This window comes from Diadema setosum, chromosome 10 (assembly GCF_964275005.1).
Source record: "Diadema setosum chromosome 10, eeDiaSeto1, whole genome shotgun sequence".
NCBI lineage: Eukaryota > Metazoa > Echinodermata > Echinoidea > Diadematoida > Diadematidae > Diadema > Diadema setosum.
The window spans coordinates 38,709,851-38,781,939 of NC_092694.1; the positions used below are offsets into that span (position 1 = coordinate 38,709,851).

At 37.5% G+C, this 72,089-nt stretch overlaps 2 protein-coding genes across 2 annotated transcripts in view; both read left to right on the forward strand.

Annotated features, from left to right (window-relative positions):
- Positions 1-19,098: 19,098 nt before the first annotated feature.
- LOC140234001 (uncharacterized) lies at positions 19,099-19,812 on the forward strand. Its single transcript, XM_072314087.1, has one exon. It carries the CDS (start codon positions 19,099-19,101, stop codon positions 19,810-19,812), a length of 714 nt encoding a protein of 237 aa, XP_072170188.1.
- Positions 19,813-52,734: 32,922 nt separating this feature from the next.
- The window catches only part of LOC140234170 (scavenger receptor class B member 1-like), a 21,338-nt gene continuing 1,983 nt past the window's right edge, over positions 52,735-72,089 (forward strand). Inside the window, exons 1-12 of the mRNA XM_072314242.1 lie at positions 52,735-52,872; positions 53,533-53,753; positions 54,109-54,266; positions 57,802-57,943; positions 58,579-58,785; positions 59,266-59,410; positions 60,969-61,038; positions 61,904-62,088; positions 63,895-64,013; positions 64,692-64,765; positions 65,483-65,534; positions 66,269-66,439. Of these exons, the coding sequence (XP_072170343.1) occupies positions 53,538-53,753; positions 54,109-54,266; positions 57,802-57,943; positions 58,579-58,785; positions 59,266-59,410; positions 60,969-61,038; positions 61,904-62,088; positions 63,895-64,013; positions 64,692-64,765; positions 65,483-65,534; positions 66,269-66,439 (1,539 nt within the window). The 5' untranslated portion in view covers positions 52,735-52,872; positions 53,533-53,537. The remainder of the gene's footprint in view (positions 52,873-53,532; positions 53,754-54,108; positions 54,267-57,801; positions 57,944-58,578; positions 58,786-59,265; positions 59,411-60,968; positions 61,039-61,903; positions 62,089-63,894; positions 64,014-64,691; positions 64,766-65,482; positions 65,535-66,268; positions 66,440-72,089) is intronic.

Genomic DNA, 72,089 nt, shown 5'->3' on the forward strand with positions numbered 1-72,089 from the left:
TCATAAGTAAGAAGTATTTGATAAAATGGAAAATGGTGTGCACATTAAAAGCTATTACGGCTCGTTAGCGATTGTACACCGTTGTCAAATTATCTGCAAGTGGAAAAAATTACTTTAGAGATTAACTGTAGATCGAGGAAATTTTCTCGAGAAAATACACACTGCGACCAAAAAAAAATCATAGAGATAGATATATACAATTGAAGACAATTAATTAACTACATGAAGTTTTAAGTAAAGAGACAAAAGTTGTTTTTATACTGCTTCTTGAATAAACTATTATTTTGCCTATATAATGGGTTTATTGCATTCCATAGAGGGCTGGACCTGTATGACGAAGGGTTTGCTGTAATTTCGTACTATAAAATATGCATTGATGAATTTTATTACAGCTCCGTGTATTATAGGTATCTATGTCTAAGTTAAATGTGAACATATTCATGAAGTAAGGTGAAAGTGCATTGGTGTAAAAAATGTGGCATTAAAGAAGTTTTTTAATATTATTTCTCATATCGCGCAATTTCAGCGTTTCCAATGGTTTGAATAATTGAGAGTTTTGAGCTAAATATGGGGATTTAGTGACATTACGATTTGTTGTTTTTTTTTGTAATTTGAATAATCTATCAAGTTTGGAATTAAAAGTGTTTCCTCATTATATCATTGCAATGCAGCCAACGAGGTAAAATAAAAACATTGTAAAGAGAAAGTAAGACAAAATGTGGTAATTCAAACTTCAAACGATTTAAAACAGCAACAAACTGCGGAACTTTTCTTCATAAATTTTCTATATGTTAACGGCAATCAATATTGTCATCTAAAATGATACCTAAAAACTGAACTGATTTACACTAAGTTATGAGCATTCCATATATTTTTATGTCATTTGTTAGTGGCACATTTCTCTTTTCTTTTAAAGTAACATAAAATTAGTTTTATCTGCATTTAGTGACACATCATTGCATTCAAACTAGCTCACAATGTTACCAGGAGAACACATTGCAATAATGGTTTGGATGGCATGGTGCGCCATGACAATAGAGGTGCGATAGATATAGGTAAATATGATATATTAGCTGAAATATTGGCTTTCTACACATCTTTTACCATGGAAACACAATGTCATGTTATCTCGTCAACCGAAATGTGCAGTGTCATACAAAAATACATTCAAATTCTGTATCATGATTCCGCAGTATACAGTGAACATTACTTTGCCATGATTTTAAACCTAAAAAGTAATATGATTACAAATGTTAACGATGTAATGGGTCGGCATGTAGCATGATAACAATAATAATAATAATAATAATAATAATAATAATAATAATAATAATAATGATGATAATTGACATTGCTTATATAGCGCATAACACAAAGTGAAAATGTCCCTCTTCTTAATAAAACATAGTGTTAGAATATATACAGTAAACAGTATACAGTGAACTTCTGAAACGTGTCTAGGTTCGAATCAGGTATTACTACAGGAAAGCACTTAGTGTCCAAAAACGTAAACACTTTGTGAACACAGTGTGAAATCTCTTCACACTGTTCAATTCGAGCGCCTTAACATTGTGAACACATGCATTGCGAATCATAAATTCACAGTGTAAAACAGAACATCGCTATGCGTCATGTGTCATTTACAGTGTACTGCCGTTATAAGGAACACGGTTATAACGAAATTCCGGGTACAGAGAAGTAAAAATTCAGGACGCAATATTATCCACGCTATGTATCTTTATTGTTCATTTCTTTGGTTTTAACGAGATTTTGATATACCGCTAGAAAACTGCCGGTCCCGAGGACTTCGTTATAACGGAGTCCACTAGCTGTATACCCTAGTCGTCTCACTTGAAACATTTATCGAGGTATAATGTATATTCTTGTCATTTCTAATTAACCTGAGATAGTAATTGAAATACAGTCTACTTCACTGTGTCGCAATTAGAACAATTATTTGAATAAAGTGTGGTTTCTTTGCTCTGTTAGGGTGGCCCAAAGTTCAAATCGTAATTCTATTTGCGATCAATGCTTCGTCTAGTTAACATGTCACAGTAGGAAAAGTTATTCTTTGTTTTCTCAGTTTGTGTTTGTATTCTTTCTTTCTCATGCTGCTACCTATCGGTCATGCCGGTATGCCAACCATATGCCAACAGTGGTGTCATTTGAATTTAAAAAAAAAAAAGTATATTACTGACTTTATTTGACAAACTATTTTAACCAACATCCTCACAAAAACAACAGCATAGTAACGTAGCAAATGAAAAAAAACAACGTGATATTTTGGCACTGTCACCTAATCTAGACTACGCAAGGAATGTTTAGTTTTGGAATTATGAGAGATCCAGAAGTGAAACACATATTATGCAGTCTTTTGCACGTAAATCGAGTCCACTGTTTAAAAGAATATTTATGTCATGAATTCCCACAGAATAAATAAACCTTCTCGGTGACTGTCACGTGATATATCTATGAAAATATGAACAGTTTGTCACTGGTACAGAGAGCTATCTCTCCACTTTGGAACTCCTGCAGATAGCACCAGTAAATAGACGTTTGTCTACCTACATCAAAATCAGTAATGAGATTCTCAATGTACTCCAGCTCCATCGTATATCGATCGATACTGACGAGACCCTCCTTGTCCTTCACCCAGGCTACGATGACCGACTCATCTCGACAAACAGCTGGGAAGGCATACATCCCGTCTTTTATCAAGACATCCTTCTTCCCCCTACTATCAAGGCGCACGACATTTCTTGTATCTGTCAATATCAGGTGTTCCATGGTTTGAAAGGATAATAATTGAGAAGGTAAATATTCATCACATATTATTTCCCTAACTGCCTCACCACCTTGTGGAGTAAAAACCTGGATCTTTTTGGAATCCAAATAACCCACGTAGATATTATCACATCCATCAACAGTAAGACCACCAATCCAACCATCCAATTCCATCTGGAACTTGACATCGAGCTTCTCCCACTGTGGAGTGTACAATGACATCTTGTCTTCTCCATCAAGTACGATACCTCTACCATCAGACAGGAATCTGATTTCACTAATTTCGACGCAATTCAGTACTGTCTCCTGTAACTCGTTACTAGGGGAGTAGAGATGGATTCCGCCTAGTTGCAATCCCACTGCCATCCTACCATCTGGTACAGCAGTGATACAGCTCGTGCTATTTGCGGTGGGGAGTTTCACGTCTGCCTTGAGATCCCACCGACATCCTTCAAGCTTTCCAAGACAAAGTTCATTGACCTTCACGTGTTTTCTGAATGAAATCTTCCGAGCTCGTTCTGTCACATCTCTCGGTGATTGGTCGTCAGGATCATCTCGTCCCAGAATGCTTTCCAAGTTCTCGCACAGCGTGTTGTGTGCTAATATGGCGTCTTTTTCCAACGGTACTTTCATACCGTTAGCTATCAGCTCTTCCACTGTCTTTATGTGAGTAGTTGCTTGGCAACTCTTTTCCGCCATGACTTCTAAATCTTTCTCGAATTTCTCAGACCATCTTTGGACTTGACGTTTTAGTACATTTTTCCTATGTGATAATAGTTTGATACATTCATCGTACGTCTTGTCGATTTCATCGTTGAGCTTTATCATCAAATCAGTTATATTCTTACGTTGTGACTCAATGGACTCGATGTATTTTTCAGCGGTTGTTTTCTTTAATGTTGCTTTTTCCTTCAAGTCTTTGATATTTTCCATTATTTTTTTCTTAGAGATAGATGCCTTTATCATTTCATGTCCCTCATGCGATTGTTCTAACATCCCACATCGAAAGCAGACATACTCTTGACATACGGGACAGAAAAACTCTTTAATTTCGCGAGGGTGTTTCGTACAGTTTTGTAGCCTTTTCAGCTGAACTTTTCCTGACAACATCTCCTCTATTGTCACCACTGCATGGTTGGAGAACGGTGTCCAGCTCGAATGTTTAATCTCACAGGATGCACACATATTTGCTTCACAGTCCTGACAGCAGGACACAGCTGGCGGCTTTTCGTCAGTCTCACAAACTGTACAAGTTGGACCCTTTGTTTTCAATTCGTCCACGAGAGCACTCAAGGGTAAGTTAGTTTCTAAATTATCCACACCTCCTCTTGGTAAAGGCGTTTTCCTCTTGCACACAGGACATTTTATAGTTTGTTGGTTGAGCTGAGTTTGAAAGACGCATTGAAGACAGTCTTTACAGAAAGTGTGAGAACAAGTCAGTAATTTGGGCTGGTTGAAAAGTGTCAGACAGATAGGGCACTCCAAATTATGGCTGCTATTTTGATTGAATGTTGCCATGGTAGTTTGTCTGAATGCAAGAAACAGAAGCAATAATTGTTCAAGATGGTATTTTATCATGCAACCTAAGTAATAAAAAAGAAAAATAATCGTATCTCTTAATATGCTATAAATACCAGTTATATTCTGGATGAATATTGATAATTCCTTCCATTGATAGAACCTTATAGAACAGTTGTTGCTTTGTGAGTACACATTAAAAAGGAAACAGTTCGGTGATGGTTGAGTCAGTCAATAAGTTCAATTTTTTTTTTTTTTTTTTTTTTTAGTTTTAAAGTACAATCTGGGACCATGTTCAAGTTGGCTGGAATAGAGCTAAATTCAACAAAAACATTTGTAGAAATTCCATCAAAACTGGAAGTAACGTGTGACGGTTATCGAATTTTAACGTCACCTATGTTCTCACAAATCAGTGACATTAGTCGCAAACTTATAGAGCTGTATTTAAATTGGTAGAGGTGACGTCATCCCTCAAAAGTATCTATCAATATGAGCACAAATCTTCACTCAATATATATATATATGTAACCCCGGGTTACAAGGTCTGTGATGAAGACCACAGAGTTTGGAGTCTTCAACCTCAGTGTATACATACACAACCCCTTCCTCCCATATGCACATGCCCTCTCGTGCATTGTCCTCCAGTCCCTGATTCCATCCTTATCTTTCTTCTGCCCTCTCTCCTTTTACACGGGGATGCAGACCCCTAATGTACATAGGTCTCTCCTCATCTCGTATTCGTCTTTTCCCCTACCAACACCGGTACTGCCAAATTTTGGGAGATAAAGATAGAGTTCCCATAGTACCACGTCCTCTTGCCCCCTTGGACGTTGGAGAGAGTGGATGTAATAAGGCGTGGTGCTGGCTCCTTTCAAGGTGAGAGCAACATTATGCCAGTTTTACATGTCATAAACCTTTATGGCGATTACTGTAATTTCAGTTTACATGCAAAGTGAAGGTATAATAGACTGATAAACTTATTTTTGTAAAGGAAAGTTAGGATGTTCAATTTATGAAATATTTCACGAAATGAATCAGGCGAGGCTGTCAGTTCGCAACCCTTTATATGTGTGTGAGACGAAGTGTTAGGGTTATAGTGTAGTTTTGAACAATACCTGTGGTATGCACTCATGTATTTATGTTATATTTGTTGGACTTTCTACACCATATTGTATGAAAATCATGTAGATCGGAACTCTGCCATGTAAACGACTTATCATTTCAACAAGCTCAGTCATGTGCATAATATAACGACTGAAGATAATCAAAACTTTTAGGGTCTGAATAGTACAGGCTAATGTTAGGTGTACTTGCATGCTAGGGCGTGTGAGAGAGAGAGAGAGAGAGAGTGAGAGAGAGAGGGGGAGCCTGCCTCTGCGGAGAGAAAGGACTTGATTGTTTTAGTACTTTGGCTTCATCCCGATTTTAGGACAAAGCCGATAAGACCTGTGTTCGTAGTATGCATGGGTAGTGAAATACAGTGCAGGCGTGATAGGTATATAATATACTCGTATGTTATACCATCTATTTGAAATCAATCATTGTTGAGAATAACTATCCACTACCATTCTATTATGATTGTTCTGTTACATTATTTTGGTGTAGAAATGGTAAAAGGAGAACAAGTTTTGGATTCTCCCTAGTGCGTAGTTGTAAGCGTTGATGATAGTGTAGTATAGTATAGCATAGTTGTAAGTGTTTTGATAAATAGTAGGTAGGTTTTTGCAGTATATGTGATAGAATAAAATTGAGGATGAGTGACATCCAAAGTAAACATTCTGTACAGTTATAGCTAAGAACTACCCTGCATTATTAATGTTTATAAGGAGAAATGCAACTATATTTTGAGATTGACAAGGCTGACAAGTGTAGAAGTCATAATGACATGAATTAAAGTCATAATGACATATATTTCTATTTTTATTGGATAAAGTATTCATGATTGAATGGGTAATCCGATCAATGTGGTTATATAGGTGGAAAAAGAGAATATATCCAATAATACTCATAACGATAATCATTTTCGGAGTGATGATATTTGATTTAATGCATGAAAGTGTTTATGCAATTTCAATGTTATTATGTCCAGTTTGGATAATACATGTCGTTCAACCCTTATGTTTAGTACAGATGATTTTTATTTTAATATTTAATCCCTATGGTTTATTAGAATGGTTTGGCTAATAATAGAATATTGGTTGTTAGTCAGTATAAACTCACTTTGATAAGTGTACGTAATAAGAAGTCAGGCATATTGTTCATAAACACCTTGTATGTATTAGACCTTTTATTTAGTGCATTTGTATATGTTGTATATGCACCTCCTTTCAAGGTACCTCCTTTCAAGGGTTTTCTTCATGGATTCATCTCCACGATAGTCTACACGCGAGACATCAGCGACAGTAACGCGCAATTTGGATCTTCTTTGGATGTGACACCCCCCCCCCCTGATTTTGTTTAATGTTTGGTGAAGGACGCTCTGCTGTTAATCCAAAGTAGCAGTTATTTCCCCACGAAACAACGCCGTTAATAGTTCTCTGATGATAGCAGTTGGAGGATATTTATCGATGCCTTTCTTATTGAACCCCATGTGGATTATGTGTCAAAGATATTGTTGCTCCTGCCAATAGTAATCTGTGATTAAAAGGAGGAACATCCACACTTATAAACATAACCGTTGAATTGTACATTGTATTTATTTACATTGTGCCAAGAGAGCGAACCTGGTGTTACATATATATATATATATATATATATATATATATCATATATTCATTGATTTGTAAACAACGGTAATCAGCTCTACCAATCAAATCACTGCAGTATTGAAATAACGAGGCTATTATGGAATTAAGGGGAAAGAGGTTTCAGTTGCAAAATCATTGTCCACAAATATGCTATCATAGTTGTGTACACACCGGTTGGAGAGTTGCGAGTTGATGCCAACTGCGCGCCCATCAATTTAAAGGGGAAATCGATTCCAAATATAAGTTAACCTGAAAGAGTACAATACAGACAGAGTACAATATTACGAGTTCAATTGTATAATTTTGATCGAAATCGGATGAAAAATAATGAAGGTAAGACTTTTGAAATTTCCAGATTTTCATTTAAACGCAATTATGCCCGAGGCTCAAATCCTCGTATATCTAACTGATCACTATTCTGAAGTTATTCATCCAGGAATAACATCATGTTACAGACTTCAGTGACGACAATATTGAATTTTCGTATTTTTTTTTTAACGATCAATGGAAAATTGTGAGGTTATGACATAGTTAACTCGCTAATTTGCATATCTATATCCATTGTACTTTTTTGGAAAAATTTGCAAAAAATTCCAAATAACATATCATATCATATATAACAGATTTCAGTCATTTTTTTTTTCAATTTTACTCTTTTTTTCAGATTAATAAGAATAAAGATTTAACTCTTTTTCATCAGACTAATCTATATTTGGATTGGATTTCTCCTTTCAGTGTTTTTTTTTTCGCTATTCGATGAAGACTTGTGAAACCTGCCGTATTATGTTTATTCCTATATACCTTATTTGATATTTAATTTTACAAAATTTTTACCTTGATGTCGTTCTCATTCCAGACTGAAGTAGACTCGAATAATTATGGTAGGGAATGATACATGATTCCTAAAAAGGGGTCTGTGAAGGGGTGAATGTGACCCTAAAGTCATAAGCCGTTTTTGTGAGCGGTGCAGAATCTGAAATAAATTGGGCAGGCACATTGTACCTAGAGGTCACACACACATACATACATACACACACACACACACACACACACACACAAAAGTTACAATAGCTCACGTGTGGCTTAACAAACGCACTGCAAAGATACTGTAACGTTTGATTTACATGTACTGAGACAAACTGCATTCTGATTAAGCCTGAGGTTCTTATTTGCAGGGTTTCATTAATTTCAATTATACACACAAATACATTATCACGATGATAAAATCAATAAATTGAAGTATTATATATATACATGAAGTTTCAATAATGGCAACTTGACGTCCATTTGAGAATGCCGTAATTGCTATACTTACCATGTGTGCTTAACTTCCGGGTTTAGTGTTCCTGATTCATGTCTGTCAAAGGCTACAGTATAGGGGTGAAAGAAACTGCAACATGTTGTATGTTGAGCGTTCAGCATGATATTACACACATCAGATCGAATGTGGACTTGCTCTTAAGACTGGATACACTAAATGAGCGGGTTGTTGTATAGAGTTTCTCGAGGTATGTCATTTCGAACTGCCCTTTGGACGGTGATATATAATGATAGTAACGGGTTTCCAACATAGTTATCAAGATATCATCATGCATAAGTACCGCCTGCATTAAACAATACTTGTTGTTTGTGCTGTGAAATATTTTTATCTCTTGTCTCCCTCTGTACAAGATTGTACACGATTGTAAGATCGTTACTGCTGATCAATATTTTGACAAACATGTTGGAAAAAGGCCCCAAACTAACTAACTAACAAACACACACATACGTGCATGAATAGACAAATAGCTCGCTCTCGTCGAGGGAAGTGGACGACTGCAAGGGAAAAGGTACAAGGTGCATTCACACTTCTCTAATGTGCAAATACTCCAGAAGATAATCAGGCATGTACTGTTTATGTGATTGTCTGAGTTGTTTCTAGGCATGCCAACTATAGGCTTCCTTTCAGTTGATAATTATCATTGACATGCTCTATCTCTCTCTTTTCTATCTCCAATCTTGCATCCTGTCACTTTCTTTTCCTTTTCTCTATCTCTATCTCTCCCTCTTTGTTTTTCACACGAACAACGTCAACCACGGATGCAATGTTCTTAAAGGGAAATGAAACAGAAATATACTATCATAATTAAGAAAACAAACAAGATTGTTTGATATATCATGTTCCACACACACTCACACATTATATTTATATTATATACATAAGACATATGGATGAGTAAATACAGAATTGTCAGAACACATCAGAGAAATGTTAGGAAAATTAGACAATCAATTCAAAAGTGATGATTTTTTTTTATTTCGCTGCGTACTGAGATTGCATAATATCATACAACAATGGCTGCGTTTATCAACTTTCCCCTGTTTAAACGGCTTTCGATAGCCCTTTCGAAGGCCCTTTCCATAGCCCTTTCGAGAGCCATTTCCAAAGCCCTGACTGCCTGTACTATTAATGTGCCGTTTGTTTTCTAAGAAGGGACAGCGAAAAGCAATTACCATCATAAAGACATATCTTCCCTTGAGAGTGACGAGTCGTGATGCAATGCCACATGAATCAATTGCCTTCCTATCTGTGAGGCAGCTCCAGTTTAGCACTTACTTCAAATATTACTGAGTGGCGGCATGAGACTTTGGCTGCGTTTATCAACTTTCCCCTGTATAAACGGCTTTCGATAGCCCTATCCAAAGCCCTTTAGAAACGGCTTTCAAAATAGTTGCGTTTATCAAGTCTCTTCGCGAACACGATTTTATAGCTGGCCTGTCACTGCACAGCTGCATTGCGCTGTTCGACCCGAGGAGAAGTACAAGTACTGAAGTACAAGACTACAAAGCCGTTTCAAAACAGCTTTGCGTTTATCAACTTCCAAAAGGCTTTTACAAACAGGTTTCTGAAAACCCGTTTAGGAAACCTGTTTGGATCGCCACAAATTTTGGGCTTTCGAAAAGGCTTTCCTAAAGGGCTTTCAAAACAGCTTTGCGTTTATCAACTCGTAAAAATTCCTTGAAAGCTGTTTGGATAACCTGTTTCTGCCGAGAAAAGGAGTTGATAAACGCAGCCAATCAAAGCATGACGAGAACTCCGCTTTTAAATGTAAAGAACATACTGTGTATTTCTTGTAATTGATTCCCCACAAATTTCTAAAAGAAGTTTAGTCAAATTCTCTCTTATTGTGCTTGGCAACTAAAATATTATCGAACTATAAACTGACTTCGGGCCACAGCGCTCATGGTTTAAGATTACCACCTCTTCGTCCTTGATGCCGTCAATAGTTTCTTGTACGAGCTCGTCGAGTCGCTGATGGATTGGAGGTCGGCCAGGAAGATGCATTTGGGGTGATACCCCGCAACCCTCCTCGAATTTGTAGCCTGGCTTCCAGACCCTCTGCTTGTACTATTTTGCTGTACAGGATATTGACGCCCTCAACGTTGAAAACTGGAGCAGGTTAAGGTCGCATTTTTTTTTTTTTTTTTTTTTGAAGGGACTATTATAGGGCAAGAGTCTGGGAACCAGACTTCGAATTTGCTTCTCATTTCCCTTCCATTCCTTGACATTATCAGTCGAGTCAGTTAAGCTTTATCCTACGGGTGAGCTGTTAAAACTGAAAATTTACCACCCCTAACAAAAAGAAAGTAATGTTTCACAGGTAATTATTCAGATTTTACCAGACATTTTACCAGACAGATTCAGACTTTACCTCAACTTTCTAATCATTTTTCAGTGAATTTCCTCTTCCATGTACAAACATGACACAGACTTACTGTATCGAAATTCAAGACATAAGTGGAAATGAATGACATTCAAAAAGATAATTGAAATCGAGAATTTTTTAAGAAGATATTACCAGTTTAAAAATAAGCAAATAATTGACAAACTAAATTGGTAGAATCTAATGGTATAATTCAAAAAGATATCACATGGTGGAAAAACACGTCAAGTGCTTTGTTTGATTCTAAAGATGTTTGGAAATTACTTTAATCCACATGTCAAACTGTTTTGCTTGTCAGATCTATTTGTTTATACCTTTACAAAATGAATAGTTACATTTTTATACACACATATTATATTTATTCTATTTAAATGTATCATACTATATGATATTACATATGCAGGCACAGACATAGTTTACATATTTTTGAATACTCATTTACATATCAAACATGCTCGTTTAAGAGTGAATCGGCATAACTCTATAAATCTTGAGTTACGGTTCACTAGGCCCAACTTGACAATATCATACTTAAAAGGTAAATATAATCATGAACTTTGCATGACACCATAATGTTATACATGGTACTGTAATTTCAGTCGTTTTCTTTCCTGAAGGAGAAAAAAAAAAGAACAGCATGGTGATCATCACGACACATAAAGAATAGTGTCAGCTAAAATGGTATGACAAGAGTAAAGTTGTGAATTATGATCAAACATTTTTTTTTCTTTTTGACAAGAAAAAGAGTATGCTTTCTATACCTTTGCTACGTCTAGTATTCATGACCAGTATACATCAAGGTCTGAATGTGGACCTCAACTACATAAATCATGGATAACTCCAGGCAATATGCCACTAAGTTTAACTGTAGATACGCTCAGATGTGAATGTATTGGGTTCTCTTAAAACTACCTCAAAAAATGTGAGGGAGATGAAATGCATGTAAACAGTCATTGTTCAGCATAATCATGTTCTAAACACAAGTTCATTCTTTGCTGTATCTTGACAGGTAATAAAGTGGCATGTAAGGAAGTTGATGAATAAAAACTGAAACTAATTACCTTTTTTTCATAACTATAATTTCGAGAATACGATAAACGTATGAATACAAAACCGTCCATAGAACACCCTCACTCTTTCTGTGATTATCATATATTGCCATTTTCTTTAATCGACAAAGTATGCTGTCTGTAATTTGTTTTGAAGCAGTGATGTATAGGCCTAAGGAAACTATAGTAGCTGTACATGTATTATAAACATGAGATATAAAGTTTTGAGGGTAGTGGATTGCTCAGATGTCACAAGAGTTAACGAAAGGGATACATATTCTGTGGTGATTACAGAAAGACTGACTTACCTTCTGATAAGTCATGTATTGTAAGAGCTTGGTAATTCTACATCCATGTCGCACACACTTAAACTAACAGAAGTCATTGGAACTTTTTATGGTTTGTGCATCTCTGAAAATTACTTGTCTTCCAGTGAAGAGATTAAAGAAAATACTCATTGGCGTATACCATCTAAATATATTTGGTAAAACATGCTTCTTAAACACAAAATACATATTTTACATCGCTTGAAAAGTCAAATGGCAATGACGATCAGTATCTAATACATTTAAGTCAAAGCAATTTAAAGCACAGAGTATAATCTACAAATGTGACCCAACAATTCAAACATTGCAAATTTAAACTGGTGTATATCAAGTTAAAATTTGTCGGTTTCCTTTTTATCAAATAAACTGACAACACAAAGAATAGGAACTTAAGGAACAGCACAAACAAAGTAAAGAACATATTATTATATTAAGTAAATCTTCATATCAACTTCGCCTTTAAGAGCACGTCTCCATAAAAATGCAGCATTTTTTTTTTTTCCGGTCACAATTAATAAATTACGCTACTTGCTTAGTGTAGCAAACGATTTCTAAGTTGATAGTGATACTGCTTGCCTACGTCAATTTCATCGTATGGTTTATTCAGACGCTGAACACCTAAGAACGAAAGAAAAGTGTTGAACTGAGCAAATATGATTCAAAACCATATCTCTCAATTGGGAATACGAACAACTATCCTGAAATAGGACCCCAGTAACAAAGATGAAAACTGTCACAATTTAAAAATACAATGATCATTTACATAATTTTTATTCAAGATAACATTTGAAGGGTTTGTTTGCAAAAACCGATAAGTCCGTTTTTGAAGATTTTGAAGTACGATCTCTGTCATAAAGTACAAAATAATACCTTTTAAATGATATATTGGTCACTACATATAAAAGTATATTTTATGGTCAAAAGAAGCCAAAATTTTCTTATTATTCTCTTTATTTTTCTTGACCTTTAATCGCAAATATCTCCATTCGGCAAATATGGACTTATCGGTTTTTGCAAACAAGATCTTCATTTGCACGACAATAAGTGTCAATTGATGTGTGCTCAAGTCAATTAATGTATGTCAAAAGGGCCAACAAATAAACATTTTACATTGTTTGTTTTTTTTTTCTGGAAATAACTATGATAAATCAACCAAGGCAATCAGGAAACGTTCTAATGCAAATTAGTTCCACAGACATACCAGTTTGCATTATAGTTGATTTCTCTGAGACGTGGAAACCAATAATCACCTTTGTGCCTCTTTAATCCCAGCACATTGTGGATGAAATTCTCAGCCTCTGCGACACTACAAAATATACCTTTATTACAAATTTTGGTGAGAATCGAGATGGTAAATTTGGAGTGTTGTAGCAGGGAAAGGGCATGTTCTGCTCTAAGTATAAATTTCACATTCTATAGTACAGTATAAGTGGATTGCGGCTTTTAAACGCAAGAGCTAGACTAAACGACTAATACAGACGAATCGTGATTATTGACACTGTCACTCGAGCCGGAAAATAAATCCACGTTTCGAGACATGAACAATACTGTGTGTGAATGTTAATGCCAAATAGGTAAAGCATATGAAAAGTCCATTTTACAGTGCACCCTCATTTGTGTGCAAGTTGGGTCAAGTATATTCCAAAAAATAATTTTCTCATAAACTCCCACAGAAGAAAAAAGAGTTGATGGAGATTGTCACATTATATTTCTATGAAATATGTAAAGTCTGAATTGAGTGCAGAAAGCTATGTCACCACTGTGGAACTCTTGAAGGTAGCACCAATCTTCGCTGCTTTGTCTACCTATATCAAAATCAGTGATAAGATTCTGAACGTGCTCAAATTCCCTCGTGTGTCTATCGATACTAACGAGACCCTCCACGTCCTTCACCCAGGCTACGATGATCGAATCATCTCGACAAACGGCTGGGTAGGCAGACATACCCTCCTTCTTCAAGACATTCTCCTTCTTCCTACTACCAAGGCAAACGATATGTGTTCTATCTGTCAGGATCAGGCTTCCCATGGTTCGACAGGAGAATAATACAGAAGGTGAATAGCTACCACACATTATTTCCCTGATGGCCTGTCCACCTTGAGGAGTAAAAACCTGGATTCGTTTGGACCTCACGCACCCCAAGCAGATATTATCAGCTCTGTCAACAGTAAGACCACCTGTCCACCAATCCTTCATGGTCTTGAACTCGATATTGAGTTTCTCCCACTGTGGAGTGAACAACGATACCTTATTTCGTGTACTAAGTACAACACTTCGACCATCAGACAGGAATCCAATTCCACGAACCTTCACATCCGCCAGCACCTTTTCGTGCAGTTTGCCATCATGGGAGTAGAAAAGGATTCCGCCTTGCTCCAGCACCACCGCCATCTTACTGTCCGGTGCCCGAGTGACACAGCCCATGCTGCCTTTGCTTGGGAGCTGTACGTCTAACTTTAGATACCGCGGACAACCGCCCAGCTTTCCGAGAAAAAGTTCATTGACCTTCACGTGTTTTCTAAATGAAATCTTCTGAGCTCGTTCTGTCACACCTCTCGGTGAATGGTCGTCAGGATCATCTCGTCCCAGAATGCTCTCCAAGTTCTTGCAGAGCGTGTTGTGTGCTAACAAGCCGTCTTTCTCTAGCGGTACCTTCCCTCCGTAAGTCACCAGTTCTTCCAGAGTATTCATTTGACGAATTGTTTGGCGATTCTCTTCTCCCATAACTTGCAGTTCTTTATCGAATTTTTGATACAATTCTTTGACTTGACATTTCAGCGCTTTCTTTCTCTCTGACAACACTTGAATGCATTCCTCGTAAGTCTTGTCGATGTCTCTGCCGACTTTTTTCATCCAATCCGTTAGTTTCTTACGTTGTGACTCTATGGACTGGATGTATTTTTCAACTGTTGTTTTCTTTGCCTCTTTTCTTGTCTTTAAGTCCTTGATATTTTCCATTACTCTCTCCTCATGGATGGATTCCTCTATCATTCCATGTCCCTTTTTCGATTGCTCCAAATTCCCGCATCGAAAGCAGATATACTCCTGACATCCGGGACAGAAATACTCTTTGCGTTCGGTAGGGTGCTTCTCACACTTTTGTCGCCTCTGCAGAGGAACTTTTCCTGAAACCACATCTTCCATGGCTACCACTGCGTGTTTAGAGAACCGTTTCCAGTTAGAATGGTCTTTTTCACAGGATGTACACATATAATCCTCACAGTCCTGACAGTACGACACGGCAGGTGGATTTTCGTCCACCTCACAAACTGTACAAGTTGGACTCTTGGTTTTCACTTCGTCCACCAGAGAACTCAAAGGCAGGTTTGTTGGCAACTTATTCACATCTCCACTGGGTACGGTGGTTCTTTTCCTGCATACAGGGCATGTTATAGTTTGTTTGTTGGACTGAGTTTGAAAGATACGTTCAAGGCAGTCTTTGCAGAAGTTGTGAGAACATGTCAGTGTTTTGGGCTGGTTGAAATGTGTCAGACAGATAGGACACCCCAAATTATGGCTGCTGATCTGATGACACGTTGCCATGATGTTTTTCCTGAAATCAAGAAACATAAACAGGTAGTGTTAATGGCGGTCTATGCAGTTTTAGTTATGAAAAAAAAAAAAACTATTGTAAGGTAACACAGCTTGACATGTTGGACAAAAACTATTGCGAGGATAAGGAAGAATGTTTGTGATGCAATGTCGGAAGCCGTGGAAGTATCTGCAGTAGTCAGTCGCGTAAGTATACAGGAAGGCTTTCTGTTCAGATTTACTTTAAAATTTTACTTTTCGTAAATAAGCCCATTGGCCTACAACAGACTGCAAATGTTTAAACAGGAGATTTAATAAATCATTGATGAATCATCATGGCCGAGGTTTGCAAGTTGAATTCGCAGAGAAGATTGATAAAACCATTCAATATCAAATTGTGAAAAACGTCTGGCCATTTTCCCCTTTTTTTAAAATGGAAATCTTATGCTGTCAGCTCGTTGACTTGAATGAAATAACAAGTATGTTAGAGATTGATTAAAATCGGAGATGATAATTATAACGAGTAGGTCCTACTAAATGTTAGTGTTTCAAAACATTTCACAAATTACATATCATAATGTATTACCAGAAGTGATGGTGCTATCAACTAAAAGTCTTCAAGTAATAAGTGACACAAAACTTATCTTCCCTAAATTTTATTTCTGTTGACTTTCAATCAATAAGAAACTAACATTGTACCTTTGCAGCATTGTTTTTTTTTCTTTGTCAGTATTGTAAAGTTGATAAGATGAAGAGAGGTCTTAGTTGCTAAATCAGCAACCTCACCAAATAAAAATATTTTTAATAACAGAATGATGTAGAAACCAATCGGAAAGTTCTGAGGTGATAACGTCACCATCTCCGTCAAATTAGATGTATGGTAGTTTTGATTTTCGATGAAAATGTGAGAAATGATAAAATTTCATTTTTTTTCTTATTTCATGTTCGATTTTCTTCTCCTACCATTACTTTCTTCTTCTTTGTTGATTAAAGTATATTTTGATCATGGTGTGGAATTGCAATGTTTAAGGGTGTTGACCCTTCTGTAAAGGCATAATTTACCATTTGTAGATGAAGCAAAAACAAAGCTTTAGTGCGTCAAAATAATTGTTAAATGTGAGTCAGTAATGGAAACAACAAATGCAAAATTGAATATTCTGTATAATCAATGTTAAGCATTGTTGAATACAAAAAATATGAACAATACTTATAGCAAAATTGTTTCTTGACTAAACCATCTACAGTTGGGCTACTGTTTACTAAGAAAAACAGTGGTAGCTCCTTATATCTTAGGATTTAACGTGAAATATGTATAAAGGGTTAGGATGTTTTGCGATACAACTTACCTATACGCATGCGCATCAAATGTGATAACTAGATCATGTTTTGTTTTGTTTTTGTTTTTTTCAAACGCTGCTCCAAATGGTAAACAATATCTTTAAAGTGGACTTGTTAAGGTCTGGAGCCCAGTACTTCATGTGACACCGATATCTCAACAGCTGTAGCTACGTTTCACAATTATGAATCGGCAATAATTTCCGCTCGTGCTTAACAGAAGCCACTGCAAGCAACATAGTTACTATTCTATATCTTGGTGTTGTGGCATCACAAATGCATATTATTCTATCAAAAAATGAAATGAAATGAATAGAATTGAACAAGAAACAGCATTCTGAACAATTGCCTTTTATAGACCGACTAACTGTAAGCTATTCATAACAGATTTTCATCAAACGGCAAAAAGGGGTCTAGGGCAATTACCCCGGACTCTTCCCCTGGCCCTAATACTAATCCTAATCCTGAACCTAATCCTAACCCTCACCCAAACTCCTAAGCCTAAACAAAACACTAACACTAACCCTATTTCTTACTCTCACCTTTACCACTAACCAGTATTTAGCCGGGGGGTAATTTATTGCACTCGGGGGGTGATTGCCCGGGTACGGTCAATAAGTAACCTGCGGCTGATATATACATGGAAACACCGGCAGGATTGTAACATTAATGATCACTACATGAAAATCTTTCCAATAAACGAGAGGAGATAATCATAAGCATCTTTACGAAACCCTTTATGAATCAAAATTAAGTACATGTAATGACAACCAACACACGTCCGAATAAATATGCTGTAATTCTTATGCTTACCGTGTTTTACTTCCGGGTTTGATATACCTGAGTTACGTCTGCGTCAAGCTGGTATAAACACACGCTGATGAGACCACAAATTGTTTGTTGATAGCCAAGCATGGTAAAAGGTGTGTAAGGAAAATTAGACTCTTTTGGAAAATCAGTTATGTATTAAGCAGGAAAGGGAATCGGTGATGAAACACTCACAACTTGATAGGCGGTTTACTCGTCTTATGCAGGAATGTCTGAAATGATAATGCTCTCGTCATGGTAATCTTCATATTCAAAGTGACGGGTTTTCCCTACGAACTGATAGAGAATTATTGTCTCGTTTTCACAGAGTCTAATCTGGACCATTGACACTTCGTTGAAAACTTTGCTAGTGAGGTGGAGCAGAGAGAAAAAAAAAGGAACAATGAAAAAGGAACACCGCCCGCAAAAAAAGAAAATAAATGAATAATCGTATATCATGAATGGAATCCGTCATGTGGAAGAGCCGCACCTCACCAAGAATCGGGGGGGGGGGGGGAGAGGGGACCTCGCAGATAGATAGACACTAATTATGTGTGACTGTTGAAAGTCGAGTAACATGGCGTTCTATAAAGGCTATTTCCCTCACTGGACGCTCACGTGTCTTAAAAAGGCTTTGATGCCGTTTTGAAAACATGAAATGGCCTCAGATAACAAGTTCTTTTATCCAATGTGGGTGATGATAATACACTTCTCTCTCTCTCTCTCTCTTGGAAAACATGCTACCACTATATTTCCTGCATTTGTCAAGGGCAGCGTCATGAAGTGAATGTGTCATCTTTAATAGGGAGAATGATAGAATGATATGGACCAACCATGGAAGAATAAGGGGGCAGTGTGAAAGCGTGAAAGTTTACATTAAACACCCTAAAACTGCAGGATGGTTCTATACCCGTAGATATTTTCTCAGGAAATTGCAGCCGTCGGTCTCGTTCAATATGTTGCTCCCTACACAGATTGTATGAATCAAATCAATCGGCCAACCGAATACTCAATAGCTTTCGATAGTCACAGGTATCGTTGAAAATGATGCATAAAATGACGATCAAACATTATGATGTCATTTTGTATGCCGCAGTCATCGATGTGGATGGGATCTACTTTGTGCGGGTTTTTTTTTTTCCTGTTCCAGTGTGTTTATGTCTATTTCCTACAAACAAACCCCCTGTAGCCAATCATTAACGTCCTCATGTGAATCGAGATATACATATTCTTTAGGGGAGCTTAACGGTAATTATGGTAACATGCTTATGCAAGCCTAAACAGATACCTGGAAAACATGAAGCAATGGGCTTATAAATGGAGGGTGTCTTTTGAGCCAGCCAAGTGTAAGGGTCTAAAAATATTAAGAAAGAGACAACCATCGAGGGTAGACTTGCACTTTGGAAACACAAAAATCACCGAGGTAGACGAACTGGAGATACTGGGCATCACGGTTGACAAGAAGCTCACCTGGAATAAGCACATCAGGAACATTTCGTCCAGAGCTGGACAGAGACTTGGTGCTCTTAGGAGGGTAGCACCTAAACTGGATGCCCCTGGGAGAGCCACAGTGTACAAGGGCCAGATAAGAAGTATCATGGAATACGCCTCTCTGTGCTGGCTGAATGCATCTCCTACAGTACTTCAACTACTTGATCGTATACAGGACGAGGCACGCTCCAACTTCAATATTCCTTCGCTTCACCATAGACGTCAAGTTGCAGCTGCAGTTGCCCTGTACAAAATGCAGACAGGCTTCTACCCTCAAGACCTGAAAAAGCTGGTTCCCCCACCTTATACAACGAGAAGAACAACTCGCTCTAGTGTGTCAACTCCGAGACATGCTCTCGTGGAACCCAAGTCCAGAACACACTCAACTGGCAGGAGTTTTGTACACACTGCAGTCACAGTCTGGAACAGCTTACCAGAAGACATTGTAGGCATGATTAGTGACAGAGGGTCTCAGTCATCCAAGAGTCGCGTCCACAACCACCTTCTGCAGATTGTATAGTATATTATTTATTAGACCCCACTTTTCTGTTTTTGTCATTATTCTTTTCTATTCTTATGTATAGTGCACAGCATTGTATGCATGATCTTGATACTTTTAGTGTCACGCCTTGTGGACTATTGTTCACAGTAGCATGTTATATACACAAAAAAAAAATGCTTACGGAAAAATACATGCTATCGCAAATGTTGTGTTTGTAGTCTAGGTACAGAAAGTAATATGGTCGCTGTTTGATATGTACTTAACTTTCGGGTTCAGTATTCCTGACTTAATCTGTGTCAGACCGGTGCTAGCTTACGAAGAAGAGACCACAACCTGTTGTATGTTAAACTCCCAACATATTAGTTTGAAAGTTGTCCTACTTTGAAGTCTCTTTGGGAATGCCAAGAACTAATCCGACAGGAAAGGAGATAGAAAAAAAAAATCGAATTGAATTTAAAGGACAAGTTCACCTTCATTAACATAAGGATTGAGAGAATGCAGCAATATTAGTACAACACATCAGTGAAAGTTTGAGGAAAATTGGACAATCGATGCAAAAGTTATGAATTTTTAAAACTTTTGTGTTGGAACCGCTGGATGAGGAGACTACTATAAAGGCTTGTGATGTCATATGAGCACAACAGTATAAAGAAAATGTAAAGAAAATTCAACATATGTTCACTTTTTTCGCATAATAAAAGAGCACTTGACCTGTCCCTTTCTAAAGGCAAAGGGAATAATATTGCCCACAACATATGTCAGCAACGAGTCAAGGGAATGTGTACTTTTTTTTCAAAAGATGAAATTTTGTGAAATTCTCTTTATATTTTCCTTATATTGTTGTACGCATGTAACATCATACACTGCAGTAGTCTTCTCATCCATCGATGACTGCACAAAAACTTCAAAAATTCTTAACTTTTGAACGGATTGTCCGATTTTCCTCAAACTTTCACTGATGTGTTCTGCTAATATTGCTACATTCTCTCAATCCTTATGTTAATGAAGGTGAACTTGTCCTTTGATAAATGAATATATTTGTTCAGCATAAAAAAAAAAGAAAACGATCTCATATTGGTGGGTGGTTTACATGGCTGATGGAGGAATGTCTCACTTGATAGTGGTCTTCTCAAGTTATTTATATTCAAAGTGACGTTCTTCTTTTTTTTTCGCACGATATATCATGAAATTGCCCTGGATTTGCAGACGGGCGTAACAGACGACATTTTCCTCTGAATAGAAACTGTTATATTCGTGTATCATGAATAAAAGTCATTAAGCAGAAGCTGCACCTCATCAAGAAATTGAAATGGGGATCTGGCAAGTAAACAGAAACTCCTTCTAGGAGACCTGCGACATCTTTCTTTCCTTGATACGTCAAGAGCAGAGTCACGGACAAGACATAGTTAATGTATCTTCTCGGGGAGAATTAATACAAAATGGTATAAAATAACTTCGCTGAAAATGCATTTAAAATAACGTTCTTTAACATTGATGATAATTCAAAACGATACTAATTTAAATCATTGCATCTGGACTTACTGCTCTTAAATTCCGAGGACAGTTTCACGTCCAATCCTGAACGCTTCATCAGCTCTTCCGATTTGGTGGCAGGAAAAAAAAGTTGCCGATCGGCGCAGACGCACTGATTGTTCGTAGTCAGTCGTCGAGGAATCTTTGAATTACAAAATTGTACGCCTGTGAGAGGTTATGTCGCAGTCCCCCGCCCTAATTAAAGATTGGGTTCTTGGAGTTTTTCATTTCATTTTTTTTTTCTGGGGGGATTATGAAAGGTGATACAATGATTTATATGCTAGACATGTTGTTACACTGTGACATCATTGTCGATTGTGGGGTGGGGGCTGAAGAAAATACTTTGATATACAAGTGCAATGTATTGGTAATGAGGAATTGTGTGCAATTAAGAATTTCCAGTTAAGAACGTTAAACCAAAACCCGCAAAAAGCAGGAAAGGCTAGCTCAGACACACGTTCGAAGAGACAAAGGGACACAGCGAAACTAACTGGTAAAAGCTTTTGCAACTTTATCTCGTAAAAGCTATTATAACTATTATGCTACGTTTACACCGTGTTCGAAGCGATCACGGCAGCTCAGTTTGCCCGAAACGTGGTTCGTCAAAGGTATGCTATTTTGTTCCTTCCATCGGTCGTTGCTACAGTGAACATGTTGCTATCAGACGCCGTTCTTATGGAGTCTGGTCAGACTAGACTACACATATTTCCAGCATTTTTCGAAATTTTGTTATTGTCTATTACGTGGTATCACGACTTGTTGTGATCACCCCGTTTGTTTACGGCCTACTATGTATATAATCCATACCGTGATTGCCATGGCATTTTTTTTTTCTTTTTTGATGGTTTAAAAATCTGACACGGCATCCACGGCAATCGCGGCCTGTCACGTTTGCCCATCCCGTAACCCGCGTTGTCTCACGCTCATCCAGTGTTGTCCAAGGTTATTTGAAACGTGATTGCCGTGGCAGTAGGAAACATGGTGTACACGTAGCATTATCTTCCATAACATAAGGCACTCTCTAAGTACATCTCCCGTGCCATATATCTCATTTGTATACATACATATATGATATATATATATATATATATATATATATATATATATAATATATAAATGTATAACAATCATATAATGTACATATACACATATCTTTATGTATATGCCATCAATGTTCATCTTCTCTCATTTTTCTTCTATTTTTGGTGTGGAAGGGCAATGTAACCTCTCTGCTCGACTCAATTTCTTTTCATTCGTATTGCAATCACATTAAAACGTGCCTTGAAAAGTCATGGTTGATTAAAGTGTATGAATATTTGCCTTCTAAACAAATAATTGTTTACTAGGCCACGGGAGACTCCCACGTTCATGTTTACTCGTATTCGGCACACCTTCCAGCCATTGTCTGCGTATGTTGGCTTAAGTAAGTTGTGCAGGAATCACTTTATTGTCACGGTGTTGCATGCATGACTGGTTCCCGACGTTCCATTATGTTTGTTAATCTTCTTTTCTGTGTGTGCGTGCTTTGATGGCATAATACACGCTGTATTGTAATGTTCTAAAGTCTCGAAATAAACCTGGCGCTGAAAGACTACCACCGAAGCACTATTGTGTAGCCTGATAAGCGCAATGCAGTGAGGGTAAAATCATTTCAGTTCTTCGACATGCAAGTTACATGTCTATAGTCGATCACCTCAACTTCAAAAAGTGGACAAGTTTATGATCAAACTGCAGGAAATCCAAGCAGAGCTGGGCTCTGACTCTAAATTGTCTTTCTTTACCTTAAAGTCAAATGCCTCCCAAGTCAAAGTCTGTCATTTATTTCCAACATATTCTTATTACATTTGGCAGGTTGACTACAGACAGATAGTTATGTATTACACATGATGTAGCATAGAGGAATCACGTTATTGTCACAGTGTTGCATGTATGACTGGTTCCCGACGTTCCATATTTTGTTTGTTAATCTCCATATCATATATATATATATAAAGTGTAAGTGTTAGTGCCGACATACTCACAATCATGTAGGGCCTTCTAACTTTTATCATAAACTATCCATCTTTAAAATCTATACTTTGCGTAATCTGTGTCTGCCTGCATTATTTGTATCGAACTTTCCGAAGTCCTAAACCTATTAAAAAAGGTCACAAACATTTAATGCCACTTCAATGCAAGTACTGAAGTTGCCGCTTATGAGAACGATATGTAAATCCAAATCAACCCAAACGTAAACCGAGGAGTGTCACTTGAATTCCAGGACTTGGGTAGAAAACGAGAAAATGAAATATCTTAATGAGTGTTTTCTGCTGGGGAGAATAAGTGGTTAAAATATTTTTCATACCAGACAACAGTGAAATACGTTGAAATTCATGTAGATTGAAGAACAACGTAAATGTAGTTATATCTATCCAATATTTTCTGGAATAGCTTGATTACTGTTGTGTTTTTTCTTTGTATTTACTTCTATTATATCAACACTTTTAATGGTACAAAACAAGAATTTATGTTTCGCCTGATATTCAACACTCTTTTTCTACTTGCAGGATAATAGAATATAAACAATAATTAGAAAACAAAAAATATATTTAGCTTGAAATGTACGCAAATTTCCTTTATTGTGTGTATTTTTCTTACGACGATTTCCACATTTTCTCATTTCTGCCATTCTACCAATTTTCTTCAAACCTTCATGCTGAAAATTTGTATGAACTGTTATCGAAAAAAAAAAAATGACACTGACGTGAGTACGGTGTTCATGGTTGTTCATCGGATGGAACTTAGCAACACATTCAGCGCTACACGAATTATTTTTAAACACATTCAGCGCTACACGAATTTTTTATATGCAATAAAGATACATATCAAAGGGGTGGTATAGTAGTGGTAAAGGTAAAATTCGGCTTTCGACTTTTTGTGAGATAGGCTTACTTATAGATCACTTTATGTAATGATTAGAAGTGCACAATTCTCAGAGGAATTCAAAGTTTATTTTTTGAAAATCTGCTTTGAAATGGCTGAGATAGTCAAAAACTAAGTAAAACAAAGCGATCCTAATAATGAGTGGGTCCCACCTTTTATTAGGATTGCTTTGTGTTTGATATCTCAGCCATTTCAAAATCAATTTGTATCAAATAAACTTTTAATTCTACTTGGAATTATACTCTTACATTTTGTAAAGGGTTTTTCATTGTCTCAAGAAACCATCATAAAAAAATGTTGGAATCCTCAAACTCCAAAGTGTACCATCCCTTTAGGGCTATTGGAGGCCTATCCAGTTTTAAAACGGTGGAACTTCTAAAGTGAAAAGTTCAGATGATTCAATAGGTATTGCAATGAGTCAGGTGCATTGCTATGATAGTGCATAGGTCAACTGTTGTTAGACATACATGTATTTGGAACCCTATAATAGTAGATTTAAAATAGACATAAATATGCAAAAATAGACAGTAACCAATCTATACAAACACAAGTAACATATTAATCCTAAGGTAATTGGTAAAAATGTCAGAGGTAAAAATATCAGAGATAAAAACGTCAGAGGTAATAATGTCAGAGATAAAAATGTCAGCAGAAGAAATATACGTGAATAATAGTAGAGGTGATAATGTCAGACGTCTCAGTTTACATATACCATGAAATCAACACTTGATATGATAAAAGTCGGTCATAATGATAAAGTAAAGTCGTGATATTTTTAGGGCATATGGTTGTATCTCAATTTAGATGATGAGTGTATTGTATATTGTTCTGATATTATCAAGCATTATTGACGTCATATTTCGGCTTTGCTTACCACGTATCAGTCAATGGCACATTCTTATATTCAACTACAGGAATTTATAGGACAACGAAATGACAACTTGAGCAGTGGATATTGATTCTACGATTTACCCTTGATATCTTTTACCTCGGACATGTTATCCCTGACATTTTTACCACTGACATTTTTATCTGTGACATGTTTACCACTGACGTTTTTACCTCTGATATTTTCACACCACCAATCCCAAGTCCAAATGGTAATTTGTTCTTTTATAGATTCACTATGATGCACAGTCACTATATACTAATTGTGTCTTGAAAACAATCAAATCTGTTTACTCTTAACGATGGTTCGTATAACTGGCATGACTGGAGTGGAGCTTGGGTTGTTAATTACAAAGGGTGTCAACTTGAAACTGATCTAACATCCCGTTTTTAATGCGCTTTATCTGAAATTTAGTTTGACTATCGCTATGGGCTTCAGTCAGTTTTGTAATTCTTTCACATCCATTTCCCCTGATAATTTGCGAAGTGCTATACAAGGTGTCAGACAGTGCTGCAGTGCTAGCTGGTCCCACATGTAGTAAGCACAGTTTTCTTAGAAGGGATTATTTGAACAGACACCAACATAACATAAAATAACAAAGCGATAAACCACATAATGATAGCAAAAATAAGATAAGATTATGGTATGATATTATGACTGAGCATGACATGGCATCACAAAACACTTTATTTGCAAATTACAGTACGATACGCGAAAACACGAAAACATACAGAATCGTCGCTAATTCTTACATGGTTTACAACACAACGGAGCTTACAATCAACAATCGGCGACATGAATCTTTACAACAGTATTGGTTAAGGTTAAGCAATGAAATCAACACTTTTTATGAGTATTCTCACTGATTTGCATACTGTTGATTCTTAATGCGGAGTTTGGTTAACTGAAGGTCTAAAATACCCTCTTCTTTATTGTGTCATTACAATGTTTTAATCCACGACAGACATTTGCAATTACCGCATACATTCATGTAAATGATACATGCACAAAAGATGCGACGTCATATCAGAAAGAGAACACAAAGGCAATACAAAACAACGAAGAACAGGAAAAACAGGGCAGAAAAAAAGAAGGAGAAGGGCAGAGGGGAAAAAAAAGAAGAAGAAGAGAGGTCTGTATAATGGAACAAGCCGATCCAGTGTCAGGGCAGGTGAAAACGCAATCGCTATTTCACTTGTAACATATTTCTAATGTTGTACCTCAAGGACAAATGTTTCTTCAGTTTGGATATGAATTTAGAAGATTCTTTTAAACTGTAATTTTAGTAACTCCAAAGTTTGGGTCGCGCGCGTATAACAAAATCAGTGACAGTATTCTGTGCTTCAAATACCTCATGTATCGATCGATACTGAAAAGACCCTGTACATCCTTCATCCAGGCGGCTGTGATCAAATCATCTCGACAAACAGCTGAGTAGGTATACATACAGCTCTCCATTAAGACATTCCCCTTCTTCCCTTTATTATCATATCACACGACATTTCGTTCAATCAGTATAAAAATTCCCGTGGTTTGAAAGAAGAATAATTGAGGTAAATATTCACCAAACATCTCTCTGACTGCCCTGATATCATGTGGAGTAAATATCTAGATCTTGTGGGACCACACACTAAGAAGACCTACATAAGGCATTAGTGAGACCAAGGAGGTTTTATACGTGGAGTTCCAACTGGCTGTAATTATTCAAACAGTTGTCAGATTTCTATTGATGTACAAAAGAATTGCACAGGTGCACTTGTGCCTTTGATGATTGATGTTCGACGCCGCCGTCTTGCTGAGCAATCTGAAGATTCATTTTGAACGTTATCATAATGTTGGTCATATTTTGCTCATTTATTTATTAAATGAAATGAAATTTCACTTAATGATGAAGCATGTAAAACAAAAGTCAATCCCGTCCAGAAATTTGTGCAAAAGTGTAAATCAAAGCTGTATCATGTGAAAATGTTTAAAACTGTACCATCCTGAAAAGCTGGTTTCATCACTTTTCCGCTAAATTTCCACAAATAAAACTAATATGGAATAATCTTCAAGTATAATTCTTTATCAATAGATATATCCGATTAGTGCCCGGGTATGCCCAATCGAGTAATTTTCATCTTTATTTCAGCATTTTTTGCTCAATTTCTATTCGCGCATCCTCGTGTCTGTACCACCTACCTTTTATAAGAAGGGATAGCGAAAAGTAATTACCATCACACAGACATATCTTCCTTTGAAAGTGGCTGGTGATTATGCAGTGAGACACGAGTCAATTGTCTTCGTATCTGCGCGGCAGATCCTGTTTGGCACATGCTTCAAATATTTTTGAGCGGCGGCTTCGAACACGGGTTCAAAGGAAATAAGACAGTTGTGACTCCATTCTCTTGAACTTCCTTGGTGAGACTGAGCGTTGAACATTGAACTTCTTATACAATGGATTGTAAATTGCAATTTTGTCCCCTGTACCAATGTCACATCTATCATTAGACAGGAATCAGATTCTTGCAATTTGGCCATCCTTAAGCACCATCTCATGTAACTCGCCACTAGCGATGAAGGCCTTTAGACAGCAGGTATACAGCTCACGTAAAGTTAAGGTAAGTTAAGGCCAACACAAGAACACCATGTTGTAAGGCGGCCACGGCAGCCTCGTTTACCATAGTGTAGTGCGCCGTGGGTATAGGTGGCGTATTTTCCATTTTGCCTCTCCGCGTTCTACTTATGTTACAAAGTTACTCTCGATTCAGTGAACAAGTGTGGTGTTACCCCATACACATCCTACACAAATTTTCCGCCGCGTCCCACTACGGATCACCTCCAAGATTTGTTACGGCCTACTACGTGCGATAATGTTTTGTTGCGTTGACCCAGTTTTAACTTAGGGCTTACTTGCCTTCTCATCAGCACCGTGACTGCCGTTGTTTTGGGGTGTTTTTTTTTTTTTGTGGGGGGGGGGGTTAAGTTTAAAAGTCTGACATGGCATTCACGGCAATCACACCCTGTTACATTTGCCCATCAAGTCTCCGTTGTCTCACGTCCATCTCGCTTCGTCCATGGTGGCCTGAAACGTGATTTCCATGACTTCTTGGATCTAGGTAAAGAGGCATCTTCGTCTTCTTTCGGATCCTCCTGATATTCTTCGAACTCTCCAAGACAAAGTTCTTCTACCGTCACGAGTTTACGGAATGAAATCTTCTGAGCAAATTCTGCCACACCTCTCAGAGAGTGATCGTCAGGATCATCTCGACCCAGAATGCTCTCAAAGTTCTCACACATCATGTTGTGTACTAATAAGGCGTCTTTCTCTAGTGGTGGGCCTACCTTCATACCGTTACTTACAAGCTCTTCCACAGTGTTTATGTGACTAACTGCCTCGCTACTCTCTTCTTCCAGGACTTGTAATACTTGTTCAAAATTTTCAGACCAACTTTCGACTTGACCTTTCAGCGCCTTTTTTCTCTCTGACAATATATGCATGCATTCCCCATATGTCTTGTCAATGTCATAGTAAAGGTTTCTAATCGAATCTTTTATTTTCTCGTGTTCTGAATCTATCAATTCGATGTGTTTTGCAGCTATTGTTTTCTTTAATTTTGCTCTTTCCTTCAAGTCCTTGATATTGTTCCTTACTTTCTCCTCATGGATAGATGCCTCGACCATTTCATGCCCCTCTTGCGATTGTTCCAATACACCGCATCGAAAGCAGATATATTCTTGACATCCGGGACAAAAGTAATCTTTAAATTCTCTGCCGTGCTTCTTACACTTTTGACGCCTATTCAGAGGAATTTTTCCAGTGACCACCTCCTTTATGGGCACCACTGCATGGTTGGAGAACAATGTCCAGCTCGAATGTTTTATCTCGCAGGGTTTACACATATATGACCCACAGTCCTGACAGTAGGATGCAGCTTGCGGCTTTTCTTCCGCTTGACAAACTGTGCAAGGTGGACTCTGGGTTCTCGTTTCGTCAGCCAGAGAACTCAGCGGTATGTTTGTTTGTAACATACCTACATCTCCATGGGGTACGGCGGTTCTCTTCCTGCACACAGGGCATGTTATACATTTAGTTTGTTGGTTGAGCTGGGTTTTAAAGATTCGCTTAAGGCAGTCTTTACAGAAGGTGTGAGAACATGTCAGTGATTTGGGTTGGTTGAAAAGTGTCAGACAGACTGGGCACTCCAGATTCTGAGTGATGATTTGATGAAACGATGCCATGCCGTTCGTCTGAATACAAGGAATAGTAACAAAAAGCGTTTAAACATACAGTTTTCTATTACTTCGGTTCGAATCGAACAAAACGAAAATGTCATTTCAAGGTACAGGGGCTCAACATATTTTTTTCAGGGAAATAGAATATATATTTTTTTTTTACGTTATGCAATGAAAGAAGCCATATAAACATTATGTAGTACGTAATCACACTAGTAGAGGTACAGTAACTTCCTTTTACTTTAAGAGAAATTTGTGAATAGAATATACTACAAGTTTAGACAAGAGATGTCATAAGTTATTCAATTTTAGGTGAGGATTGTTAAAACCTCCCATTGATGGAATTAGCAGTAATTTCGTTCATAGTGACTTTGTGCGGATTAAGGGTATGCAGAGAAAACATTTTCCTGAGATGTGGTAATGAATATGTTATTTACTTTAAAAGGTGTGGATATTCAGGTTTCTTTTTTATTTTTAAAATTTCAAAGCAGAAATATGGTGCTTTGTTGGTTTGACTCAAACAAATTTAGGTAAAAAGTATGGTAGAAGTTTAAGCAAAATCCTGAGTAACATATGAAATTTTGAAATTCAAAGTGTCATTTGATATGTTTTCACATACCAGTGACACCAGCCGCAACTCATTATTTAAATCGGCAGAGGTAAGAGTAGAGCCGTAAAGCCCTAAAAAATCATGAGAATTGTGCATAATTTGACTAGAGCATGAGACTTTCACCAGTGTAGTACATGTTCAGTTCAGTTCAGTTCAGTTCAGTTTTTATCTCTGCATTTCAAAATCAATACAAATCAACAAATCAACAAAATACTTACGTAGTCATTTACAGAGCTAATATTCGTAACGTTTGGATCATACATACATGTACATTTTCTTTTTTCAAGAACGAATATCGTATATAAAAGGAAGCAATAGGAAATGATAAAAATGAAATGCGGGGGACCATCATCATAAGCTAAACTTGACGAGGAAGATGGCCCCAGGTAAAGAGATACATAAAGAAAATCTTGCCACTCACTGAGTGGGAAGTAATTGTGCGAAGGACGTGCAGTGCGGTGTGCATTGTGTTGGGATGAATCTTGGTTTGTACGTTGAGTGTTATTTTGTGTATCAGTGTGATGAGGTGAATGTTACTTCAGTTATGGCCGTGAACTCATTGTTTAGGGTGTTTGTTGACCAGGTGGTATGAATATCTATGTGTCAGAAGTATACTGGATTATGAGGGTGTTTTTTAGTTCTCGTTTGAAAATGTTCAACGACGTACATTGTTTTAAATTAGGGGGTAAAGAATTCCAAATATCTGGTCTATTATGTTTTAATGATTTTTGAGCTAAAATGATTCTGGGGTTTTCGAGATGGTAATCGGACGACTGACGTGTTGGATATGAATGAACGGTGGAATTTGGGGTGAAGAAGCCATCAAAAATTTTTGGAAGACAATTAAATGTATATTTATACATAAAAACAGCAGTTTGAAATGTGTGAAGATCCTCAATTTTCAACGTTTTTAGTTGACGAAATAGGGGATTGGATGGGGATAAGTAACGGGAATGTGTCATAGGATTCATTGGAAGATCGGGAGCTAAGTTTGATTTGACCTTTGATGACCTCCAAAGGTCAATGAAGCTAAGTTTGATTTGACCTTTGATGACCTCCAAAGGTCAATGACCTCAAAATATCAGAATACTCAAGTATGGTGTCATTGGTTAATGATGGAGTTAAGATGCAATAAATATGCATTTGTGCTGCAATGAAAATGTCTTCCTATTCCACAGAGCATTGACAGGTTTCTACCTTTGACCTCTGTTCACCTAGAGAGGTCAAAGACCTTGAAATATCAGAACATTGATCTATGACGTCATTGGTTAATGATAAACATAGTTATGATTTAGAAAACGAGCATATCTGTTTAACAATGAAATTGTCTTCATATTCTAAAGGAAAGGACCCCCTCCATGTGAGGGAAATTTTGCCCTTTGAGAATTGAATTTCAGCAACTGGGGCACCATATATGGACAATTTTCTACCCAAAACGCGATGAAATTTTCCACATCTCGGGATTTATTGGGAGACGGTTCAACTCCCCCCCCCCCCCCCCCCCCCATCAACGCCCCTGTATGTGCATATGTAGAGAGATTTCGTAGAGAAAATATGAGACTTATAAGAAACTGTATTGCCCAGGGGTCATTATCCCAAGCAAGCAAGTATTGTTGATCAATGAAATTTATGATCTTTTTCACCTGTATACTTTTAGATATGATGAAATGATGTATACCTATATGTTAGGCATGTAATTACATGTATTGCTTTTGAGTACTCTTGTTTATATTTTGATGTGTAATTGTTCGACTTGCCATGATTTCATTTAACCCGTTCAGTACGGGAACCTGGTGACCTACGTATCAAGTCTATGGGCATTACAGAATTCAGTATGGAATGGGTTAAATACAGAACTAAAGAAAACTGATAATGAAACTGATGCATAACTTAATGATTAAGATGATGCACATACCGTGTATTTCTTTTAAAGTGACCAATACAAAAAGTGTGCATTTATTTTACATGAAAACTTTGCGATTATCTTCTGAGGATAATGAGGGGTGAATGCCCTCGAAATGTAAGAATATCGATGTCTGGTGTCATTATTTCAAAACAGTCACCTGTTTATGACATACAAGCAGTGCATTTTGTTGTGTGTGTATTTGAAAGTGTGGAATATTCCAATAACTGTTTAGTTGTGACTTTCAAGGACAATGAGGGATCAGTTTTCTCGACATATGAAAATACACTGAAGCAAACTGTGGTGGCTGGGACAAACACATTATCATTCTTTCGTGTTGGAGATCCATGCCTGATGGTCAAATCAAAGATATAACATATGTATATCAGACCTGACCGCGCGCTGTAGCAAAGCATCATACCCTCAAAGACACAACCTACCTTCCTCGTCCAGACAATGTAAACCACCCGCAGGACTTACGTAAACTTTATATTCTTTGCCAAGCTGAGACAGGCGACACTTTGCAGTGCCGACTAAGATCTATCATGAAACCGTTTGTTGGCATTGGCCATGCATCGATCATTAACAAAAAATTAAGAAATGGCAACTTGCCATGCGTCCTAGTATGCTGTGTAATTCTTATGCTTACCATGCGTAGCTGTGTACTTTCGAGTTTGATAGTCCTGATTAACATCTGTGTCCAGAATGGTATTACATGTTAAGAGAGACCAAGACCTCCTGTAGGTAGAGCGTCCAGCATGGTTAATATACATATAAATTGAACGTTGTTTTTCTCTGAGCACTCCTTTGGAATAGATGTCACGAATTAATGAAGCTAGAGAGGGTATCCACCTCAATGCATTCACAGCTTAGCTGGCAGTCTACACGGCTAATGGAGGACTGTCTCACTTGATAGTACCCCCCCCCCCCCTCAATATCCAGTGTGACGGGTTTCTCCGCCGAAGTAACAGGGAATCATGCTATCTCATTTACAATGAGTCTAACCTGAAGTGCTCTGGGAGAGGTCACAGTATCGCCCTTTGTTGCAAACTTTGCTTATGAAGCAAGGCGTACACAGGAATTTTCTCTGTATGAAGATTATATTCATGTAACACAATGTATAGAAGCTGTTATGTAAAAGCCGCGCCTCAGCAACAATAAAAGGGAGCTTCAGACAGGATGTTCAGTGGAAAAATAAAACCATTCTGCTCATGCGCAAATTCTTACAAAAATCTAACTCGTGTCGTCTGAGTTTGCACAGTCGGTGCTGGGCCATTTTTGGTTCCGCTCAAATCACGCTGTAGAGAGCTACATACTTAAAGGACAAGTTCACCTTCATAAACATAAGGATTGAGAAAATGCAACAATATTAGTAGAACACATCAGTGAAAGTTTGAGGAAAATTGGACAATCGATGCAAAAGTTATGAATTTTTTAAATTTTTGTGTTGGAACCGCTGGATGAGGAGACTACTACAGCTTGTGAGTTATATGCGTACAACAGTATAAAGGAAATATAAAAGAAAATTCAACATATTTTCACTTTTTTCGCATAATAAAAGAGCAATTGACTTGCCTCTTTCTAAAGGCAGGGGGAATAATATTGCCCATAACATTTATCAGTAACGAGTCAGGGGAATGTGTACTTTTTTCAAAAGATGGAATTTTGTGAAATTCTCTTTATATTTTCCTTATATTGTTGCACGCATGTGACATCTAAGTTATTCATACACTGAAGCAGTCTTCTCATCCAGCGGGTACTGCACAAAAACTTCAAAAATTCATAACTTTTGAACGGTTTGTCTGATTTTCCTTAAACTTTCAATGATGTGTTCTACTAATATTGCTACATTCTCTCAATCCTTATGTTTATGAAGGTGAACTTGTCCTTTAATGCAATGATCCTATGGGGCGCCATTTTACCTGGTATAGGCTGCGTCCTTGCTTAATCTAAAGCTAATGCAACCGGATATCTGTGCGTTATCTTTTTTTAGGTATGTTCGCGGACACTTCACTCAGACTCACAACGATTTGATTTTGAATTGAATTAATTTTTATTTATTTCAACATGGTAAAAAGTCTGCTATCAGCTTTGATGCTACTTTTCAGCAATGCCGTGCATAAGAATTTACAAAACTGAATAAAAAACCTAAACAAAGAAAAACAGGTACAATGATAATAATAATGATAAAAAAACTGATTAAACACAACATAAATAACATACAAATAAACAGAATTAAACTTGGGACATATATGAATATAAACACAGAATGATTTGAAATGACGGAGTACATTTCGATAACAACAAAATCAAATTGTGACAGAAAAAAAATTACGTAATTATAAAAAAATATATATAAAAATTGATTTGTTGCGAATGAGTAGCATGACAAGATGAATATAACATCTGGAAATTTACTTTCTGGATTTCTTTAGTAAAAGAGCTGAAGTTGTCAATGATTCTAATATTTTGGGTTGAATTGTCAAATACTCGTAGGCTATTCAATTTGCTCCCATTTTTCCGTCGTTTGAGTAGATATTCACATAAAATATCTTAACAAATTTTCACGAAGAAAGGACTCGTCGTTTCAGAGTAGGCCTAATTGCCATATTTGGAAAAGATACAGCGTTTTACCAAATCAGAACAATCTGCAGATGAGTAATTCTAGTTTGCCAAAGACATTGTCCTTACTTTACCACGTTGCGCGATCATCCTCACGCGGCAAATTATCAATTAGCCAAAAGAACGTATCCTGGCTTACAACGCGAAAGCATTCTCCCGCAGAAACACATCAGTATGTCAAGAGAACGTATCTTGAGTTACACATACCCACGCTGCAAATCAAGCACCAATCTAGTTTGGCAGAACGACCTATCCCAACTCTATAGCAATAATCTTTATCATTAATATAATTTGACCATTGTGTTATTGTAATATTGTAACAGTCACGTCATATTTTTTTTCTTCAAAAATTAGATAAAGACTATCACTATACAGTTCACTGCAAAATTAATGCACTTGTACATTTTCAATGGTTTTTTTTTCTGGTAAGTGTTTTTAGTATGTACTAAATGTAGTTAGGTGTCATCTACCAATTAAAGTAAATTTGGGTTTACTTCAATTGCATAACAATGTTAATATTCAGTTTAATAGTTTCAATTCAATAGTTAATTGAGATTTAAATCTTTTTTGGTTGTCCTCAATTATTTGATTTTTTTCTTTCGTGTAAGAGTTCTCGCTGGGAACGTACTTAGATTTAGTGCATCATGTTGTTGTTACAAATGACGTTCAATCAATATTGACGACTAATATCCGAGTTGGGGTAAAGTCTGGAAAGTCTTTAATAATAGATCTCCTTACATTTCTTTTTCATGCAATTGCATATTATCAGTATTTTGTTCACTCCATTGGTTGGATTTCTAAATTGAGATTTTGGCAAGGGTGATCAATTTTAAATGAGCCGAACATATCTTTGATCATTGTTGGGCAATGTGTTGCCGTCTTACTTGTAAGACATTTCTTCTTCTTTTTTCCAAAAAACATATCAAATCACCGGTTTTGTTGAATAAGGTAACGCCATCAGGTCAGGGTGGGGCATCGGTCATATTCAGTGATATTTTAGTTATATTTGTTTTTTAATTTAGTGCGTACTTTTGTGTAATAATGTATTATTTGATAATGTTTGTAATCGTCTGATTGTGTTTCATTAATATAGCTGATTCTGGGTGTATGCACTGGTCGGGGAGGAAGGACTCGAGCCTTGGTGATTAAGTATGCCCTTTCCTCCCCTGACAACCAGCGGCATGCATCTATCTAGAATCATCACAATCTTTATTTGATGTAATATTATTTTCTGTTTGTATTCTATGTCCACTTATATCTTATGTCGAATTGCCAGATAATAATAATAATAATAATGACAATAATGGTAATAATTAAGAGATAAACTAAAAAAAATATCAATTTAATAGGCAATTTATGCTATAGATTTGATGTAAATATATGATTTTTATGAGAATTGACGACAAAAAATAACATGGGTGTAAATAATTTTCAGACATCTGTATAAACACTTTTCGTTTCACAGACACATACACGTATTTAAAGTCATATGTATGTTACACGTGTGACTCTTATCTTAATTTCTTCTTTTTTACGATTTGGCTATAAGCTGTTTTCATTGAGAAGGAAGGATTCGAAGAGAAAGAATGATCCTGCGTAATCTCTTATTTTATTATGTGTTGTTACTATTTGGCTGATTGCATGATTTGTAGATGTAAGGTCAAAGCCTCTAACAATATATGCATCAAACAATTATTTACCAGGTAATTATGAATCTTTGTACCTTGACCACGACTCAAACACACATACACAAGCACACGCACACACACAAAAAGTACTCAAACAGAACACAGACTTGTCACATGTGCAAACATTCTCTCTGTAGAATAACTTTGAGATAGACATGATAGAAATGAAAACGCAGACATTGATCTACCTTTGTGGACATATTTATAGGAAAGGTATGTGTGTGCATCTGTTTCTAAAGACAACAGCTTTTACAGAAATCCTTCAATCTATTTTTAAGTGTTAAGAACATTGAATGGAAAACAACAATTTCTTCTTGCAATCGAAGAGAGAGTTTGATGTGTCATGATTGTTACGCCTACATCATAATGAAAGCGAGTATAGTAACTAAAGCTTATTATGCTGGTAAATAAGGAATATAATGTGATTCTATTCTTGAGCGTTTGAAATCATAACTTTGAAGTTACCAGAACAAGATACAATATTTTGATACACAGCTACTTCATATAGTTCAACACATTCATGAATGCTACGCTGTTCATTGGTGTATATATCATGTACATTATACATGGGCCTACATAAGCCAGGAAAAAAAAAACCCAAACGCTTATGCAATAATACTTAATCAAGATGGGAATGGCATATTAACAAAAATTAATTCTGCATATGTTTTAATCTACGAGATGTTTCGTTTGTGGCTGAGTTTAGAATAGTTTGATATTCGAAGATTGTTTGTCCCGACCTTGCATTTAGTTGATTGATCAGTAAACGTCTCAAAGCCTAGTTAATGCTCTACCTACTCCCAAACTTTGATTATAGTGTGTAAGGTATTTACTTTAATGCGTACTTGATACATGTCCATGACGTCACTTCAACGGAAGGGTTAAATCAAGAGGCAGCTCGTCAAATGACTAGACAGTGAAGTGACGTTGTAGGTTGGGTAACGGTATCATCACTTTATACTCTTTCTTTGTTTGTTTGTTATTCAAACCTCTAGCTCTTACTCAAATGACCACAAGAAAGATCACTTTAAGCTTATGCTGTGTTTTTATTTGCATTGATGAAGGGAGCTTTGCTCGTCAGTTTCAACGAATACAACTCCACGGAGAATTTTAACTTCAATGAAAACTTCATATTCCCCACAACGTCCTTATTTCAACAGACACAAACAAACTTTAATACAACAAAGCGATATACCTCATAACATTGACCAAAAAAAGATTAATTAATGCTGTGACATGGACACAGCGTGACATAGCATTACAAAGCACTTTAAAAAGAAATTGCAGTGTAGATACGCGAAAGCTAACAGGATCGTCGCTCATTTTGACATTTTGATATACGACACAACAGAACTTACAATCAATAAGCATACATGAAGCTTTACAACAATGTAGTGGTTAGGGTTTAGCAATGAAATCAACCTTTTTGGTGAGTATTGTGAAATAATCCTGATTCTGAATAAAGCAGTTTTGCTAACTCATGGTCCGAAATAAACTCTTCTTTATTATTGTGTCATTACAATGGTTTTTCCAACGACAGCGATTTTCAATTACGTGATATATTCACATGCTATTACAGAATGACGAGTATGGTTAATTGGCCAAAGTCTGATGTGTAGTTCACATTCTACGTGTGGAATGTAGTATTGGATATACACAGAATGGGTACTATGTCATATTAAAGGTTTACGATACACAACGGTGAATAAACTTTTTAAGTTCATGTATATCAAAAACATTATATATTTTAATCACATGCTTTTGTAACGATACTTACTGTATTTATTTTTCTATCTTTGTCCCCGAGCGTAGCATATACACTCGATATTCTTTAACATTTTGAAAGTAATTATTTGAGAAAAAATCTGAAAAAATCGAAGAGCATCACCGAAATGACAGTTCCTAAATCAGATCGAGAAGCTAGCTAAATAAGCCAAGTGCTTCATTTTCGTTCATTTAATTTCTATTTGTGAGGACAATTGACCAGTTAGCGACGCTACATAACCAGTATTCCTGTCTTTGTCGTTATAGTAACCTGCTCATTCAGAAATTTTGTTTAACACAAGGAGTTGGGACCTGTTTTAGAACAAATCATAGGCACTGTTGGGGACTTTGATGAGAAGAGGATATTGCTCTCGTTCTGGCCATGATAGTGATAAATCAATAATGAAAAGCTAAAATACATATTGTCTATGCATGATATATGTGATATTTACATTGGTCCTTGCAACAACAACAAAAAAAAGGTCCACCTTCATGTTATCGTGAGATACAATTGAGTTGAATTAGCTCCCTGTACTCTAACAAATTAGCTGTTATATCAACATTTAAAATTTTGTCAACTTGTTTATAAATGTTAACTTTAGCACTCAAAATGTTAAGTTAGCACTCAGAATTTTGAACTACCATTTCAGAAATGGTCAATCCAATCAAAGATTAGAGGGAATAAATTTTTCTACTTTACGTTATTGCTTTTTTTTTTCCTGATCACGTGTTAGTAATCTTTATTTTACATGCTGCAATCTTGGTCAAACAAATTCTTACTTATTAGGCTTTTCATGGTACATTAAAAGAATAACATGTAATAACACTATTTTTTATTTAAATAAAATTGTCATTCATTCCTTTTTTACAAAAGAGTGAAACAAAGTACAACAAAATACTTATTAGGCTTTTCATGGTACATTAAAAGAATAACATGTAATAACACTATTTTTTATTTAAATCAAATTGTCATTCATTCCTTTTTTACAAAAGAGTGAAACAAAATACAATGCATACACTTTACAAAATTCATTATTATTCAGGTGCCAGTTTCTTCACTTTGTCTCCCTCGCACCTGAACCTTAACCCCTCTAAATAATATCTTTCTTTCATCATTATTATTTTTATACCAATTCGTAAGAAATACATGATACAATATGGATCGTGAATTATATCATTGAATACATTTGCAATTTAGTAGTATAATAAAAAACAGCAATACACATACACTTAGAAAGGCTGACAGAAAAGCATGTACACCTGTATAACGATGGGAAAAAAAAGTTGTCCGCTGTAAAACGAGGATATCGCAATACGTAATGATATTTTATGTAAGTCGCGTATCATCCAGAATCCATTATGTCCCTGTATGTACAGCTAGAATTAATAACCGTTAATGTAATGCAGGTAATGATATAGTTGGCAAAAAGTGTAAAAAGTAAACATTATAACGTACAGATGAAATAAACCTTTGTGTTACTATTATAGTGTAGACACTATATCTATTGAACGGTGCGTACCCAGAAATACCGTGAGAACAACAACAAAACAATGATGCCCATATGTATACACATATACACACGTAATTACACACACACACACACACACACACACACACACACATGCAAAACTGCATAAAAGATGCGACATAAGAAAGAGAACACAGTGACAATACACAACAACGAAGAACAGAAAAGAAGGGGCAGAGAAAAAAAAAAGAAAGTAGACAGGTCTGTAAACTGGAACAAGCCGATCCATTGTCAGGACTAGTGAAAACACATGTACAATTTCACATGCAATTTCATCTAATGTTGCATTTCAAGAGCAAGTGTTTCTTCAGTTTGTATACGAAAATAATGGATTTAGAAGACTCTTTTAAATCATTTTAGTTATTCCAAAGTTTGGGTCGAGTTCGCATATCAAAATTCTGTGCTCCAAATACTCTGTGTATCAATTGATACTAAAAACACTGCAAAAGACCCTTCACATAATTATTCATCCAGGCTACTACGATCGAATCATCTCGACAAACAGCTGGGTAGGTATACATACAGTTCTCCATCAAGGTATTTCTTCCCTTTATTCTTGCTGTAGTGAACATAGCTACTAGACGCCGTCTTCACCGTGTCTTGTCAAGCTATAGACTACACATATATTTCTCGTCACGTCAAGCTACAGACAGCGTCCAAGTTTTGTTACTGCCTATTACGCGCTGTTAACCATGCGGTGGTCAAGTTTTATCATAGGACCTACTTGCCTTCTCATCAGCACTGTGACTGCTGGGGCATTTTTTCAATTGTTTTATTTTTTCTTTATTTATTCATTTTTTGGGGTGACAGTTTCAAATCCTGACAGGGTAATCACACCCTGTTACATTTGCCCATCAAGTCCCCGTTGTCTCACGTCCATCTCACTTCGTCCATAGTGGCCTGAAACGTAATTGCCATGACTTCCGGGCACCAGGTGAAGTGGCCTCTTCGTCTTCTTTCGGATCCTCCTGATATAATTCGAACTCTCCAAGAAAAAGTTCTTCTTCTTTCACGAGTTTACGGAATGAAATCTTCTGAGCTCGTTCTGCCACACCTCTCAGTGACTGGTCGTCAGGATCATCTCGACCCAGAATGCTCTCCAAGTTCTCACACATCATGTTGTGTACTAAGAAGGCGTCTTTCTCTAGTGGTAGGCCTACCTTCATACCGTTACTTACAAGCTCTTCCACAGTGTTTATGTGACTGATTGCTTCGCCACTCTCTTCTCGTCGGACTTGTAATTCTTGTTCAAAATTTTCAGACCAACTTTCGACTTGACTTTTCAGCGCCTTTTTTCTCTCTGACAATATATGCATGCATTCCCCATATGTCTTGTCAATGTCATCGTAATGGTTTCTCATCAAATCCTTTATTTTCTTGCGTTCTGAATCTATCAATTCGATGTGTTTTCCAACTGTTGTTTTCTTTACTTTTGCTCTTTCCTTCAAGTCCTTGATATTGTTCCTTACTTTCTCCTCATGGATAGACGCCTCGACCATTTCATGCCCCTTTTGCGATTGTTCCAAAACCCCACATCGAAAGCAGATATATGCTTGACATCCAGGACAGAAGTAATCTTTAAATTCTCCGGGATGTTTCTTACACATTTGTCGCCTATTCAGCGGAATTTTCCGTGATATCACCTCCTTTACGGGCACCACTGCATGGTTAGAGAACGGTTTCCAACCCGAATGTTGTTTAGCACACGGTTCACACATATTTGTCCCACAGTCCTGACAGTAGGACACAGCTGGCAGCTTTTCGTCTACCTCACAAACTGTGCAAGGGGGACTCTTAATTTTCATTTCGGCTACCAGAGAGCTCAGCGGTACATTTGTTGGTAAGTTAGCTACATCTCCACTGGGTACGGGCGTTCTTTTCCTGCACACAGGGCATGCTATAGTTTGTTGATCACGTTGAGTTTTAAAGATTCGCTTCAGGCAGTCTTTACAGAAGGTGTGAGAACATGTCAGTGATTTGGGTTGGTTGAAAAGTGTCATACAGACTGGACACTCCAGATTCTGAGTGATGATTTGATGAAACGTTGCCATGCCGTTCGTCTGGAGACAAGGAACAGTAACAAAAAGCATTTAAGCATATAGTATTCTATTACATCAAATTCGAGCATAACAAAACGAAAATGGCATTCAAAGGTAACGGGACTCAACGTTTGTCTTTTTTTCCCAAGGAAAAACAAGACCTTTTTTCCGTTATGCAATGGAAAAAGCCGTGAAGCATTATGTAGTACCCAATTACACTATAGTAGAGGAGCCATAAATTCCTTTTTTGCTGCTTTTGGAGAACTTGTGATTAGAATAGACTGCAAGTTTAGACAGGAAATTTCAAATGTTATTCATCCTGATTTGCCAGTTTATTCTAGGTGACGACTGATAAAACCTTCCATCGATGGAACTCATCGATCCTGACTTTTGTGCGGATTAAGGGTGTGCTGAGAACACATTTTCCTGAGAGGTTGGGGTAAAGCATGTGTAATTCAGTTTAAAAAGGGGGCATATTCGAGGGGTTTTTTTTCCCTTGGATTTCAAAGTGGAAGTGTGGTGCTTTGATGGCTTGAATGGAACAAATTAAGACAAAAGGAATCGTAAAAGTGTCATTGAAGTCGTATGACAAGTCGTATCATATTAAATTTTGAAACTGCAAAGTTTCCCTATGATATGTTTTCATAAACCAGTGACACTAGTCGCAACTCCATATCGAAATACAGCGGTGTACTAATTCAATCAATTTACAGTTTTCTTTAAGATTTTTATACATTTCATTGTGTTTTTGTTCTAATTTCACGCTTTGTTATCACTGGATTATGTAAAATAGACTCGAATATGATATAGAATTCCACGTGAACAGTAATAAACTTTGACTTATAGACCCTTGAAGGAGATCAGTATAGACATCGATATTTTACACCGTTTTTCTGATTGGTATATCCCCGATAACATCGGAAGGAGTTTAAAAGAAGCATTTAGAAGTGACAGGAACTGACACAGTAAGGACAACTATATCAGGGAGGTGTAGCATAATATAGCATCAGAGCGTACCTTAACAGTAAACAAAAGGGAGCTAGAATATATCTTTAAAAAGATACCAAGATTCTAAGCAATTGCTTTGCCTTTAAAATACACAGTATAGTCGTCCAGTGAAAGCTTTTTCATCAAACAACACAAAATACCGCTAGGTGTCATCAATGATCATAACATATATCTTTGAGACAAATGAGGGAGGATTAATGCGATGGGATCCTTAACATACGTCTTAGTATATACATGCTGTGGAATTCTTATGCTTACCATGCGCAGCTTTACTGCTGGGTTTGATATTCCTGATTTAGACCTGTGTCCAGACTGTTATAAACACATTAGGAGAGACCAGGACCTGCTGTAGGTACACCATTAAGCATAGCATAAGGAACATAAATCGGACATTATTTGACTCTGAGAATCCTTTTGAATAAATATCAAAAATTAATCAAGCTGGAGAGGGGATCCACGCAAAGTAGTCACAACTTGGCTGGTAGTTTACGCGTATAATTGAGGAATGCTTCACTTGATAGTCCCCTCCTTAATATCCAGTGTGACGGGTTTCTCAATCGAACTAACAGGGAATCATGTTTTCTCATAGACAATGAGTTAAACCTGCAGTGCTCTGGGAGAGGTCATCATAGTGCCGCCTTTTGTTGCAACCTGATTGTGAAGGCGTATACCCAAGAATGTTTGTTGAATGGAGATATATTCATGTACAACATAGATAGAAGCCGTTAGGTAAAAGCCACACCTCACCAAGAACAATGTTGGGGGGGGGGGGGGGGGCGACGGGGGAGGTGGAGATCTGGCAAATCAACAGAAATTAATGTGTGTCTGTTGAAATGCTATGTAACATCAACATGACCAAGGAGGTTTTTTTTTTTTCCGTCCGTTCTTTGAAAAATCCCATAATGGACACCGAACCTACTTTCAACTCGAAAGGAACTGGAGTAATATTTTTTTCTTACAATATGTCCGCGAAGACTAGTTTCTCTTTCTTGGGAGGCTTCTTCAACATCGTTATCTTAAAAAATGGTACGTCAAGAGCATAGTGACTGAGTGAAAGTGCCTTCTCAAGAAGAATGACAACCATCATTGAAAAATAAGATAGCACTATGGAAGTATTCATTAAAGGGATGATACAGGTATTAGTGGAGATGAAAATTTGGCTTTTAACTTTTTGCGAGATACCAAGAAAACACTTGTGATATAAAACAGAGCATACCATTTTAAAAGGAATTCAAAGTTTATTTGATGAAAATCCGGTTTGGAATGACTGACACGTCCAAAAACAAAGTAAAACAAAGCGATCGCAACGAGGTGTGGGATCCACAATTCATAAGAATCACTCTTTTGGGAATATGTTGTTGTTTTATAGAAAGAAAGAAGAGAGAGAAAATTGGGATTTTTGGATATCTCTGCCATTTCAAAATCAATTTTTATCAAATAAATGTTGAATTCCTCAGTTACAGCTCGTTATTCCGAAAGCTCGTTATTCCGAAGGCTCTTTATTCCTAAGATTCGTTATTCCGAAGGTTCATTGTTCCGAATTTCATTTTCGGATCAACCAATCTTCGGAATAACGAACCTTCGTCATAACGCCACAAATTTTCGGATTAACGAACCCTTTTTCATTTTCGGATTTACGAACCTGCAGGTATAGGGAATTCGCGTGTTTCGGATAAACGACCCTTCGGAATAACGAACCTTCGGAATAGCGAACCTTCGGAATAACGAACAGCACCCGAATTCCTCATAGAATTACATGGCCTTTCATATTTCATAAGAGGTTTTTATTCATATATTTACTTATCTATTCAGTCTTCTTTCAACAGGGTAGCCCCATCAGTAGGCAGGTACTGTTCTTACTGGGGACCCTGCACAAACAAACATTACAGTAGACAAAGCAAAGACATATACATCAAATACAACACACTGTATGTGGACAAGTACAGTTCTTCCACCGAGTCCCCTACATACAGTCATACAATAACTATACACTGACAATTACACGCTTACTAGTCAAACAGGCAATAATACCATGGTGGGCCTACTTGTCTATCATAACCAAACAATTAACCACAAATTTCATCAAAAATTAAAACTGTCACTGAAAGTTGATGAAAAAATGAACACAACCAGCAACCATCTTATTACAATTATTCTTACTAATAACAAAGTTATTACCATAACAATATATTACTCAACATTAAATAAGTATATACTGCCCACTGACATTCACATGCAGCTGTATATCATATCTCATGTCGAATGCTCAAAATCTTAGAAAAATACATACATCGGCAATTTCTGCGATTGTCAATAAAAACGCTGTTGCCATGGCAACACAATGTATAACATGAGAAAAAAAATGAAGTATACACAACTATGAAAATCCTTTGAGGTTTCTCATATCTCACCAAAAATGTTTGAGACTTAAAATAAGGTCTCAATCAAAACTGTACAATTCCTTTAAAGGGTGATATAGTTTCTGTTGAGATATGGCTTCAGGTGTTTTAATGCCTTTGATGATTTTTTTTTTCTTTTTTAGATAAAGAGAAACCTCTTATAAAATATGTAAGAACATGACTATAATCCTATGATGAATTCAAAGTTAATTTGATGAGAATTGGTCTGAAATTGGTCTTGAAATGGCTGAGGCACCCAAAACAGAGCAATCCTAATGAAAGGTGGGACCCACCTTTTATTAAGATTGCTTTTGTTACTTTATCTTTGGATATCTCAGCCATTCCAAAAAGGATTTTCATCAAATGAATTTTGAATTCCTTTAAGAATTGGAGGCTCTTTAAAATTTCATAAAATGGTTTCTCTTGTAAAAAAGTTAAATGCTGAATACTCACCTCAACCAATACCATACATGTACCACCTCTTTAAAGATCCTAGCGTACCCTTAGGCCTTTGTAGGCAATGCATTTTTTTCGTCTTTGCTTTTTGTCCGTCTGAGGGAATTACAGCCATCGGCCTCGTAGTTGAATCCATATAGCTTTGTCCAAAAAAAAAAAAAAAATGAATAAATTAATACCAATACCTCAATAGCTTTCGTGATATATTATGTCGTTGGAAATGATACATTAGATTTGTGTTAATCAGATGTGATTCATAAAATGCAAACTCTCGTGTGTGAGTTACAGTCATTGAAATTCAATCTATCTCCTTCTTTGCGCGTTTTATGGTTTAGTTTGATTTCATTTCTCTTCTATTTCCAAATAAAATCATTCTGAAAAATCATCAACCTTCTCATCCAAACAAAAATATGAATAATGTCATAGGAGTAATTAATGGAAATGCATTATGATAACGTGTGTATGCCAGACAATATCGCATCTTTCGGCCCTCTGCAGTTATTGTTGGGTAAGAATATTTGCATAATACTTGTATATCACTTCCATGTTCAGTAGCCTATACTCCTAATTCAATCTGTGTCAGACCGCAGACTGGTATTAATACAAGTAGAATAGACCACAACATGCTGTATGTACAGCACTCAGCATGGTAAAGAAACAGCTTGGCTGTCTATATTCTGCAGACTCTTTTGGAAAAACTAGTATTTACTCAAACAGGAAAGGGATCAACTACTTAGCACAACTTTGTAGGCAATTTATATGTATTGCAATTTACGCGACTGACGGAGGAATATGTCCCTTCACAAAGCTCTTCTCATAATTATTCAGAGTGACGGGTTTCCCCCCATAAAATGTGTAACAGGGATCAGGCTGTCTCGAATTAAACGGGTCGGACCTGAACTGTGTGGGAGAGAATGTCATCGTCTTTTGTTGCAGATATTCTCTGAATAAAAAGATATTCGTGTATGATGGACAGAATTTGCCATAAAGAGATGAAGTGCAATGGGGCGGGAATCTGGCAGATCGATAGATATTGATATTAGACTTATTTTTCACGCCACGTAACATTCTGTGCTATAAAAAATCCAGTCCTAGATTCCCTAGAACCAGTCTCAGCAAGAGTTCTTACAAAGTGCCTAAGCTCTGGTTTCATTCTCTTCTAAGGCCTCCAACGTTTTCTTTACCTAGACCCCGTTTACAGTGCGAGGCTCGGCCGAGGCTCGGCCGCGGCTCGGCCCAGCCCCGCTTCAGTGTAAACGCGCAAAAGGCCAAATGCGGGGCCAAAATTGGCCTCGCATTTGGCCTCGCTTTGGAGGTGGTCTCGGCCGCGGCCGAGCCCGGCCTTTTTTTCAGTGTAAACGCAAACTGGGCCAAATGGGCGGCCAAATTTAGTCTGGCTTCCAAAACCTCTGCCCGTACTATTTCGCTATTCAGGATATTAACCCCTCAACGTCGAAAAATAGTATAGTTTCAGATGGTTTTGTCCTGCAACGGATTTTTCCTTCGGCAAAGGTCTTAGCCCAAACGGCGACTTCGTCGCCACGGAATCCAGTTGGCAAAGGGTCTGAAAACCAGACTATACCAAATTGCGTTTGTTTTAGTGTCCCTGTAAGGGACACCAGTTTGTTTACAAGCAGAGCGCCACTACGACAAAATGTTGAAAGGTTTGAAATAAAAGCGCGGCCGAGCCCGGCAGTGTAAACGGACAAAATTGCGGGGCTCGGCCGCGGCTCGGCCCAGCCCCGCACTGTAAACGGGGTCCTAGACCCCGTTTACAGTGCGGGGCCGGGCTCGGCCTCAATTGCGCGGCCGAGCCTCGCAATTTTGTCCGTTTACACTGCCGGGCTCGGCCGCGCTTTTGATTCAAACCTTTCAATATTTTGTCGTAGTGGCGCTCTGCTTGTAAACAAATGCAATTTGGTATTGTCTGGTTTTCAGACCCTTTGCCAAATGAATTCCGTGGCGACGAAGTCGCCGTTCGGGCAAAGGCCTTTGCCGAAGGAAAGAATCCTTTGCAGGACAAAACCACCTTAAATTATACTAGTTTTCGACGTTGAGGGGGTTAATATCCTGAATAGCGAAAGATACAGGCAGAGGGTTTGGAAGCCAGACTAAAATTGGCCGCGCAATTGGCCGCACATTTGGCCCAGTTTGCGTTTACACCAAGAAAAGGCCGGGCTCGGCCGCGGCCGAGACCACCTCCAGAGCGAGGCCAAATGCGAGGCCAATTTTGGCCTCGCATTTGGCCTTTTGCGCGTTTACACTGAAGCGGGGCTGGGCACGGCCGCGGCAGAGCCGCGGCCGAGCCTCGCACTGTAAACGGGGTCCTAGATACGTTAAGAGCAGAGTCACGGAGAAAAGGTAATACCAACCATAAACGATAGGTAGCACAATGGAAGTATCCATTGATTGCCCGAGTTGCAATGGCTGTACAACCTATTACAGACAAGATACACAATATTATTCATCCTCTTTCCCTTTGTCGTCAGCCTTACTCAGATGTCACCTTAAACAAAAATGATCAAAATGAACAGACCAATACTGCCACCTAAATTGTCTAATAATCACAAATTAGCGGAAATTACGCAAATGCTGCCTAATACCTCAAGTATGAATCCGGTGTGTTTCCTCAAGTGAAGGCATTTATGAACCTTAGTTACTGTGCATTACTTCCTACATTTACGCATTTGAAAAGGGAGTATTTCGGCTCTGTATTGTATATAGAAGGAACCGTGATTGCTACATTTAATTGTCTCGTTTTGTTTTGTTTTGTTTTTTCATTCACTGTCAAAAGACATGACCCTATTTTTCTTTGAAACATTGTGTGAACCCCCTAATCACGTGTCAAGATTGAAGCGTTTCTTCTTCTCCTTCTTTTTCTTCCTTTTCTAATGTTCTTCTGTTTTTTAATTAAAAAAAAGCACGATTGTCATAGCAAGAATGATAACTCTAAAGATTTAATGCAATTATTGTCTATTTGTAATCATTTAGTATGATAATGATGATATTAGATGCAATAACTTCTATTGTATAGTTATAATGTAGTCATTAACATTAATGATAGATAGAAAAAGGAGCCAAATCATCTGTTGATAAATGACATTTGGTTTTACAAGCCGGAAAGAAACCAGGAAGAACCAATAACTCTTACTGAGAAGACCTATGTATATAGCCGAGACAACAATACTGAACATAAGATATAGACCATACCCTTTTTACTTAATGCTCTACAATCTATAGATAGCGTCATGGTGGACATGATTAACCTATAATATCTTTTCACACATTGATATACAGTTTAAATCCCGTTAATTTTTAATTATTAATTTTTTTGAATTGATTTAATGAATAATAATGATAATGATAAATAATTGATTGGTAATTTAGATGTTTATCAATGGATGTCAAATGCTCCTGTATATCGTAGGGTTTTGTTGTCACTGCAGTGAAAACAAAACCCTACGATGTATACAAGCGCTTTTGTGAAAAGTAAACGTTGGATTTTTCTATCACCAATATCAGTGGGTTAGGAGCATGAGATCTTCATGGTCTTTGTATTTTTCCCAAAAAAAAAAATATTTTTCCCATATTATTGTTGGTCGTCTTGAGTTTCCATTATTATTGAAAATCCTTTTTGGGGGGAGAGGGGCTTGGGCTGTTTTGTGGATAATGTCATTTCATTTTATATGCTAATGTATTCTCTTGTTTTTTTCTTTTTTACACGGGAAATCCTGTCCAAATATAAGTTAGTCTGATAAAAAAGAAAAATAAAAGATTCTTACTAGTTCAATGGTAAAAATTTGACTCAGTTGAAAAATAAGAAAGTTACGACAGTTTTAAGTTTTGCCAATTTTGCAAAACAGTTCTTGTACAGTGGATATGAATGTGCAAATGAGTAAGCTAGCCATAAAAATGTGAGGGTATGATATCATCATACCCTCACAGTTTTCCATTGATCTTGTATCAAAAATGACAAAAATTCAATGTTACAGTCATTGAAGTCTAAAACATGATATTATTCCCGGTTGAATAACTTCAGAATAGTAATCAGTTAGATATACCAGGATTTGAGCCTCGGGCATAATTTCGTTTGAATGAAAACTGAAAATTTCAAAATGTTATGTACAAACTATATGGCAAGCTGTGAGGGGATGACATGCTCACTTTGCCATTTGCATATTCATATTGACTGTTAAGAAATGTTTTAGATCCTTTGCTGCCTATTATTAGATAGTGGATGGTTTTACGATGAGCATCGAAAAAGGACTCCATCTTCTGTTGCGATGTCGCCATGTCTCCCCTAATCGATAAGAAAAAAGCAAGTCGATCGACCATACATCTCAAATGTGCACCAAATTTCGAGATGTCTGTCACGGAATCTTTACAGCACTGATGCTGGTTTTCAAAGGAAATACTCGTTTTCTTTCATGGTTCGAGGATTTCATATACACGTATGTCATCGTACATGTGAGTATACATTTTGGACTATATGCTTGATTTAAAGATTTTGCATTGTGTTTGGATGGATATTGTTTGTTCATTTTCCATCTGACAAGATGGCTGGATAGCCCATATTCAGCTACGTTAAAGGTACTAGCCCACATTTGCAAACCCACGAAAATCAAAACTGCATAAAACAGGTCCAATATGACTTCAAGTACATGTTATAACAGTAACATACCTCACCTGTCGCTCTTTGTCTATACCATTCGATAAAAGAGAGAAAAGCATCGTTTTAAAATCAATTTTCAAACCGGGTCAACCCGACCCAAAATCGAATTACGAGCGCGGGCTATAGCTACGTACATTGTACATGTAACACGTACGTGGACCGGAGCTAGCGAGCGTTATACGCATGCATACGGATTACGGTGCATTTTCATTTATTTTTATGAAAGTAATGGACTAATTGGAACGAAATTTTGCACAGGTGTTACTGCAATCATACCCAAACTCCATGCTAACTATGAGACCAGTTGCTGCAGGTTTACAAATGTGGGCTAATACCTTTAAGCTGGTCTTCCATGGGGTCCAGTTGGATGTGAGGTGGGACCGCTTCACCGGGTTAAACACCCTGGTCTTTGCGATGAATGAATGAAGCGGGATCTTTTACGTGCATGAGTTGTTGCTCTCTCATACACGGGACCTCCATTTTATGTCCTATCCGAGGGACAGAGTGTTTTGCCTCTTGCTAGAAGAAACGGTATGTTTACACACAACATTGCTCAGTCCAGACTCGGGTTCGAACCCGGGCCGCGTGATCGTGAGGCAGACGCGCTACCGACTGAGCCAACTCACCGTGGAAGTGCTTGCTTTGTTTTGTTCTTTTTCTCCCATGCCCACAAATTAAGATATAAAACAATTCATTTTGGAGCCACAATGTTTACCTTAATACTGTTACAAACCTATTGTTCAATTAAGCACATCACGCTAACTAACGACTAGGATAGATTATTAGCCATGTCAGGGAGCATTTCTTTTATTCCACTAAAAACACCCAGCCGAAATTTAGGTGATATATTTGCTTAGGCAAAGTAATTTCGAAGTCATACAGCTCAAGTTCAGTGGAATGTTAGCTACCAGTTGCGTAATTAAAAGTTTGATAATAAAGTTTTGTCTAAAACCATAGCTGCGATGCTTATTCATACTTTCATTTCTTCTCGGTTGATATTTTTATCGAATTCGCTGTATTTTAATCTTCCAAAGAAAGATGTCACTAAACTTTAACGGTTGCAGAATTCTGCCTCGTGGTTAATTTCACTAAAAGTTTGATTCCAAATCAATTTTCTCCATTTCTACATAGGTTGCCAGTTAGAAAAAAAAAGAATATATATATATATATATATATATATATATATATATATATATATATATTTAGATTCTGTTATTAGTGCATCATTCAGTTTACTCCCCCCTATACATATACCTTGATTCATGACTCTACTCCCAAATATTGTATAATCCCACACGAAGTCTACGCTCATCAGATGCCTTTACCTAAACAACCAGAATAAAACATGGATGGGGATTGTGCTTTCTCTGGTATAGGACTAACACATGCGGAATCAGTAACCTTTGTCATTTACACCAACAGTCAGCTACAGAAATATTCAAATCCAAACTTGAAGCGTACTCGTTCATCTCTCACTGAGTTAATATAACTGCAATCCATAATGTTCAGGAAAAAAATCTTTATCTGGCATATATAATTGCTTGTTGTTTGTCATTCTCCTCCATCTTGTCATGTTGTACATCATAATAATATGTATGTTTATGTTTGCATTTTTTTTTTTGAAGCGCCATGAGCACTGAAAGATAAGACACAATTTCACTATGATGACGAATTATATAATATTTCTTTTTATTAGAGTCAAATTTATAGGATTTCAGATTACACTTTTACAACCATTTGTGTGGTTCTTCTGGGTTCCCCAAAAGGACATTCCCACTCCTTTAGCTATACATTCATGTCTTAAAATCTGTTCAGTCGTCGTCATAAGAAATATTCTTCTCTTTTTTTTTCTTCTTTTTTTTTGGGGGGGGGTTGATAAACATCATTACTATACGAAGGGGAACAAGAAATGAAAAACAACCACTTTGACCCCTCCCCTCCTTTTTCGCTCACTCTCTTTCCTTCTCCCTTCAGAATGTTAGGAATTCGAGATAGTGAGTGCCATGACGTCGCACTAAAGGTTACTTTGCATTATAAAGGGCTATCAGGCCAGTTTATTCATGACTGCAAATTAATAATACTTCTCCCAGCACTGCACAGAGAACATGGTGGTAATAGGCGTTTTTTTCAAACTATATTCAAATGTTATGCATACCTTTTAAACAAAGATTGTTTTTGTTAATCTGAAAGCTTGTCTGATGCTTGTCCGACACAGCAGCAAGTAATATATGCAAACTGGATCCCAGCAGGTGAATTTCATTTAAGAATGGCAGGTTGGAATAGCTCGTCAATCCCTCAAATGAAACATCCATTAATTTGAATACATTATGACTGTAAAGCATGTAAACGGCCTAATAATTCAGTACACTCGTTTCTGTAAATGAACACGTTTGGAATTAAGTTAAAAATGTTCATTAATGCTATATTTGGCATTTTTATGTTGGTTGGTCAAGAAGAACCTTAGCTATAAAGTTATGCATAAATCAAAATTTCTAGTAAACCGATTTTTCCTCTCTGCCCATCACTGTGAACTTCATAAATCCACGTGAAACTTGCGACAAATCCCAGATTTATGGTATCACTTCCAGCTAAGTGATACCATGGGTACCGGCATATTTTGCACCTGGTGCTGAAATCCTTGAGCCGGAGTGAGTCCCTAATTGTTTATCATTTGTACAAGTGGTTGATTGGGTGGTAAGACGATCTCATTTAACAAATACGATATCTCAATCATTAACAACGTACTTTATTGCAGCTGTTGTGCGAAAACGAACAGCTTGAACTACTGAGCGCTGTGGACGTACACAACCAGCGAATTTGTAATTGAAGGTATGCCTCGTGAATATTAATCTGTATTTTTCATAAACCATTGCACCAGAGGTATCGATTACTGTCATACTGTTGTAATAATTATCAGTGATTAGAAGTAAGCAGTTAGGAGCTACGCTAAGGTTTTATCGTTGTCTTGCCTTGAATCTATGTGTCTTCAGACATGTTAGCTTTTACGAGTTGACACGTGTTATTGTAATCACTGCGTTCTTCACAAGAAGAGGATATTGCTTTGGTTCCGGGCGTGATGGATATGAATCCACTAATATAGGACAGGAAATGTCTGTGTATAAGCATGGTATAAGGTATGTGATATTTGCATGACATAAAGAAGTTCTGCGCACAAACCATCTTGAAATAATACGCATTGAGGTGCTCCTTTATACCTCCCTCACTCACGTTCAGTTGCAATTGAATAGATTTCGAAGCGAATCTGTTTCGGATAAGGTAACAAATGTCACCCTTTGTGACTGGTTGACGCCATCATTCTCAACTTAATCGGCTCGGACAAGTCTGTATAATACGTTTATACGGTATACTGGTGAGAATTGTCATTCAAGTGTTGTAGGTGCTGTTGCATTTGAATATGCTTTCGCTGTTGCTCACTGTGTGTTGGTGTGTATTCATTTTCCGAAAAGTACTGTAATATCTCCTTGAAAGAGTCTATGATGAGCAGCGACGAGGAATCTAGTTTCGAGTGCGATGTCGACACGTCTCCCCTCATCGATCAGAAAAAGGAGGTCGACCGAGGTCGAAGATGCACCAGACGTCGTGTCGTCTGCCACGGCATCGCGCTCTTTATAGCACTGATGCTTGTTTTCACGGGATTACTTTTCCTACCATGGTTCGTGGATTTCATGTACGCTTACGTCATCAAGCACGTGAGTTTACTATAGAGGATATCTTACATGAAAAACAAAAAACTATTTTAAAGAATCTGATTTGTTGAAAGAGGCGAATTTGTTCTTTTCCGGTGCATTTGATGCCCACAAAATGAACGCTTCATTTTGGCGCATCAGCAATGTTGTTACGGACGTTTCACTTACATTTTCACGCTCTCTTCAGCATTGATAAGAAATGGATGGCATAGACTTGACTGGCTTTACAGTATTCTTTTCATGACTCAGGAGGTGCAATGCTTTGATAAAATGTTAATCATTAAAGCGAAAATAATCAGCTTCACTTGATGAAATAGAGAGAAATGAAATTAAATCTGAATTCCCCATATTTTTACAGGTGATAGTTCTTGACCCAAACTCGCCAATATTTGAGGAATGGGCACATCCTCGTATGCCTCTGTACCAGAGCATGTACTTTTTTGACCTGCAAAATCCAGATGACGTCATCAATGGAGGCAGACCACGTGTCAAGGAAGCAGGGCCGTATGTCTATAAGTGAGTACTGACTAAAATCTCAACGTACGTAAAAAAAAAAAAAAAAATCATAAGATATTCACATCTGATATATTTGTTTTTACTGGATCTTAATGAGTCTGTCAGTTTGTCCATAAATCATTTGTATATTCATAAGAACAATTGGCAAGATTTACTAAACTTATATTTAGAGAAATTAAGCGTCTTAATATCAGGTCACGAACATAATCAAGTTAGAATTTTTCATTATTCATGTGCGTCACTAAACGTTCTTGAACATGTTGAAAGCAACGCGTTTTAGGTAGGGCCTAAAATGTTATCAAAATAAAGAAAAGTTCAAAAAAAGCTGCATTGAGATTGTTTTCATAAGCTGCTTTCTAAAGTTAGGAGGTCAGTCAAATGATGTTTGAGCATTCCCTACCATCTTTAAGCCATGGGCGTAAATCCCGGGGGGGATGGGGGGGATATATCCCCCCCTGAAATGGAGGAGGGGGGGATGGCCTGTACAATCATCCCCCCCTGAATTTTGAGGGGAAAAAATGGAGGAAGCAGAAATGTGATTGTATCAATTTTGGCATATTGCATGACGTTTGTACGCCGGCCTTCAGACAGGTAACAGAGCTGAACAGTATTCTATCTTGTACGGAAAATGCTGTAGGAAAATGTATAATTTTCTCATATATATATATGATATATATATATATGATATATATATGATATATATAAATATATATATATATGTGATATATATCATATATATATATGATATATATATATATGATATGTATAGAGGCGTCGATGGGGGGGGGATGGTTCTCAAATAAAAGTGGGACAAACAAAAGCGAAAAATATAGCTACAAACGGCAGTTTTTGGAGTGTAAAATGTTAAAATTTTAAAGCTCGCTCGCTCCGCTCGCTCGCATTTAACCGCTATGCCATTCTCCTGATGTTGCTGCCAGTGATTGACAGCAGGTGCACCCAGTGCGCCCCCCTTAATTTCCAAAGCGAAAATATAGCTACAAACGACAGTTTTTAGGACTGGAAAATGTCAAAATTTTCAAGCTCACTCGCTTCGCTCGCTAGCATTTAATCAGTATGCCATTCTCCTGATGTTGCTGCCAGTAATTGCCGGCAGTTGCGCCCGGTGTGCCCCCTTAATTTCCAAAGCGAAAAAATACAGCCACAAACGGCAGTCTTTGGACTGTAAAATGTCAAAATTTTCAAGCTCGCTCGCTCCGCTCGCTCGCATTTAACCGCTATGCCATTCTCCTGATGTTGCTGCCAGTAATTGCCGGCAGTTGCACTCGGTGTGCCCCCTAAATTTCCAAAGCGAAAAAGTATAGCTACAAACGGCAGTTTTTAGACTGTAAAATGTCAAAATTTTCAAGCTCGCTCGCTCCGCTCGCTCGCATTTAATCGCTATGCCATTCTCCTGATGTTCCTGCCAGTGATTGTGAGCAGGTGCGCCCCCCTTAATTTCCAAAGCGAAAAATATAGCTACAAACGGCAGTTTGGGGACTGTAAAATGTCAAATTTTTGAAGCTCGCTCGCTTCGCTCGCTCGCATTTAATTATCATTCCATTCTCCTGACTGATGTTGCTGCCAGTAATTGCCAGCAGTTTTCGCCCGGTGCGCCCCCTTAATTTCCAAAGCGAAAAATATAGCTACAAACGGCAGTTTTTGGACTGTCAAATGTCAAAATTTTGAAGCTCGCTCGCTTCGCTCGCTCGCATTTAATCATTATGTCATTCTCCTGATGTTGCTGCCAGTAATTGCCAACAGTTTTTGCCCGGTGCGCCCCCTTAATTTCCAAAGCGAAAAAATACAGCCAGAAACGACAGTTTTTGGGTCTGGAAAATGTCAAAATTTTCAAGCTCATTCGCTTCGCTCGCTCGCATTTAATCATTATGCCATTCTCCTGATGTTGCTGCCAGTAATTGCCAGCAGTTTTCGCCCGGTGCGCCCCCCCCCCCCTTAATTTCGAAAGCGGAAAAAATACTAGTACAGCCACAAAGGACATGTGGGACTGTAAAATATCAACATTTTCAAGCTCACTCGCTTCGCTTGCTCGCATTTAATCGTTATGCCATTCTGACGTTGCTGCCCGATTGCCGGCAGTTGCGCCCGGTGTGCCCCCATAATTTCCAAAGCGAAAAAATACAGCCACAAACGGCAGTCTTTGGACTGTAAAATGTCAAAATTTTCAAACTCGCTCGCCCCGCTCGCTCGCATTTAACTGCTATGCCATTCTCCTGATGTTGCTGCCAGTAATTGCCAGCAGTTGCGCCTGATGCGGCCCCCCTTAATTTCCAAAGCGAAAAAGTATAGCTACAAACGGCAGTTTTTAGACTGTAAAATGTTAAAATTTTCATGCTCGCTCGCTCCGCTCGCTCGCATTTAATCGCTATGCCATTCTCCTGATGTTGCTGCCAGTGATTGACGGCAGTTGCGCCTGGTGTGCCCCCCTTAATTTCCAAAGCGAAGAATATAGCTACAAACGGCAGTTTTTGGACTGAAAAATGTCAAAATTTTCAACGCAAAGAGATTTCACCGTAGGAGGGGGAAACTCCCCTACCATACCCTCCCCCCTCGCTTGATTCGTTCCCTCACATAACCGCTCCTCCTAAGATCAAATCCTATCTACGCCGATGATAGGCCCCATTATTTAGTAGGCCTTCACAGTGATGTCGCACAGCAAGAGCTGAAATACCACGATTTTGTCATTCAATGATATATTGTGAATATTTCATTTTCTTATTATTTTTTTAAAGAAAAGAAAAGAAAATTTTCACCACAAGTGAGCACCAGATCGCTGAATTTCAGGTCTGAATATGCAAAATCTTCCTCGTGTGGGAGAGGGATACCCCCCCCCCCCCCATACACACCCTTCCCCCGTTCGGTCGTTCCACTCCTCTCACAGATATTTCCCCCCCCCCCCAAAAAAAAAAAAAAAATGTTTTCATACTTTTAAGGTCTGATTTTCCGCCGAAAGTCGTCTGACAAGCAAGCAAAAAAAAAAAGCAACAAGAACAAAAAGTCTTTATGTTGTTGCTGCCACTTTTCTCCCACTTTATATTTCATGCAAAAGAGTGGGGCATCCGATCCCTGTAAAGTGTGTGTGTGGGGGGGGGGGAGGGGGGCACAAAGCTTCTCCCCCCCCCCCCCCCCAAAAAAAAAAAAAAAAAAAAAAGGCTGCGCCGGTCCGGTTATGGGCTTGTAATCGTGGTGATGGTGACCATCCCCCCCACTCCTCAGTATGGATTTACGCCGTTGCTTTAAGTAGGTCATTATTTTTCTCTCAGTACGAATAGAGGTCATTCAATATTGTCATTACAAATGACAAATTCGTGTGTAAAAAGGGAAGTGCATCAATATCAAATCCACATAATTTTGTGAGGACAAGGGTCACAATGTCGAAGATTAAACAACAATTATCTTATCTGATTTCTCGATGTGGGGCAATTTGTCAATCATTCGCAATAAACACAACACCGCGAAAGAATTTCATCAATTTGAATATCTAATCACTTCTCTTTTCTATTTGTCACCCATTTAGGACAGTCTTGGAAAGAAATAATATCACCTTTCACGATAACGGTACACTGTCTTACTACCTGCAGTTCCGATATTTCTTCGATAGAGAGCGATCTGTCGGACCCGAGTCCGATACTATCGCGACCTTGAATGTTCCTCTGATGGTGAGAGAAACAGCTGTAGGAATCTAAACATGACGCTGACTTTAATTTGAATTATGAATTTGTTTCCTTCATGCGTTTTTCCTCTGCTTTTGCCTTTTCTTCATTCCTTTTCTTTTCTATATGCAATGCCTGTGGCGAGTACTACGGCAGATCCCAGTACCGCTATTGCACTCAATGCACGCCATAGTGATAGTTCAACATTAATTATTGGTCCGCTGTAATACGATACAGTGTATTAAATTTTCATGGTAACTTTATGCATGTATGAATCTATAACTATCTATATATCTATATACATACATTATACATACAAATTTCATGTATATACTAGTGTGTGTGTGTGTGTTTATATTTGTGTAGACTTAGATAAATGTATAAAACATAATAAACGTGTACATTCATATCCATGTGTGCATTAGTCTATAATTATACAGCACTATTATGTTCGGTAATATGGGTAATGTCTGAGGTGTTCTCTATTCTACTGTTAGCTGCAATTATTGTGTATTGATACGCTCTCCCTCTCTCTCTCTCCCTTCCTCTTTTCCTTTTACAATTTCCCTCACTTCCCATCACTCCCCCCCCCCCCCCACCCGCCACACACATACAAACAAACATTCTGAAACACGCTTCAGGCCACAGCACACATGGTAAAAGACTACCACTACTTCGTCCGCACTGCCGTCAATGGTTTCCTGTACGAGCTCGACGAGTCGCTGATGATCCGGAGGTCGGTCAGGGAGATACTCTGGGGTTACCCCGAACCCCTCATGACATTTGCTTCTCAGTTCTCTTCCGTCCCTCCACAGTTTCAGTCGGGCCAGTTCGGCTATTACGTCGGGGTGAGCAGATTAATCTTTTGTATTCGTGAATATTATTTATTTACCAATAATCAAAACTTTTTTAACTCAGGAGGGTTAGTATTGTCATAGATAGTTGAATCATGTGTACAAGTTCTTTTGAATTTCGCGGCAACTTACAATTACGCGCCGACCCGGAAGTAATGTGTAGTTACATGTAGAATATTGGAGAGAACAATGCTTGAAATTATACGCGTTGTAACCTGCATCTACATATTTATTAAACTCCCGTACAAGAGCACTTTCATAATGTGCCACATTCTTATGTGCGTTTCGAACATAATACACATGGACTCTCCAAAGTTTATGATATTAAAGTATGATCTGCATTCTAATAAATCTAAAGATCTTTAATCCATGAACGTGATAAAGAATTTGATATAACTTTCAAGATATTCACGTTCAATTTATGCACCATGACTCTCGTCTCTGTTTTGGGGAATGTATCGCGATGTATTGCAGTTCAACGAAACGAACGTCGGACTCTTCAACCTCTTCAACGGCAAAACCAACATCAGTCTCGTCAACCACATCGACAAGATCGATGGAGAGGATCGTCTTTTGACTTGGTGGTCGGAAGAGGCCAACAGCTTCAAGAGTAGCACCGGTGAGATGTGTGTTATTAGCGAAATCAGTGTTTTCTCTTTCACGTATAGAAATGATAATGGTAACATTTACACCAACACTGCCAGTTAATCAACCGTCAAATTTGTGTTGTGGACACCGAGAAAATCGAATGGCAACACCAAATCGACACAGCAAAAAAACAAATCAGAACATCAGCTTGGAACTCAACCTCATCATCTAACCTCACCATTATCATCACTATCATCATCACCATCATCATGACCATCATCATCGCTATCATTCTCATCGTCACCATCATCATTATCATCATCATCAAGGTTGGAGCTATGTAGATATAGCAGAACACTGACATAAGTATCCTTGACATCAATACCTATACCAACGTATAGTAACCATGGTAACCAACAGCAACGGCACTTTGCTATCGGTGGAACAGCAATATAGTGACCGTTTTATCATTAAACACCAACATACACTCCACTACCGTCTGCATCGCCAACTTCAGCCCAAGTAGATGTAGAATATTTCGATTCGATTTTCGAGTTCGATTTCGATTTTATTTCATATATATTTCTCGATGAAAAAATACATCAAATATAACAAAATTAAACGAAGTATATGATATCAAGCTTGAGACATACATAAAATATTGCAAATATTGACACCGCTAACCACAGAATCACTCACACAAACGTAATGACACCAAGCCCGCTATCAATACCACTTGTAGTATTACTTCCATTATCAAAAACATGCTTATTTGTGGAATATCATGGAGCCACCACGCTCCTTTTCAGTCACTATTTTATTGTACACGTTTTTTGTGCGGTCAATGATAACTAACATCGCAGGGATGTCGATTCTCCTTCTTTCATGTCTTTGCCGTCCTTTTCCGGCTGTGATCACCATGGCTATGTACCATCACAATCAATGTGGCTACTTCGTCGATAAGTCTTGTATTTTGTTCATTTCATTTCATTTGTTATATTTCCAACAAAGTATGATTTCAGCATGATATTTGCCTATACACAGTCTTACAAAATCCACGAGGCGCGTTTGTCAGAAGAGACAATCATGTGGAATCAAATACAGCTGTAGGCGGCCATTAACCTTAAAGTTGTTGTTTTTTATGTCCACTTCTAGAGATTTTTGAAGATAAAAGGCAACTCGTTGAAGAAATATTTTGTCATGTCTTGCTAATCAGTGATACAGGTGATTTTATTTTGTATAAACCTTTAGTGAAAGCAGACAAACCTCTCCCTTCCCCTTCTCCTTTCAACTATCCTATCTCTATGCAAGTCATCCCTCCCTCCTATTCTCCTTCCGATGTACATTATAATACTATGTTATGCTACGGGGGGCTGCACGCAAATCAAGCTACGCTTATGCTGTAGCCCCTCTGTATTATTCATTGTAGTATGTTTTGTTGTACTTTTGCTGTACATTGTACACAGGCAATGAACAAGAAAATACTTATATATATTATCATATTTATGTTTGTACATGAATGTGTATATGTACAATGATGATACAGAAACCAATAATCAAATCAAAAAAAAACTCTATCTATATTTCAGATGGATCGATGTTTCATCCTGGTGTGACGAGAGAGGAAACACTTCATCTTTTCCAACCTCAGCTCTGCAGGTGGGTCAACCAAGTCCTTAACAAGACAAACTTTCACTTTTCGATGAAATTTGCCGGTGATTGACATTGAAAGGGCGGTGAGTTGGCTCAGTCGGTAGCGCGTCTGCCTCACGATCACGCGGCCCGGGTTCGAACCCGAGTCTGGACTGAGCAATGTTGTGTGTAAGCATACCGTCCCCTCTAGCAAGAGGCAAAACACTCTGTCCCTCGGATAGGACATAAAATGGAGGTCCCGTGTATGAGAGAGTCGCAGCTCATGCACGTAAAAGATCCCACTTCATTCATTCATCGCAAAGAGCAGGGTGTCTAACCCGGTGAAGTGGTCCCCACCCCACATCCAACTGGACCCCATGGAAGACCAGCTTAGTGTAGCTGAATATGGGCTATCCAGCCATCTTCACAGATGGAAAAATGAACAACAACAAATATAATGTAACTCAAGGGGAAAATTCAGTCATTGCAAAGCTGAGTGATGATCATGGCTTGTACTGACTACAAACTCAAAGTTATCGAAACTAAAATCGAAACTTTCTTTTCCGAGGTCTGTCAGATTCTTTATATTTATTCACTACTGAAAGAGAAAAGGAAACCATGTCTTCTTGCCGCTCTAAATTGTGAGATACAATAGTGTAGATAGTTATCTCGTTGATATCGTCTTCAGAACAACAATCCCTGTATTTCTGTTTTGAAATTTCATGTTTTATTGTTTCGCGTTTCACAAAGTGTTGTCAACGAAATGGGGGGGGGGGGCAGAGTATGAAAATAAGAGGATATTCTTGCACATCTGGTTGCATCTTGCAAAGATTTGACCATGACCACTAATATGAATACATATTATTTGCCTCTTTGATACCACGGCGAGCAGGTCGGTGTCTTATGAATTTGAAAACGAGTCGTCTTTCAAGGAGGTTCCGCTGCTGAAATTCAGACTGTCGCCCTCTGTGTTCATGAACGTCACAACTTTCCCTCCAAATCGGGGTTTCTGTGGCGGCCAACCCGAGCTATGTAATGTGCCTTCTGGGGTCATGCGACAAGATCCGTGTAGATATGGTAAGAAAAAAAAAAAAGTATAAAATCAAAGGAGCTATATAGTCAGAAATCAAGCTAACTGGTAAAACACTCTATCCCTGAAAATGGAGGAAATTCTAAAAAATGGAAAATGAGTCTTGTTCATTTTCAATGACAATGTAATACGTATTGTTAAAGCTTAATATAAGGTAATGTGAGAGAAAGTAATAACAAATGACAGTTAAGTAAAATTTGAAGAAAAAAAAGAGATCAAACTGAATCTGTCTCGGAAATCGACCCAATTTAGTGACTTTTTTTTTAAAGGTTTTCGTTGTGTACATTTTAAAGGCGTGTACAACCTTTTTTTTTTTTTAAAAAAGCAAGTAATATACTAAAACTCCTTTTCATTTTGTGACCTTAAAATTTCATTCGATCTTCTCCAATTCGTCAACGTGTATACTAAAACAAACTAAGAAAAGTGATATGAGTCCGTTTTTTGTTTAGAAAAACATGTTAAAGGGATGGTAATAGTGTTGGTTGAGAGGGTTTTCAGGCTTCATCTTTTTGAGAAAATGAGAACCTCCAATGAAATATAAAAGACCATACAATTCTTAGAGGATCTGAAAGTTTATTGAATAACTTTGTTTTAGAATCAGATACAAGAAGTTCCTGTATAATAAAGGGTTGGACCCACCTTTTATTAGGACCACTTTATAGGAATAGGTGGTAGGCATAGGTTTAGGAATAAGATTTAGGGCTTTAGGAATTGACAGTTCGAATCATAGGATTGTATTTGAAGATGCCTACACCTTTGTTAGATCTTGTAATTAGCATAGTAATTAATGTATATCGGCTTAAAAACGAAGTCAAACTGCTGTCTTTTTTTTTTTTGTCAAAGTGATGTCTTTAAGACGTCTTTTTTTTTTCTACCAAAACGCGTAAAAAAGATAGTAAATTGACGTGAAAACGATGTTTATGACGTTATTCTTAACGACGTAAATGAACAAAGATAATGGAGGTAACTTAAACGTCTTAGACTGACGTCAAAATGTTACGTCACGTCAGCGCTGTCGTCAGAAAGACGTCGTAAACTGTCGACGAAAATACGTCATTTTGCTCCAATGCGAGACATAAAAAAGACGTCATATTCATGACGTCTGTCTGACATCTAGGTGGTCGTACAAAGACCCCTTTCTGACGTCTAAATATGACGTCTTTTTTACGTCTTCCATTTGAGCAAAATGACGTATTTTTGTCGACAGTTTACGAGTCTTTCTGTAGATAGACGTCATTCTGACGTGTCTCTGCTATTAGGGTTGTTGTACTTTGCATTTGGATATCTCAGCCATTTCAAGACCGATTTTCATCATATTATGAACTTTGAATACCTGTTCGAATTGTATGCTCTCTACAAAGATTATTCCATCTTCATAAGTGATTTCTAATTGTCTTGTAAAAGTGAAAATTTGAATACCCCATCAACCTTGCCCATCGCAACCCAAAGTATATCACCCCTTTTGAGTAATTATAAGATCATAGTCACATGCCTATGATCACATGGGTTAGGGCTCAAATCGAGATTTTAATCGTCTAATTTTACTCAATCTCAGTATTTCTTTGACTTTCTACTTGGGATGTTGTATATTATTTTTCCTCTTTTTTGCGTAGAGTTAGTGCAAGAAAAACAAGGAAGGTTTAAAATCTGACTTTCCTTTTAGTGTAACATTTTAGGTTTATTCTACTCAAAATATTTCACTTCGTGATATGTACAGGGAACGGAAGAAGGCGGTAAAGGATAGTAAAATGTGACGTCACTCGCATTCATTTCTTTACGTTGTGATTCTACAGGAAGTCCTATCGCTCTGTCAAATCCACATTATTTTGGAGGTCAACAAACTTTGATTGATGGGATCGAAGGAATCTCTCCAAACGCCACGCTCCATGAAAATTACCTTGGAGTCGAGCCGGTAAATATGACATTCCAATAATACATGTATTGAAAAAAAAAAGGGGGGGGGGTTGATACGCCATATCATGTCAGCCATAATCATGTCTCAAATTCTACGAATGAATTATGAAAAGTGTTGCAGTAACTAGCTCATAGGTGTTTTAATACAATTGGAGATATCCCAAACAAGTTTAGTATCATAACTTGAATGGCATCGAATGCACTCTGCGCTGCGCAACGTTCATGAGTAGTATGATGCAGTTCCTGAAACCAGCTAGGCAAAAATATTATTGATTGGCAGGTATGACGCTTTTAGATGATACATTGATTGCATTTTAACTGACTTGTTTTAATGAAAAAGAATTCGTGCAGTGTTTATTTTTCCCTTGAGTCTTTTAATCAAAAGGCATAGAAAACTGGGGTTTTTTTAGGCGCTGCTTGAAAAGCGAGATTTGTTTCGTTGGTTTTTGTTGCATACGTTGTATTGGGGTCTATTATTTTCCACAACATGAAATACCTATAGTTAAAACTTTTACTCAATTATTGTTTTTATGTCTGCCATCTTGCAATTGTTTGTGTAGAATTTACGTATTGGTAACACACGCAGTCTTTCAGTATTCCTAAGTTTACCTTTTTTCGATTTTGCTGGTTTGTTCATTTTTTATTGTTGTTGTTGTTTGTTTTTTTTCTTTTACAGAAAACTGGCGTTCCGTTTGTGATGAAATTTCGCTTCCAGATTAATATATTCACGCAGCCAGTTTCCGGGATGAAGTAAGCTCCTCTACTGAGTAGATGCATGCTCAAAATTTATTTTCCTTTACATAAGAATGTACACAAATCCAATGAGGATAAAAAAACACGAAAGTAAACACCTTGAGAGGGCCATGCAATACTTCACGTTACGAACTGCAGAGATTCAGCTGCATCTAAATGAATAGCGCCCTCATATGACGTATTAGTAATATACATGTATGTGCGCTCCGTAATAATCATCGCTACACTAATAAACACCTCTTATAGTATTCTTTCCATGGCGTCAAACCATTTTTTTAGGGGGTGGGGTGGGGTGTAATGGTGTAATAATTTGAATATATTCCTTATCACTGATGCACCTTTAAACTGACTTTTTTTTTTCATGTATGGGTTTTGAATTTCATGAGATAAGTATTACACATGTAATTTATGATCTTTTGTTTACGGGAATAACTATGTCTTTCCAATGCGAACACATGCTGTTTTGTTTGCATACGTGAATAAACTTGTTTTGATTCCATAAGATAATGTTCCTTAATAATTCCTCTAAGAGAGAAAATAGGCATTCACTGCGGATATGTCAAAGGTCAAATAAGGTTGACACTCTTCGTTCATAGTAAAAAGAAAATGGATTCTACCATCCATCTCAGTCTGACTCACTACATAACACTGCACAATAGATGATCTTCCCATCGATTTGTTGATCTTCCGTAATTGTCTTTTTCTACTCCACAGAGATATCGGTGACATCAGAGAAATGTATTTTCCCCTATTCTGGATAGAACAGGTTTGAGCAAGTACTTTGTTTTGGTGATTATTTCGATAGACAAATGTGTTGGTGGATAATCAGAAGGGTCCACGGGAAAATACCCAAAACGTTCTGCAGTTTGGGTCTTAATAAAGAAAAGCAAAACCCAAAGAGAAATGTGGATTGAGTGAAAGCAGCAACATTAGTAGAACACATCAGTGAAAGTTTGAGAAAAATCCACAAAAAGTCACTTTTCTAGCATAGTGAAAGAGCACTTGACTAACCGCTTTCAGAAAGCAGGGGGAATAAGTTGCTACCCTTAACATATTATGTCACTATCAAGTTGATGGAATGTGTAATTTTAGATCATGAAAAATAAATTTTTGTGAATTCCCTTTACATTTTCTTTATATTGTTGTCCACACATGACGCCATAATCTCTAGTAGACTTTTAGCAGCCTTTCAATTTTCATTCCAAGTCGTGTATGAAATAAACTGTGTTCCTGCTTGTAATTATGTTACATGGAATGTGTTGGTCGTTAGTGGTACATAATTATGTTTATCGTATTAAAAAATTAAAAATGAAACAAATTGATCTAAGAACCTAAGGGAAAAAAAACCATCAGATTGATGACAATCAACTTGAGAAGTTAAAATAATAATTAAAAAAATTGTGAATAACAAGTGATGAAAGAAATATAGGCCTACATACCCCTCGTAATTTTCTAGTATATAGTTCATTTGAATTTATCCCATCTTGACCACCCACCCAGAGTATGGAAGTCAATGATGACATCATCAACGAGTACAAACTCGGTTTCGTCGATGTCTGGTACGCTGTGCTGGCAATCGAGTGGGTATTGTTTGCACTCGGGATCTTCATCATTCTGGGTCTGGTCGCCAAGACTACCAAGCACTTCAAAAGATCTCAGGAAGACGGGAAGGTGAGGTAGAAGTCAACCTCGTATCATTAGGAGCTTTAGATTTTGACGCGGACGTGTGAGACGACGCTTGCGCTGGACGTTCTCCTCTTCCCTGCGTCGTGTTAAAAATTAGCTTTAGATTACGCTGGGACGCAACGTATAATAAATAAAATGGCGCCCCCATATGATTGGTGCATCAAGTAGCTCCCTACGTCGCAAATTGTGCGGCCGTAAAAATAGCCCAGAATAGTAGTGAAAACAAGTCTCGCGCCAAGCAGACCAAGTCCTCAATACCGGCCCATGACCATGCTCAGCAGGACAGCAGCAAGAACGTCACATTCACAGTGCGCACTGACCTTCCTCCAGTCCTGAAGGCAAGAAGAGGTCTGCTTGCAAAAACTGCGTACAACCTAAGAAAGTCTGGCAAATCAACCAGAATCATCATTGTAGGCAGCAAGGTTGTTCTGCAATGGAAGGAGAAAGGTACCACCAAATGGAATGCTTATGAAGATTGAGGCAATATAACATTTCTAAGCCAGGCTGCTCTGCCATGGTCATGAACTCTAGTCCCTAGTCTGAATGTAAATCTTTCTATACATTATCTGGTACCGGTACCATTTTCATTATAGCTCCAGCAGATCACACTTTTTGCTATTTAGTGTTTACAATTACACTGTAGCGTCTACCTTAGTACGTGTACTAGTTTACTGATGAATGTACACTGAGCTATATTGTTCTAAATTGACTGGATGTTTGTAATCTGAGGTATGATACTTTTTTCCTCCCCCCCCCCCACACTTTTGAGAGCTGCTTTTGTATAGCAGAGACTTTGTATAAATCAAAATCAAGATATCTTTTGGATCTTTTCTTTTAAGCAGGTAATTTCTTTTTTTTACAGCTTCCAGTACATTCCTTATGAATGTTAACATGACACTGAGCCTGAGATGTACTGACTACTGTACTTGTACAATTGTACATGTACACTGCTAGTGTATATAACCAATTGCAACTCAGAATTTCTTTTATTTATTATAGTGAAACACTACAGAATTCTTCATGTGGGACTTGTAGTCCAGTACAATTGCTATTATTCATAGCATTACATTTTAGATTTGAATGAAAGAATGACAGTTGATAAAATGTTCTCATATGGCATTGCTTTTTAAAATGGCATTCATTTGCTGTTGCTTTTCACTATTTAGATGTACATTGTAAGTTCAATCGACTTACAATGCTGACCTATTTGTAGACCATGCGGTGGTCCGAGTGTACATTTTTTGCCACTTTTTTCCCCCTCTTATTTCTCATTGGTCAATACTGCGTTGATGGTGTTGACCCTTTTTTCTTGTTACACATGCACTTTTTTGCTAGTTATTGTTATTATTCATGTTGATTATTGATGTACAATGTTGTTGTACACTGTCAATTATGACAAGTGTTCTGTTGATTCTATTAGAGCAGATGAGATGGCTACTTCTCCTTTCCATTGAATTGGAAGAAAATACCTGCGTAACTGTCAGTAGGAACGGGCTGAATGATATAACAGATTTATCAGTAAATGTATCTCGCACTACATGTTGTAATGTTCTCACTTTTGACTTTACGTCAACTGGTATCTTATCCAGTTGCTACATTGTACCTGACCTCACATGCAAATTTCTTATATCCATGCAGCATGTTCATCCCCTACAATTTTGAAGTATCCAAGTCATGGCCTCTGTAAACCTGTTTCCTTTCCATACATTAGATAATGATGAGCTCTTTTTAAATGTGCAAAGTGTTGGTGAAAGTAGAAAAGTAGAAGAAAAGACAACTCTATGAGTTCATCTTCAAATCCATTATACAGTATCTCTGATGAAACCATTCTGAGTGACCTAAATGCAGGTATGCCAAGTTTTGAAATCAGTTGCGATGACAACGATAGAAGTGTCTCTTGTACTGAGTCTATGTACTGTACAGCTCAACAGTTTGGTGATGCACTTTCAGATCTGAAGCAAAATGATTTTTCTGTATTACATCTCAATATTAGGAGCCTAAATAAACATTTTGATCCCTTAGAGCAATTGCTCAATACACTTTCAGGTTCCCCTTCAGTAATTGCTCTGACTGAGACTTGGACTCGCAATTCTACACCATCCTCATTATACTCTATGGAGGAATATGATTTTATAGCCAATAGTCGACCCAACAGAACTGGTGGTGGAGTGGGCTTTTATGTTCTATCTAAGCTAAAATATGTCAGGAAGGATGATTTAACACATATGACTGATTTTATTGAAACACTCTTCATCGAAATCAAATCTTCTGACTGCAAAAATATTTTAGTTGGAGTGGTTTACAGGCCTCCCCAAGCTAAACAAGATGAATTTATGACGGCTCTGAATGATATATTGTCTTCCAGTGAGGTAAACAACAAACATTGTATTCTGGTTGGAGATTTTAATATTAACTTACTCTGCTCTCAGGTAAATCCTTACTGTCAATTATTCATCGACACCATCTTATCCTATTCCTTCTTCCCGTTAATTACCAAGCCAACTCGTATTGCTGATCAGTCACATACTCTTATCGATAATATAATTACAAACATAAATCCAACCCCCAAAACAGGGATAATTGTGTCTGATATGACAGACCATTTTCCGGTGTTTGCTATACTGCCTCAAATGGCAAGTGTAAAAAATCCCCCTTCTGTAGAAATGCATCAGTGGAAGTTAAGTAGTACCAATTTGCATCTGGTGAAGGAGGCACTGAGTACACATGACTGGTCACACATATTAGATATAAATGATGTAAATATTGCATACGATTACTTCCTTGAAATAATAGATTGTGTTGTTACGGGTATTTGTTCTACCCCTACTAGCAGTAAGAGTAATTCGAGTTATAAAAAGAAACCCAGATCTCCTTGGTTATCGCAGTCACTCTTGAAGTCAGTAAACCGGAAGAATAGACTTTATTACAGATACAAATCCAATCCTACTCCTAAGTTAAAGAAAAAATATACTGTTTATAAAAACATTTTGGTCACTCTCTTACGCTGTGCAAAGAAAGAGTATTACTCGCAATTGATTGAATCATGTAAGAACGACATTAAAAAGACATGGAAAGTTATTAATGATGTTTTGCGTAAAAAGAAAAATACAACCCAAATAGACACATTGAATGTAAATGGGAAAAAGATTGAAGATTCTTCTCAAATTGCCAACGGTTTGAATAATTTTTTTGTGAATGTAGGCCCTAATCTTGCACGTAATACTCAATCATTTAACACACATTTTTATGATTATTTAGATCATCACAACCCAAACACACTGTTTTTCTCTCCAGTTGTCATAAACGAAATAATTGAGATTGTCAATACATTGGATAGTAAGAAAAGCCCTGGTTATGATGGAGTTACTAATTTTCTTTTAAAGCATGTCATTTCTGAAATAGCTGAGCCTCTTGTGCATATACTCAATCTGTCACTCAGCTCTGGTATTGTCCCTGACAAGATGAAAATTGCAAAAGTTATACCAATATTCAAAAAGGGCTCCCCTGAAGAATTAACAAATTACAGACCAATCTCTCTTCTCCCTACCTTCTCTAAATTACTGGAAAAGGTGGTTTATTCTCGTGTTGATGATTTCTTGGAAAAAAACAATATCATAAGTGAATCCCAGTTTGGCTTTCGTAAGAAACATACAACTTCTCATGCCATTTTAAAATCACTGAATACGATTGCTCAATCCATAGAAAAATTTTCTCATACAGTCGGTGTTTTTTTAGATTTTTCAAAAGCCTTTGATACTGTTAGCCATGATATTTTATTATATAAGTTGTCTAGATATGGAATAAGAGGCAAGTCATTAGATTGGTTCAGTAGTTATCTGCATAACAGGAAACAATTTGTTGTTGTTAATGGCCACAAATCTCACATAGAGTCTATCACGTATGGTGTACCTCAGGGGTCACTCCTTGGTCCACTGTTGTTCCTGCTGTTTGTTAATGATTTTCCGAAATCGAGTAATTTACTTTCCTTCACTCTTTTTGCTGATGACACAAGTGTATTTTATTCTCACCAGAACTGTGCTACCCTCTTGAATACTGTGAATTCCGAAATGATTAATGTTCTGAAATGGGTAAAAGTAAATAGAATGTCACTAAATGTTTCTAAGTGTAATTATATGTTCTTCAGTAAATGCAGCATCAATCTACCTTCTCCTGTATGCATCGATGGGACTGAACTAGTCATGGTTGATTCTACCAAATTTCTTGGAATAATCATTGATAGGAATTTATCCTGGAAGACACACACAGATGCCATGGCGAAGTTATTATCAAGGAATGTTGGTATTATCCATAAACTAAAGTCTTTCATCCCATCCAATATCTTATTTATGCTGTATAATACATTGATAATGTCACATGTAAATTATGGGCTGCTTGCTTGGGGGTCAGCTCCAAGACTGTCTATTGATAGGATCTTAAGAATACAAAAGAGGGCCCTACGAACTGTTTTTAATTTGAACTTCCGCTCACACACTTCAAATATATTTTTTGAGAAAAAATCACTGAAAATATATGATTTGTATCTTTTCCATCTTGGATGTTTGATGTATCAAACCTATGTGAATGAATGTCCAACTGCCCTTTCTGTTTTATATAAGAAGAACAGTCATGTTCACAATTACTCAACTCGTCAGCAAAACTTTTTCCATATACCTCGTACACGCACCACCTTTGCACAAAACACTGTTATTTTTTCTGGCCCTAAGCTTTGGAACAATTTGCCAATTGATGTTAAATCTGCCCCCAGTTTATCTGTATTCAAGCAAAGATTTAAAAAACATCTCCTTGCATCTTACGTTGATTGATGATAATATGACTTTTAATTAATGACCAATGTGTGTATTTACACCTATTTGAACTGTATGTCACTACTCTCCGTCTTTTACTTCTTTTCCTCTCTTCCTCCCTCCTCTTGTTTTTTGTTTCCCACCTCAGCCCTTCATTCATTTTGCAACACACTGTATATCACTTCCACTCATCTGCATGTAATATTTCTTTTTTGAGGGGACCTTGTTTAACAAGCTGTGCTTTCTCAAGGTCCCCCACGCAACATTCCATGTAAATATCAACCCTGTTCAATTTTTTTGTAATTATACTAAGCAATGTACTTGCCCCCACAAGGGGTTTGTGACACATGAGAATGGTGTGTGAAATAAATTGAATTGAATTGAATTGAACTCAGGAGACGCAAGGTAAAAAATAGATTGACTTGATGCGCGCTTCTGCGCATACTCAGAACATGTATTTCCTTCTGAACGTCCCCAGAAAATCTAAAGCTCCGTAATGTAGACAGAGTGAACATCATTCAAGGGGTTCCACGCCAGTTAAAAGTTAGTCTGAAAAGAACGAGTAAAATTTGATAAAAACAACAATGAAAATGTGATTAAACTCTGGTAACGTGACCAGTGCACATCACGAGACCGACACCCACGAGTCATGCAGCCCACCAGTCATACAGCCCATAAGGCCCACGAGACCGACACATTGAGCCCCATGTTGTATCTGTCGAACTCGTGGGCTGTTTTTACCTAGTGTCGAACTCATGGGCTTTATTTGCCTAGTGTCAAAGTCATGGGCAAAATGACTCGTGGGTGTCGGTCTCGTGGGATGACGCCCG

Bases quoted from the DNA above. Each gene is read 5' to 3' on its own strand.
- LOC140234001 (XM_072314087.1), top strand. From the start codon at position 19,099: ATGAAGCAATGGGCTTATAAATGGAGGGTGTCTTTTGAGCCAGCCAAG.